This window comes from Staurois parvus, unplaced genomic scaffold (genome assembly GCF_062004578.1).
Source record: "Staurois parvus isolate SC_StPar_1 unplaced genomic scaffold, SC_StPar_1.0 ptg000261l, whole genome shotgun sequence".
Lineage (NCBI taxonomy): Eukaryota > Metazoa > Chordata > Amphibia > Anura > Ranidae > Staurois > Staurois parvus.
In genome coordinates, this window is record NW_028318057.1 from 3,838,567 (window position 1) to 3,909,308 (window position 70,742).

Here is a 70,742-nt window from a genome sequence, read left to right on the forward strand (position 1 = left end):
CGGCCGCCCGCTGGGCACCAATGGCAGCGCAGGGCTGGATATTTAAATGGCCCTGAGCTGTCATTCAGTGCCTTCTGGTCTTTCCTGCATCCTGTGATTCTGCGAACCTGTAGCCTGTAAGTTATTGACCCGGATTGTACCTGACCTTGCTGTTTTCTCCTATCCTGACCCTTGCTTTGCCTGACCTCTCTCCTGGATGCCCCCTATTAGATTTGACCTGCTGTTGCTGACCTGGCGTGTGACCCGACCATTCTCTGCCCGCTGCCTTGTACCTTACCGTCCTCTTTGTTACCAACCCGGCCCGTCTGACCTTGCTCATCCATCCATCCATCCGCCCGTCCCTCGCAGTGGGGTCTTCTGACCTCCTCATATCAGACTCTTTCCCGTGGGAGCCCTTGGCGCATACCACTACCACTGACGGACGCACCCAGTAGCCACGACCTGGTCTCGGGGGGCTCCAAGTCCATCCCCACCATCAGGGGCCCTGGTGAACAAGCACCCTGGGACTTAGACTCCATGCGCTGGGGACACCTATTCAGTGGAGTGCTAGTGGTACCGCCGGGCGGTCCCTTACAGTACCAGAAGGCCATGACTGAGTCTAGAGGAGGGCCCTCTCCGCTTGATCTGCAGGCACCTATCTAATTTGACACAGGCCGTATCGGCCCTGCAGGACAGACGTCTGCAGATTGAGAATCAAGACCTGCACTATATCCGTTCCTACCCCACAGGCCGCGGTCCTCGCACCCCCGGCCGAAGCAGCCCCTGTGCCGGCTTCTGGGGCTTCCGCACCACTCCCGGCGGCCGAACCCCGAGTACCCTTACCAGAACGTTTCCACGGGGACCGCACACGCTTCAGGTCGTTCCGTGAGTCCTGCCTTCTCTATTTTGAGTTACAACCACGGACCTTTGTGACTGAATCCGTGAAGGTGGGGTTCGTCATCTCCCTCCTGCAGGGTGAACCCCAAGACTGGGCCCACCGACTGCAGGGAAAAAATGACCCTCACCTTAGTTCGGTTGACAGTTTTTTTGACGCAATGGCCATCCTATACGACAACCCACAGCGGGCAGCTTCTGCTGAAGCTACTTTGTACACGCTCCGGCAAGGCCGTCGAGCGGCAGAGGAGTACGCGTCTGAGTTTAGGCGCTGGATGGGGGACACACGCTGGAACGAGTTTGCACTCCTGCATCAGTTCCGTATAGGCCTATCAGAGGGCCTGAAAGATGAACTCGCCCGGGTGGAGGTGCCTGAGACTTTAGAGGACTTAATTGCGCTGACCATTAAGATTGACGGTAGACTGCGGGAACGCAGGTTTGAGAGGTCCGGTCAGGGTCATGGAAGTCCCTAGGGGTCATTTCAAGGTCCCAGCCAAGCAACTAGGCCAAACATCCAGAACCGGCCACCTGGAGATATCCCTGAACCCATGCAACTCGGCCTGGCATGGCCTAAACTATCTCCAGAGGAACACCAGCGCAGACGATCCCAGAACCTGTGCCTCTACTGTGGTGAAGCTGGTCATATGGTACGATCCTGCCCGCAGAAACTGAGTAAGTGCACCTCTTCTTCCTTGTCTATTGGCAATGTTAGTCCATCCCAATACTTAGTGGTGCCCCTTTCCTTTCAGCTTCCAGAAAGGACCGTGGAAGTGTCGGCCATAGTTGATTCGGGGGCATGCAGCTGCTTCTTGGACATTAATTTTGCTCACCAGCAGGGTATTCCCCTCCAATTAAAACAGAAGGGGTTCAATATTTATTTGGCCGACGGTTCCCGGATAAAATCGGGGGTAGTGAACCAGGAAACCCCCTCCATCGCCACTGTCATTGCCGGCCAGCACCAGGAACTCCTCCGCCTGGATGCTATAGCTTCACCCCTTTTCCCAGTTATTTTGGGGCTCCCATGGTTACGGGCCCATAACCCCCAAATTGACTGGGAGACCGGAGTAATCTCGTTCCCTTCCCCATACTGTCGGGTATACTGCCGCACTTCGGGCCCGGGGGTCCCCCAAATCCTCCTGTGCTCTGAGGGGGATGCCGAATTAAAACAAGTAATCCCTGCAGCCTACCATGAGTTTCTGGATATGTTCAGCAAACGGGGAGCCGATACTCTACCCCCCACCGCCCATATGACTGTCCCGTTGACCTGTTACCCGGCTCAGAAATTCCTTTTGGGCAAATCTTCCCCCTTTCGGAGCTCGAATTGGGGGCCCTGAAGGAATATATCGAGGACAGCCTCCAGAAGGGGTTCATCCGCCCTTCCACTTCACCGGCGGGGGCGGGAATTTTCTTTGTTGAAAAGAAGGACAAAACCTTAAGGCCGTGTATCGATTACCGGGAGTTAAACAGGGTCACGATAAAGAACCGTTACCCACTGCCGTTAGTACTGGAGTTATTCCAAAGTTTAAAAGCAGCAGTGGTTTTTACAAAGCTGGATTTGAGGGGAGCGTACAACTTGGTTCGCATAAGGGAGGGGGACGAGTGGAAGACGGCATTCCGCACCCGCTTCGGCCACTTTGAATATTTGGTCATGCCGTTCGGGTTGTGCAATGCTCCGGCCACTTTTCAACACTTTGTGAATGATATTTTTAGGGACTTCCTGGATGTCTTTGTTATCGTCTATTTAGACGACATTTTGATTTTCTCCCCTTCTTTGGGGGAACACAGAATACATGTAGCAAGGGTATTGGGGCGATTGCGGCAGCATGGGTTGTACGCCAAGGCAGAGAAATGTTGCTTCGAACAATCCAGCATTACTTTCTTGGGCCTGATTATCTCCACCGCGGGGGTCGCGATGGATCCTCAGAAAGTCGCTGCAATACTGGATTGGCCTGAACCCACGGACAGGAAAGGCGTCCAACAATTTATCGGTTTTGCAAATTTTTACCGGAAGTTCATCAAGAACTTCTCGGGTCTGGTCTACCCCATTACTCAGCTAACCAAGCTGGGAACCCGGTTCAGATGGACACCAGAGGCTCAGGAAGCTTTTGAAGCCTTGAAGAAGCTGGTCACCTCGGCACCCATTTTGGGTCACCCAGACGCCGCCCTGCCCTACATCTTGGAAGTAGATGCATCGGAGAATGCAGTAGGTTCCATCCTCTCCCAGCAGAAAGGCACAAAGGAATTGCTCCATCCTGTAGCATTCTTCTCACGGAAGCTTACCCCAGCGGAGAAGAATTATGATATCGGTGATCGAGAACTACTTGCAATCAAAACGGCGTTAGAGGAATGGAGGTACCTGCTGGAAGGCGCTGTGCACCCTATCTTGATATTTACTGACCACAAAAACCTGGAATATCTGAGAACCGCCAAGCGTCTATGCACGTGACAGGCAAGATGGGCACTATTCTTTTCAAGATTTAACTTCCACATTACGTACCGGCCTGGATCAAAGAACACTAAGCCAGATGCGTTATCACGTATGTACGAGGACGCCAAGGAGATCCCAGTTCCCGACACCATCCTGTCCTCGGGTAACTTCTTGGCCCTTCAGTCGGACCTTCGTTCCAAGATAATGGAGGCATCCACAACCGTCTCTACCCCAGTCGGAGGGCCCCTCCAGAACAAGGGGGGACTCCTATGGAGGGAAGATCGGATTGTGGTACCGGAGGAAGCCTGAACCCTGGTCTTGGGGCATTGCCATGACCACCTGATGGCGGGGCACTTTGGCTCAGAAAAGACCCTGGAACTTCTCCGACGCTCCTTCTGGTGGCCGGACATGGCTAAAGATTGTAAGGGCTATGTAAGGTCCTGTATCACCTGCCAGAAGAACAAGCCATCAAGGAACAAAGTTTGGGGTCTGCTGCGACCCTTACCGATTCCGGAACGACCTTAGCAAAAGATCTCGTTAGACTTTATAGTCGAGCTTCCGCCATCGCTAGACCACACGGCAATCCTGCTGGTCGTGGACCGCTTATCCAAGATGGCCCACTTCATCCCGTTGAAGAAAACCCCCTCGGCAGCCGAGACTTGCGCGAGTCTTCATTCGTGAGGTGGTAAGGCTGCATGGGGTCCCCGAAGACATTGTCTCGGACCGGGGGGTCCAGTTTACGTCAAGATTTTGGAGAGCACTGTGCAAAGCCCTGGACATCAAATTGTCCCTCTCCTCTGTGTTCCACCCTCAAACTAACGGACAAACCGAAAGGACCAATCAGACCCTTGAGCAATACTTACGATGCTACACATCGTTTACTCAAGATGACTGGATGCCACTTCTACCCCTAGCGGAATTTGCGTGCAACAACGCTTGCCATTCAGCGACGGGACAGTCCCCGTTCTTTGCCAACTATGGTTTTCACCCCGTCTTCCTCCCGGATTTGGTCTCGGAATGCCCAGTGCCAGCAACGCAAGATGTGGTAACATTTTTCTCCGCGAACAATAAGAAACTTCAAGAGGCCATCAGTCGGGCCCAGGAAGACTACAGGAACGCATTCAACAGGAAACGGAGGGGAGATCTGGTGTTGCGGCCTGGGGAGAAGGTTTGGCTAGCGACATCCAATTTAAAGATGCTTTGCCCGTCGAAGAAATTGGGACCCAAATTTATAGGCCCTTTTTGCATTAAACGGATGGTCAACGAAGTGGCCTACGAACTCGTCCTTCCTGACACACTCAAGATCCACCCAGTCTTCCATGTGTCCCTGCTGAAGCCAGTGATCCCAGATGCCTTCCCTGACCGAGAATCTAGACCCCCGGAGGCCATAACGGTCGAGGGAGAAGAAGAATTTGAGGTAGAAACAATGCTGAAGTGCCAAAGGAGGGGGGGCCAGACCCAATTCCTTATCAAATGGAAGGGCTATGGCCCTGAGGACAATTCTTGGGAACCAGCCCATTATGTCCATGCACCCAGACTTGTCCGGAGGTTTTTTCGCGATCACCCGTGGTGGAGAGATCGGGTGGGCATCCGGAGGTTGCCCGTGGGGGGGGGCAATGTCAGGGATCTCCTCGATCCCCGCCGCGATGGTCCCGGCGCAGGCGCAGTGCACCGCCCTGTGCAGGGACACGGGCACTAGGTCCGAGTTCACGCATGCGCAGTAGAAGCCGCGGCCGCCCGCTGGGCACCAATGGCAGCACAGGGCGGGATATTTAAATGGCCCTGAGCTGTCATTCAGTGCCTTCTGGTCTTTCCTGCATCCTGTGATTCTGCGAACCTGTACCCTGTAAGTTATTGACCCGGATTGTACCTGACTTTGCTGTTTTCTCCTATCCTGACCCTTGCTTTGCCTGACCTCTCTCCTGGATGCCCCCTATTAGATTTGACCTGCTGTTGCTGACCTGGCGTGTGACCCGACCATTCTCTGCCCGCTGCCTTGTACCTTACCGTCCTCTTTGTTACCGACCCGTCTGACCTTGCTCATCCATCCATCCGCCCATCCCTCGCAGTGGGGTCTTCTGACCTCCTCATATCAGACTCTTTCCCGTGGGAGCCCTTGGTGCATACTACTACCACTGACGGACGCACCCAGTAGCCACGACCTGGTCTCGGGGGGGCTCCAAGTCCATCCCCACCATCAGGGGCCCTGGTGAACAAGCACCCTGGGACTTAGACTCCGTGCGCTGGGGACGCCTATTCAGTGGAGTGCTAGTGGTACCGCCGGGCGGCCTCTTACAATAGTATTGTGCTATGCGGCAGCTACATACCAGTAGGTTAAACCTGCTTGGCTTTTTGGAATGGGGACTGCTGTATGTGAAGCCACACAGAGCTATACTCCCTGACTCCTCTACAGAGGCGACCATTACAGTACATTGTTTTCTATACAGTGTTGGTTGACTTTTGTGATACACAAGGTGCAATGTCGAGTATGTAATTGGTCCAACACACACACACACACACATATATATATATATATATATATATATATATATATATATATACACACACACACTCTCTATAACTTTCACACAGACTAACTAATATACACCTACAGTACAGTTTTTTTTCCACCAAAGAAATACAGCAGAATACATTTTGGCCTAAATTTATGAATGAAGATAATTTATTTCTTTTATATAGTTGTGGTACAATGTCTAAGAATGGCAGAAAGGGTGATCATAGTCAGTCCCTCCTAATGAAAAGAGCACCGGAAGGTTGAGGGTGGGGAAAGGACAGTGGAGAATACTAACAGCAAAGGAATCAACACAAGGAACACATCCTACTGGTTGCATGTTTTATCCCTTGTGCTGATTTTTTATGCTTTGACAGGTCGCAAACATAAGTAGGTTGGAAATCCAATGCTCAGGGGAAGAGGAGGGTGAAAGGGTTTACAAAATCCAAAAATCCATAGTCAGTGAAAATCTGTCACCACTAAACTGTTCCTTATCCATTCGTTCATTGCAAAATTACATCTTCTATTGTAAGAGGAAAGGAAGGGATCTCCAATGTTAACAGCACTGTTTTTACACTTATGGTTGGCCATTACATGTAGCACATGGTACAAAGCTGATCGGATCGGTTCAGTACACTGAGCCTGTGGGCCAAACTGTCCAATGACAGCTCAGATTCCAGGCACAATGACCGCCCTAATTTGTTTTCTCCAACGTTGTTTATGAATAATACTAGGGAAATAACTGTCCACAGCTTTACCAATCAAAAATATATTTTGATATAAAATCAGCAAAGTCAGAACTAAACAATAAAAAATTGGTTATATAAGATATTGGGATTTTTGTGAAAAAGAGACTTGCAACCTCTCTTCTGTCAAAAAGCATATTTTTCTTTCCCATAGTAATATTTAATTAATTGTGTAATCTGTATAGCACATGTTCTGTGCAGTGCATGATCTAGGCACAAGATAGTATCTGTGAGTATGTTTAAGAATAATGTCATCATTGGCAGAGAAAAGGATGACTTGGAACCCAGAAGAATCAGCAAGGGATAGACCAGCATCTGACAGCTGGATTGGACAGCTCTGGAGAAGGACATGTTTATAAGCTAAATATGCCATAATGTGCATACCATACTTGCACATTATGGTTGCACACCATACAGTGGCTTAGTTCCACTTCAAGAATAGGAAATGCTACATGACCTATAGCGATAAGCAAATCAGCTGAGTGTCAATTCATCTAGAGTTTGACAAATCAATCAAAAAAATTCTCCTAAGGTTAATTGCATTGAAGTCAATCAGAGGAGAATTTTGATGAACTAAGGATTCTAGGGGAGCTGCTAGGCAAGCTACTGCCAAGCAAATAACATAAAAGCTTAGCACTGTTGTTAAGGATCTTTGACCAAGAAGTATCTGGTAAGAGCCTTTAAAGATGCACAAATCTTGCATGTTTGAGGAATGTTTTAAATGCATATTACACTTTTTGCAAAAAATGTGCATTTATTATTTTTTTGCATTAAGGCCTGCAAAGCATTGAAACTTAGATTGTGGATTTGGTGCTCTGGCTTCTGCAGACTCCTCTTCCAGCTAAGGTCTGTATTGTGGTGCAAAGCCGGCCATACACAGGTCAAATTCCAAAAGAGTTTTCTTTCGGAATATCTTTTCTAAGAATCTTAGTTCGAATTTCGCACCATTGTTGGGTCACAGAAACGCCTGATTTTCGGGTGGCCATCGAATTTGAGTGATCGGGGATGTTGGAAAATTTTTGAAAAATGAACAAATTTTGAATCAAGGATGGGAGAAATATAAAAAAAAGAAATTAGCTTGACCTGTGACCTGGTAAGAAAAGAAAATTCCCGGCAACAAAAATTCTTTTCTGTAGCAACATGGAATGAAATTGAAGGCTTGGTTGGTTGAATTACGAAATCAATGGTGGCACCATCAGATTACAAAATGCACACACAGCCACACCGATTTCATAAATTACTAGGAAGTGGGGAGAAACACCACACAATTCTGCATGGGGGGTTGGGAGACTGTGCGCCAACACAATGTTTGATGTAGCATCCTAAGTATGGCTGTAACATGAAACATGGTTTGAAAGCTGGACTGCCCATAAAAACCTATACTTTGTTTCAAAACAGCATACTTCTCAGGAGCAGCCTCAGTGATGGTGTAGTTTGGCAGCATATTTTTGACTCTGGAATTCATTTTTTTTCTTTTACAATTTGCTTTACTTACAATCAGCAACCACACCCAATTCTACTATTATTTAATCATATGAGTTTAAAATAAGTTTTTTTTTTTTTATATTAACAATTTTTATTGGTTTTCGTGAAATACAAACAATATATTTCAAAGGATCAGAAGAGAAAATAAACATAACAGAAAGGTACATCGATGGCAGAGTTAAATAGGGTCAGGACCAGCTAAATCATAATTAACAGTGTGAAGAATATCAGGGCCTTGCAATGTGGGCCGGCATAGAAGTGAAAGTATCCCATGGGAGCCAAATCATCTCAAATACAGCAAACGAACAACTATGTAGTGCAGTCAAATATTCCATCTGTCTTACATCAGCAATAAGTTTGTACAAAATCGGCATTGATGGAGGATCAGAGGACAACCAACACATAGGAATGCTTCTCCTGGCCGCGGTCATCACATGGACAGCGAGTTTCCTGGATAATTTAGGTAGTCCTGGGAATGGTAAACCCAGCAAAAAATGTAGTGGATCAAGTGGGAGAGAGACATGCAGCAATGAATTCAGCAAGGAGAGAACATCCTGCCAAAAAGGAGCAATGGAGCTGCATGTCCAAAAAATATGATAGAGAGAACCGAGGTCTCTACTACAGTGCCAGCAATCAGGAGAAGCATTCGGATTATAAGCATGCAGAACTTCAGGTGTTTTGTACCATAACATCATGATCTTGTAAATATTTTCCTTAAAAACCACACAGAAGATCTAGATGCATTTTCCCAAATTTTCTGCCATGTCAATAAATCAATATCGCATTGTATAAATTGAGACCACCTACGCATATAAAGGTGAGTATTGTTGGATAAAGAGGGGGCTTCCATAAGAAGTTTATATGTATTAGAGATTATACCCCTGTGATAGGGACCCTGCATACATAGATGTTCGAAGGGAGTAGGCTTCCCCAGAGTCAATGAAGGTGATAAAGTGGTAAAAAAAGTGGCATATTTGAAGATAAATATACAGGTGTTGAGGTAAAAGGGCTTTTTTCTGGAGAACTGGGAATGAGTGTAACTTACGAGTCACCGAGTGTACCAAGTGACGCAATTGAAAAAGGTTAGCTACAGCCCAATGAGACATCCGGGACATGGCCATGTTGTCTGGGAGATTAGGGTTACAGAGGATATTTGTCAGTGGGGAGCAATCAGAGGCCAGTGCAAATTTAGCCTTACATTTCCGCCAAACAGTCAAAGAAAATTGCATGGGACCAAGGAATAAATGGCGAAAGGAGGAGACATCCACTGCTGAGGTCGACCAAAGGAGAGAACATAGATGGGCTGAGGACAGTTGCAAGGATTCGATCTCAGTCCATGTGTTGGGAGGATAATGGGAAGACCATGACATGAGAAAACGAAGGTGAGTTGCGTAGTAATATGTTATTATATCCGGAGCCCCCAAGCCCCCCCCTAGATCGTGGGGATAGCAAAACAGAACGTGCAATCCTGTGCCGCTTGTTGTGCCAAATAAAATGCAGGAAAGATTTCTGAAGAGAGTGGAGTTTGGACATAGGAACGGGAATGGGGAGGGTCGCAAACAGGTATAAAAGTTTAGGTAACACTGTCATTTTTAATACATTGATGCGTCCGAGGAAAGAAATGGGCAGAGCATCCCATTGTTTCAGGGAGCGAGAAATTGCAATAAATAGTGGAGGGAAATTGGCCTCGTATATGGATTGGTAAGAGGAAGTAAGATTAGTACCTAAATATTTTAAAGAATGGGTGCACCACCGGTAGGGAAAAGCTTCCTGAAGCGAGGATAGAACGGCTGATGAGACGTGTATTGGTAGTGCCTCAGTTTTAGATGTATTAACTTTGTAGCCTGATGTAGCCCCAAATTGTTTCAAGGTCAGATGCAAAATCGGTAAAGAAGTAAAGGGACTCGTGAGTGTGAGGAGAATGTCGTCCGCAAACAGCGATAACTTGTACTCATGGGTATGGGAATGTATCCCGCGAATATCCGGATTCGACCTGATGGATGTGGCCAACGGCTCCAGGCAAAGAATAAACAGCAAGGGAGAGAGTGGACAACCCTGACGAGTGCCATTGGGCATCTGAAAAGGGAGTGAGAGAAAAGAGGCTAATCTGACCTGCGAAAATGGGGAAGAGTAAAGGGCCTTCAAGGCTGCTACAAATCGGCCTCTGAAACCAAATCTCTCCCAGACCATGAACATGTAAGGCCAACTTAACCGGTCGAAAGCTTTTTGAGCGTCTAAGCTCAATAACACAGCAGGGGTGGAGGATCGGTTAACCAGATCAACCAGATCAATAGTTCTCCTGGTGTTATCTGCAGCATGTCTGGAAGGTACAAAGCCCACTTGGTCCCTATGTATGAGTTTGGAAATAATTCCGGACAATCGGTTGGCTAAAATTTTAGTGAAAATCTTGTAGTCGGAATTAAGTAGTGCAATCGGACGATAGTTGTCTACAATAGAGAGATCTTTATTGGGTTTAGGGATAACCGAGATATAGGCACGTGAAAAGTCAGTCTGGGGTGTGACCCCCTTAAAAAGGTCGCTATAAAGGGAAAGAAGATGGGGAGCCAGGATACCAATAAAGGATTTATAATAAGAGTATGGTAATCCATCCGGACCCGGGGCCTTACGAGAAGGAAGATGTTTAATCGTGTCAAGTAGTTCCTTTAGCGTAATGTCAGCATTAAGGATGGCAATGTCTGGGGGTAATAGTCTCGGAAGTGACAAGGAATCAAAAAAGTCGTCAAAGGATGACTGTGTGAGAGGCGGGTGAAGATCTGGGGTCAAACAGTTATACAGTTTCTCATAGTATGAGCCAAAAAGGGTTGCCATGACCTGAGGATCATAGGTAGGGCTTCCGTTTGGTTGGATTAAAAGATCAGGCATCGTAGAAGGAGACTGAGCTTTAAGTCGATTGACTAACATACGATGGGGTTTGTTGAAAAATTCATAAAATTTCTGTTTAACCCACAGGAAGGACTGTGCAGACTTACTGGAGTCAAGAGTTTTAATGCGGTCACGGAAAAATGTTACCCTCCGGAGCCCAGAAACGGATGGCTTGGCCATCAACCGTCGTTCCGCCAAAGATAGCCGATGTACAAGAGAGGCCCTAGCACTCGCCACAGATTTCTTTAAACGCGAGCCCATAGAAATACAGAGTCCTCGAAATACCGCCTTATGGGCCTCCCATAAAGTTGAGGAGGAGGCTACGGAGCCAACATTATGGGTAAAATAGGTATCAAGTCCCCGAGACAATTCATCCCTAAGATGGTCTGTAGTGAGGAAAGTCTCATTAAGGCGCCAGTGACATGGTTTGGATATAGCAGGAGGAAAGAAAAGGTTTAAAGTCAGAGAGGCGTGGTCAGACCAGGTAATGGGATTAATTTCAGAAGTGACCAAGAGTGGAAGCAATGGGGCAGAGATGAAAAAGTGATCTAAGCTAGAATAGCTACGGTGAGGGGTGGAGTAGAAAGTAAATTGTTTATGGGTGGGGTGTTTAATCCGCCAAGCATCGAAGAGACGATGCTCCCTTATCAGTCTACAAAAGGATTTTGAAGAGGAGCATTGCCGCTTTGAGGGTGTGGAATCAAAAAGAACTTTCCTGTCCTTATGGGGGGGAAAATCAAATTAAAATCACCCCCCACAATCACATGCGATGTGGAAAAAGAATCTAAGGCAGCTAGTGTTTGGGAAAGAAATTGCAATTGACCCGTATTGGGGGCGTATAAATTCAACAGAACAAGGGAAGTGTCACCAAGCATACATTCCAAAATAATGAAGCAACCTTTTTGGTCAACTTTGGAGGAAACAACCCGAAGGGAGCAGTGCGACCCAATCAAGATTGCCACCCCAGCCTTCCCGGAGGGATCGAAGGCCGAATAGGCTTGGGGAAAAAACCTCGAGGCAAAACGAAAGGAGCCAGCTGATTTGAAATGGGTCTCTTGGACAAAAATAATGTCTGCTCCTGAGGATCGAAACTCCTTCAAAGCCATCCACCGTTTTTGAATGGAGTTGAGGCCCTTGACATTATATGACAGAAACCTCAAAGCCATTATAAAATAACAAGGATTGAAGCAAATGTGTTAGCATAAAAAAGGAATGAAATACCATCGATGTAATAGAATAAAAAACAAAAAACAGTAAAATAACACATGAAGGTATAAACACAGAGATTGACATAAGTATCCGTGAGGATATAAACTTGGGATCAACAAATTTGCCCAAGTCGTCTAGGCCTATGGCTAGACAAAATCGGGAGCAGCACGACAACCAGGACATCAGAAAGGTCGTCATGTCCGGCCAGACAAAACAGAAGTGAAAAATGCACCCAACAATGGTTCGGCCGGACAGAAAAGAGAAACCTGAGGGAAAATTATGCAAGGGAAAAAAAGAAAAAAAACCAGGAGGGAAGGATCGTCACCAGAAACACCCCGGAAAGTCACCCCAGAGAGTCCTCAGACAGGCGGATCGGTCAACTGAGGATGACGTGGACGTTGTGGGGTACGTGAAAGTCTCTTCCGACCTCCGCGGACTGGAGTCCAGATCTTGCTGGGGGTGGCGGATGGACGAGACGGAGTCGGTGGCAAAGGAGACACATCTTCTGACAAAGGTGGAAGTCCCAGGCACTTTAAGAAGGAATCCGCCTCAAGAAGATCACGAAGCACAACTTGGGTATTATCCCTAGTTACGACCAGCCGGAAGGGAAACCCCCATCGGTAAGGGACATGATGGTGTTGAAGGTGTGTGGTGATCGGCTTCAGGGCTCGCCTCTTGGTCAGGGTAATCGGGGACAAGTCGCAGAAGAGTTGGAGTCTGTCACCTTTAAATTCCAGAGAGGATGTGTGGGAAACAGCTAATAATAAGGCTTCTTTGCTTGGAAAAAAGTGGAAGCGAACTATGATGTCGCGTGGTCTAGTGCCTTCGGCAGGTTTTGGGCCCAATGAGCGATGAGCCCTGTCAATTCGCCAATCCGCTTCTGGAACCAGGGGGGCGGTTGCGATAAAGAAGGATAGAAGGTGACGGTGTAATTGTGTATCAGCGATAGATTCGGACATACCGCGTATACGGATATTTTGGCGCCGTTCCCTGTTTTCTAGATCCTCTTGCTGGAGCTGCATTTGGGACATGGAATGCTTCAAATATGCGTTATCCTCTTCCAGGACATGAACGTATTGCACCAGATCATCAAACTCAGTCTCCAATTTATCCGTGCGATCTCCAATCTGAGTTATTTCCCCTCTGAGATCTAATGCCAGCTTTCCAACCTCAGCGGATATGGATGCGGTGATATTGCATAGAAAAATTTGCAGCTTATCATCCAACGCTGAAATTGTGAGGGAAGGAGATGGTACAGTCTGCTGAGATATCTGGGTGGAGGGAGGACGATTCCCTGATGCAGAGCATTCCACTGCCCCCCAGATATATGCTGGGGATCAGAGTCCTCCATCTGGGGCTGGGTCAGGGCAGAGGCAGGCATGGAGGCTGAGATGCATGAGGGTGCAGTACCCTCCGTGACCACCGGGGGGCCGGGATCTCTCCCTGGGCTCCTGGCCATACTAGAGGCCGGGGATTGCGGCCTGGACAGGAACCGCCGAAGTGGCGAGGGCCGCGACTACTGTGGCTGCGGGGAGGGGGGCTTCCAGCTCCCTATCTTCCCCATACAGGTCTCTCCGAGGTGGCGGGCCGGGTGCCTGGTAGGTGTGACTCACCCTTGTGCACAAGGAAGCAGTGGCGCGTGACGGGTGAGTCCATGCTGGCCGGGGATGAGCGGAGCTCAGCTAAAATCGCAACCGCCGTTGTCCCTGGCCGCGCATGTGCCCCTCTAAAATAAGGTTTTAGCAGCAGCACATGTGTTTTCTTCAATCAGTACAAAATTTTTGTGAAAAGGAGACATGCAAAGTGTCTTCTGTCAAAAACGTCTTCTTTCCCATAGTAATATTTTATAATTCGGGTGCCCCTCCAAGTTAATTTCAAATTCCAGCAACTGTGTAAGTGAACTAAATAACTTTATTGAATATACACTACTGTAAAATGGCTTGATTGTGGTAAACAAAAATCTGGTGATGCTGCTATGGTATACAGATCCAATGAAACCAAGAATTGAGCTGAGCAATTGCAGTGACACATGGAACAGTCGGGTTGTATAATGTCTATTAGATCTACCAACAACTATGTAGTGTGATGGCTACTTACTACCTGATTGGATATACAGTCATGGCCAAAAATATTGGCACCCCTGCATTTCTGTCAGATAATGCACCACTTCACCCAGAAAACTGTTGCAATTACAAATGTTTACACATTCTCGTTTTTATTTCTTTTGTTTGTATTGGTATGACACAAAAAAGTGGAGAAACAAAAAGCCAAATCTGATACATTCCAAACAAAACCCCAAAAATGGACTAGACAAAATTATTGGAACCCTCAATGTAATATTTGGTAGCACACCCCTTGGAAAAAATAATTGAAATCAATCGCTTCTCTTTTCTGGAATTTTGGACCACTCTTTGTTTGCCAACTGCTCCAGGTCTCTCAGATTGGAAGGGTTCCTTTTCCCAACTGCTGTTTTGAGATCTTTCCACAGGTGCTCTATGGGATTGAGATCTGGACTCATTGGTGGCCAATTCAGTACTCTCCAGCACTTTGTTTTAAATAATTTAAGGGTGCTTTTTGACGTGTGCTTTGGGTCATTGTCCTGCTGTAAGATCCATGACCTCTGATGGAGACCCAACTTTCTGACACTGGGCCCTACATTGCACCCCAGAATTCTTCGGTAGTCTTCAGATATCATAATGCCATGCAACAAATTAAAGACATCCAGTGCCTGAAACAGTAAAGGAAACCCAAAACATCAGTGAGCATCCATAAAAAAGATTTTCTTTATTAGGCTATTAAAATCCACTTACAAAGTGCAAAACAGTGAAGGCATGTAATTCCGATGACAAAAATTGTTCCTCTTACCACACTTCCTGGTTTGTGAAATACCGGAAGTGACATCACTAGGCTCCACCCATGCATTGCGTCACTGGTTACATGACCCTGAGAAAGTGTGGTGAGAGGAACCATTTTTGTCATTGGAATTACATGCCTTCACTGTTTTGCACTTTGTGAGTGGATTTTAATAGCTTAATAAAAGAAATCTTTTTTATGGGGTTGCACTATGATTTGACCTCTTTTCCCCTGAGCATTTACCATCCTGGTGGGAAGCTGAAATCCGGTCTCTTATAGGGCCAGTAGCAAGGAAATAGCTACTAAGGGATAGCGATGGACAAGCAAAAGATTTACCAACATTTATAGTGCTTATTTCCTATACAATATATGGGTCAAAGAAGAAGATGAGTGCATGGCCCATTCATTGGTGATGGGAAGCTCTTTTATGTATGTTGGATGAAGTGAACACTTTGCAGCACTGCTGTGGAGTACGGTGTGTTTTGCTGTAATGTGAGTGCATATGTTTTGTGCACTCAACCATTAGCTTCAATCTAAACGGTGTTGCACTACAATATATATTTTTTTATATATATGTTTTTGGAGTGAAAAGGATTCTCTTCTGTAAAAACGCATTTGACCTATTATAATTTGTATTGTTAAACTTTTATTGTAGTGTGGATTTATCTTGCATGGGATTACTGGAGGATTAATTTATTTCATTTATTTGTCTGGATGAGGAGTTGGCGCACTATTTAAGCTGTAGCAGCCCATGAGTGTGAGCTTTTTCAATTTTTCTCTTTCATCCACGTCTAAGGAGATTAGCTACAGTGCCATGGGCTGTAAACTTCTTTACAATGTTGCACACAGTGGACACAGGAACATTAAGATCTCTGGAGTTAGACTTGTAACCTTGAGATTATCTATGCTTTTCCACAATTTTTGTTCTCACATCTTCAGACAATTACTTGCTGCTCTTTCTCAGAAAGTTTGAGTACATTTTTCACCATTTTAACTGGTTGCCATTGTGATTTCTATTTTGTCAGCAACTGTTTATTAATTAATTAATTTATTTCAAGTAATTATATAGCGCTGTCAATTTATGCAGCGCTTTACATATATATTGTACATTCACATCAGTTCCTAACCCACAAGGGGCGTACAATCTATCACACAGGTGAGTTTAATTACAAATTACAGGAGCATCACAAACTTGGAATGCAATTATTTCTTATAATTTTGAGCAGGTGTCAATAATTTTGTCCAGTCCGTTTTTGGGGTTTTGCGTGGGATGTGTCAGATTTGGCTATTTGTTTCTCCTCTTTTCTGTGTCATACCAATGCAAACAAAAGAAATAAACATGAAAACACCTAAACATTTGTAATTGCACCAATTTTCTGGGGGCGAAGTGGTGCATTATCTGACAGAAATGCAGGGCTGCAACTATTTTTGGCCATGACTATCAATGTAATGGCTTGTTTATCTAGACCCTCACGCTGCATATTTTTTGGTATCCCTAAACAAGGAAATTTTATAAAAGATTATGTGTATTACTATGCAGGGCCAAGTTACAGGTTCACTTAAAACCGACCGTACTCCACGCACTTTCCGCCCCACACCATACACACACATACCTTTTTTTCTTTGGCCTATCTGATGACAGAGGGTCTTCTGTTACAGGAATGGACAGCTCTCAACCCTGCAAGTGAGTATGGAAGCTAAAGTTGCTTTTTTTTTTTTAGCTTATACTTACTGGTCATCTTTTTTTGGAGTTCTGCTATAAACACTGGCTCCCAACTCTTCTGATACTTACCTTTTCCTTGCTACTTTCTGCTCCAGAAAGGAAAATTGTTAGAATGAGGAGACACCTTGTATGGGCACCAGCTTCTCGTTAAGACTAGATTTACACCATAGCCTTAAAAAATGTGTTTTAGTGCATGCTAATGGGTGTTCACTGCAATTTAGAGGCTATTCTTTTTAGAAACAGGAAATGCTTTGTATTTGTTATTAATGTTTCAACCTCACATCACTGCAGAAACTTCCAGAAGCACACCAGTGAAGCTCTCTTCCTTTTCCCTTTAAAACACATATGCTTGTTAGTCTATTTATCGTTTGATAAAGTTATAATATACAGTATATGAATTGCAGTCTCATGTATTTACTGTGGGATTTGAAAGTGGGCTGTCTGCAAAGAAATGTGTTCATTGTTTGCATTTGTAAGAGACGTGTAAAAGTATATTGTAGCCTCAGTTTATGCAGTTGTATTGCACTTTTACAGAACTATCCACAGAAGTAAATTCAGTTTTGGAACATAACACTGCTTCTGTCAGTTTTGTCAGCTAGCTATCGGCAAACATTTAGTAGGACAACAAAAAGTGCATCGTGATCCCAGCCCTTGAGGGGCCATCATCACAGTGTTCTTCATTCAGTTTAGTGATGTAAAGAGTGGCAGTTTCTGAATCTCTGAGGACCACCCATAGCTTTAAAATATTGGGAGAGGAAATTTACCTTGCGTGACTTGTGTCCGGCTCATAAAACATTGGAAAAAAGTAACTGTATTTAAACAAAACACCCCATAAAATACCACTGGGTAGACTTCGGGGGGGGGGGGGGGATTTGGGAGGGAAGGGGGCTTGAAGGGATAGCTTAGTTTTTAAGCAAAGTGCATAGTTGTCATATGCCCTGTGTGCTGCAGGATGGGGTCCAAAATCCTAGAATTGCAACGTAGGATACAGAAGCGCTGTAATTGTGCCAGATCACTGAGTAGTATGATTTTCTGCAAGTATAGGTCTGGCTTCAGCAAAGAGGCAGCAGCACTGGAGCATATGTCTAGATAGGTAACCACTGAGTACCAGTGATATGCTTACAGTTGCAAGAAAAAGTATGTGAACCCCTTGGGATTACGTGGAGTTTTGCATGAATTGGGCATAAAATGTGCTCTGAACATCATCTAAGTCACAACAATAGAAGAACACAGTCTGCTGAACATAATACTACACAAACATTAGATGTTGCCATGGTTTAATTGCACATTTTATTATTATTATTATACAGTATTTATAAAGCGCCAATAGTTCGCTCAGCGCTGTACATTACAGAGGGGAACAGAACATGTGACAGAACAATACCAATACAATGCAAAACATGAGGGGATCGAGGGCCCTGCTCTTTTGAGCTTACAATCTAGGAGATAACATGTAAACATTCACAGTGCAGGGAGGAAAAAGTATGTGAACCTTTGGACTTAATAACTGGTTGACCCTCCTTTGCAGCAATAACCTCAACCAAACGTTTCCTGTAGTTGCAGATCAGACCTGCACAATGATCTGGAGTAATTTTGGACCACTCCTCTTCACAAAACTGTTTCAGTGTAGCAATATTCTTGGGATGTCTGGTGTGAATCGCTCTCTTAAGGTCATGCCACAGCATTTTAATCGGGTGGAGGTCAGGACTCTGACTGGGCCACTCCAGAAGGCGTATTCTGTGCAGTTGCAGCCATTGTTTTGTTGAATTACTTGTATGCTTTGGGTCATTGTCCTGTTGCATCACCCATCCTCTGCGGAGCTTCAGTTGGCGGACAGATGGTCATACGTTTTCCTGCAAAATGTCTTGATAAACTCTGGAATTCATTTTCCCATCAATGACAACAATTCGTCCAGGCCCTGAGGCAGCAAAGCAGCCACAAACCATGATGCTCCCTCCGCCATGTTTTACAGTGGGGATGAGGTTTTGATGTTGGTGTGCTGTGTCTTTTTTTCTCCTCACATAGTGTTGTGTGTTCTTCCCAAACAACTCAATCTTGGTTTCATCTGTCCACAGTATATTTTGCCAGTAGTGCTGTGGAACACCCGGGTGCTCTTTTGCAAACTTCAAACGTGCTGCAATATTCTTTTTGGACAGCAATGGCTTCCTCCGTGGTGTCCTCCCATGCTTCTGAGAGCTCTTTTCTGCGAGGCATGGTTCACATCACACAGTGCTTCTTGAAACCAGTAAACCTAAAACAGGTGTGTGTTTTTTAAGAGCAGGACAGCTGTCAGCAACACATCCAATATCATCACACTGATTGGAGTCAAGGTTGGCTCACTCCTGGCTCCAATTAGCTCTGAGAGAAGTCATTAAGCTAGGGCCTCACATACTTTTTCCTCCCTGCACTGTGAATGTTTACATGTTATGTGCAATTAAACCATGGCAACATCTAATGTTTGTGTAGTATTATGTTCAGCAGACGGTGTTCTTCTATTGTTGTGACTTAGATGACGTTCAGAGCACATTTTATGCCCAATTCATGCAAAACTCCACGTAATCCCAAGGGGTTCACATACTTTTTCTTGCAACTGTATTCTCTCTCCTACTGATGCCAGATATAAAGGGCTTACTTTTCTCCCACTGACACCAACGTTATAGGACTGTTTTCCCACTGACACAAAAGATGGGCTTTTTTAATCCCACTGACACAAATGACGCAGGGCTTATTTTATTTTATTGATACCACACATTTCCTGACTCTTGACAGTGGGACATATTTTACTGATATTAACAATGAGGATTATTTTGTCCAACTTACATAAATGATGGGCCTATATTATCGCTTTGACCCAAATGGGGCCTTTATTTCCATTGACACCAATGATGAGGCTTTTTTTATTACCATTTACACAAGTGATGGGATTTGTTTTATCCCACTTACACAGACTGCATGTTTTAAGTTCTCCCCATGCATACATACTTTCTCCTATGCTCCATACACATGGGTCTTCTGCAAGTGTCTTCTGGCCAGTCTGACGACATCAGAGGTCCTTCCTCTGCTACAGTGATGGGCAGATCTCATTCCTGATTGTTTTGGTTTTTTTTTTACTTTGCTGGGCATCTTTTTTTTGGAGTTCCACTTTAAAAGATTGCTTTCAGTTCTGCTTATACTTACAATTCCTTTGCTACCTGCTGCTCTAGGTTAGAATGTGAGGCTTGCCGTATATGGGAATCATCTTCTCTTTAAGAGATTTATATTTTTTTCTTGGGCTTTATATTACCACATAAAATGTTCCCAGTAAGTGTATTAGAAAGTATGGAAAACATAGTCTCCACCTACTGGGCAGGTAAGTACATTTCTTCATATTCAAAGTACATTTAGTTTTATTTTTGGGAGACAGCATCAGGGATACTTTAATAAATGCAAAATCGAAACAAATTAATGGCACAGTAAAGATCTGTATATATCATCCATTAACAACATGGGGCAGCACAGTGGCTAAATGGTTGGCACTTCCGCCTGGCAGTACTAGGATCGTTGGTTCGAATCCCAGTCACGGCACCACCTGCCTGGAGTTTGCATGTTCTCCCTGTGCCTGCGTGGGTTTCCTCCGGGTAATCCGGTTTCCTCCCACACTCCAAAGACATGCTGGTAGGTTAATTGGCTCCTATCTAAATTGGCCCTAGTATGTGTATGTATGAATGTGAGTTAGGGACCTTAGATTGTACACCCCTTGAGGGTTAGGGACTGATGTGAATGTACAATATGTATATGTGTAAAGTGCTGCGTAAATTGACGGCGCTATATAAGTACCTGAAATAAATAAATAAAATAAACATAATCTGGACCAGGTATTTGTCACATCTGGAACTGTTGGATACCTGTGGTAATGGATTCACTGCTTACCCAGAAAAGTATTGTATGTATTGTTTTATGTATGTGTCTTTTCAATATGGTCACATTTCATACAGTTACTTAAACTACAATGTATGATATTTTAGCAGAAAAGTCTGGTGACCTCTTTAAAGTCAGCTCTTGGGTATTACCCATGAGATAACAGAGAAACCACGAAGACCCTGTGAAGTAATGTGTTACCTCCCACCAACTGCACTGATGATTGCTCATCTCCCTTTTTGGGATGGGGTGTGTGTAGGGATCAGGTGTCTCTTGCATTCACTTTGCTCCACTCTGAAATAGGACTTTTTTTTGTCAGTGTTCTGGGAGAGAGAAAGGGAGTGAGGAGGTGAGTGTGGGACCGAGAGAGAGAGTAGGGAGGGGGCAGAAGGAAAGACAGACAGGCAGACAGCAAAGGGCATAGAGCCAGGGACCAGTCCAGAATACAGACACAAAGGAAAAAAGTCTAAGTTTAGAGACATACAGAACACTGAAAACAACCAGAGGGTACTGGTGTACTTGTAGATTTACAAAAAGGTTTATTTATTAACAACCAGAGGGTGTTTATTAGTTTCAAGAATATTTTGGTGCATGCTACAGGTGACTACAGTAAATATCCAGAAGTATATCAATTGATCAGGTATTTATAGAAATGCATATATGATAGAATAAAAGAAAGTTAGACAAGCTAAGCAATCAGTATAGATAAGGAGAGCTTTTGGTGAAATCATACTAATTGACCATAAAGAGAACATCAAAAAGATTTGCAACATAATTTGAAGACCTCACACTTGGGATTTCGTTTACCTATCTGGCACAAGTTTGAATTAAAAGGATGTCTACAGGAATGTCCTCTGCAACGATGGACAGAGAAGGGGGCCACACACGCTGGGCCATAAAGGTAGAACGAGGGGTGAACTGTGTGTCAGGGTTGGCTTTGCCTCTGTGAATGAGGTTAAATACTGACCTCTTCCTCCATTCACTAGAACCCACTGACAGGCCTGCGTTGGAAGCGGCTAGAAGAACCGTTGGGCTTTATTAAACTGCTGGAATGGGTAAGTGATGCACATATTTTTTTCTCTTAGTAGTAGTTTACGTATCCTCAAATAGAAGTGTGCTGTGTACAGTTACTTTTTTGGGGAATGAATAAGAAATGGCTATAACTCACTTGATTTGATCATCCACTGGGCTTTTTTTTATTGTAAATGCATAACTAATCAGAGGTGTAATGTATATTTGCAACCGTAACCTCAACACTACTTCACTTCTCGCATATTTTACTTAAATTTAGATAGAAACTTAGTTATGCTTAAACCTCAGTTGTTCTGAAAAAATGTCTATCCAATAATTCCAAGATACTGTTCTTCTCTCTGCTACTTTAAAGCCTATGGTGTCTTTAATGTTCATTGGAAGTTAAGACCTCTCGCACTATGAAGAATATGTTTTAACAGCTGTGCCAAGCCACATTTGCCTGTCAACCTTACATAGTCCTCAGCTGTTTCTGCACTCTGATTACTTCAACTAATTGCTCTATGCAAGTGTGAATGTGTGTCAACTTGTGTTGTCTTTAGGTATACCTGATCTCTTGTGTCAGCCTTCTCTATGAAAACCTTCATTTTTGCGATCACCCTGACAACTCGTTTTCTATCCCATACCCCTTTAGCTGTGTTCCCAGCCCCCTTCATGGTAAGCTCAGCTCTGTATGTCCGTCACAAATAGCTGTTCTCACATTTCACTGCAGTTTAGGAATCTCTCCCAGTCAGTAACCTTTCCACCATCTCCATAACCTACATACTTGGGATCATTCATCACCCAGCCTGTGCCAAGAAGTATTCATATTTCAGCTGTATACTTTATATTGTGCATACGTTCCATCTTTTATATGTCGCTTAGTACACTAACATTTAACATTTCAATGCAACTGATTGTCACATCATGTTCAAACAACAAATGAAACACAAAACCACTGTACGATGTATTAATGGTCATTCTTTACTTTTGAGCATCTCAGAAATTCATTACTATTGGGCTTATTTAACACAAAGTTAGTTAATCAATTCCACCAATCAGAGTTATTCAGTGAGTTGACCACAGTAAGCTAAAATCTAGTTAGCGGCAGTGCTGTGGGATTTTGATTATGATAATTAAGAATAACATTTGCTGAGTGTTTTTAATGTGATTTTTACATTTTTCTTGGTGCACATAAAATATCTAAAAGTACTTTTAGCAATAGCATCTTTGTTAGGAATATAAACATATATTTACAGAGGTGGACACAAAAATGGAAACAGCAAAAGCTAAAATAATCTCTAGAACATAAAAAGAGCGGGCCCAATTTTTTCCTTCTTTGTGTGCAATCATATAGACCTTTAAAAAATGTAATGAGATTATGCATAGTTCATAAAGTAAAAAAGATCTTAGCTTGTTATGGGAGGAAAGAGGTGGAAATTACTTTTACAGGAAAGGATTTTTTTTTTTTTTTTTACTGAAAGTTGCAAAAAAACAGAAACAATGCAGCATATAATGTACAATCATCAGTAAGAGGAGATACCTCCTTGTGGAAATTCTGGAAGACTGGTCTTTGTATTGATCAAACCACTGCTGAATTAAAGTTTTATTTTTGGGGGAGTAGCATCATTCTAGACCAGGGGTGGACTGACAACTCATGGGGCCCCTGGGCAATAGGGAATCATGGGGCCCCTGTGTCCTTGCCCAAACTCAAAAAAGCCTATGAAAAAGGCACCAGGGGCATCTCATGGGGCCCCCTACTGACCCTGGGCCCTCAGGCAGTGCCCGAGTTTCCAAATGGTCAGTACGCCCCTGTTCTAGACTATGGGTGCACCAGATTGTTTGCATCCGAGGTTGCACATGGCCTTGTTAAATGGCAATAGTCCCAGTGACATGCAGAACATGATTATCCATGCTACTACACATACCCCACAACTTTTAGGACTTGGCAACATATATTGTTGACTGTTTGCATCATTTGGCTTTCTGATCAAGTTATGCTTGTAAAACTATTGTACGTCCTACACCAAGTTCTACATCTGTGCAGTTTCCAGATGACAGTCCTGCTATGAATTCCAGCTTTGTGAAGTTCACAAAAGCTAGTCATACCTGGGTAGAATTTCTTTTGAATTTTTACACAGAAATTCAGAAAAATCACTTGTCAGAGGTTGCAATAGCACATCACTGACCCACCAAATTTCAGCAGAAAGCCTTTTTGAATTTTGTGTGATTGCCTTATCAGTGAATAAAATTTTAATATTTAGTTTCGGGATGCAACAAAGTGATGTAATGTTTATGCCTGTGACCCTACCACATACCATATGCTATATATAAAATAAACAAATGTTTGTAAGAAACAAACTTAACCTAGCACTTGCTCATTACAATAACTACAATAATGAACAGAATTTAATTAATTTCTATAAGAAACAAGAAATATTTTTCATCCTTCTTCAATTTGTTTGACACAGTGGTCGAAAATGATGATCAAATTGCCCCCCATTAACCATTTGGAAATTGAACGAGCATTTTGAAAAGCATTATTATACAACATTCTAGCTAAAGTACACTTACTCTTGGGACAAAATAACTCAGGTGCTGACCTGGTTCTGTTTTTTAAAGTCTATAGTTGTTTGTCTATGCTTGCAGTGAATATTTTTTTGGACGTTTCCGCTTGGCACATTTTTGGTAAGTTTGGCAATTTTTTGGTCCCAAAAGTGTATTTATGGCCAAAATTAAAAATTGCAAATATGCTATGCTCTGAAGAAAACAGCAGTTTTTTTTAAATAACCCCTGTAAGGGCCCTTTCACACAGGCTTTCTAAACAGGTCCTTCTCTCAGTTTTTCAGGTGGACATGTTGAAGGCTCCATGTGGGTCTATGTGCAGACTGATGTAAACAGACTTTTGAGTCTCCCAGAGTTGATCAGGGCGCATTGCTGAGGGGAACATTGCTGGAGTTCTTTTCATAAGGCTAGAAAAGGAGTGAGGCTAGGAAACTTCATGTTCATAAGTATATGATAGGCTGGATTTTGGTGTTTCTCCAATCAGGAGTTAAGTTGTGGCCATTTACACCTGCCTACCTCTGGCTCTGTTAAGGTCTGGGAAAAAAAAACCTAAAAAGGATGCAGTACTTTTTCATCTTTTTGGGCATGTTATCAGAGTTAGTCTGATGTAAAAGATTACAAGTCTGTTTACATCCGACCACCATAGCGCCATCAAGAGTTATTATTATAAAGGATTTATATTGCGCCAACAGTTTGCTCAGTACTTTACAATATAATGTCTGTTGTGAATGTGGGCACAGATGTCAAACTACTGACATCCATCCCAGTCAGCTGCAATTCAGCAGGGTATACTTCTGAGCAGACTAGAGCTGCTCCTTGTGAAAGGAGACTAACGTTGTTTGTTTTCAATTCTTTATTTTCCAATTTTTACACAAGACAATCAGGTGTAAAAGAATGTACAGCATTTGTCAAATTAGAAAAACAGACAGGTACAATACCAAGAGTCATAGAAAAACAGGTACATACAGAGCATCCATAAAACCCTAGTACACTGTGGCCCGATGGCTTAAATGTCATTTTGCACCATCACATGCATAGGTAGTCTAAGCATTAGTAATGACATTCCCAAACTCCTGGGACAAGGTAAAGTTCACCTAATGAAGCCATGTTCGGAGTTTCTCAGTTTTAAGATTGCATGAAATAATAAAGTTTTCCATGGTTTAAAGATTCTGGACCTTCGAAAATCACATGGCCAGAGTAGGGGGTCAGTTTTGTTTCCATTTGAGTAGGATACATGCTCTTGCTGCATTAAGCAGATGTATCAAAAGGGAGTGTTTGTATCAATTTCTAGACACATGATTCAGGTGCAGTAATTACAAAGCAGGATTTTTCCCCAGGTCAGCACTTGTCCGTTCTTGATGTACACTTGCACCACATCCCAAAAACTTTGAAGGGAGACACAGTCCCAAAATATGTGTACAAAATTATTTGTATCTGTCCCACAGTGCCAGCAGACTGGAGAGACTCCTGGGTAGCACTTATGAAGGGTATTGAGCATCCTGTACCATCTTCATAAGATTTAAAAACCTGATTCCTGGATCTTATTCGCAGTGGATGATTGTGGGCAAAGCAAACAATGTTGTGTTTGAACGACAGAGATATCCCCAAGATTTCTTGCCCATTTGAGGAGAAATGGGGGGACATAATCCATAGATGGTTGGTTTATCAATTTGTATGAGTAGGATATGGCATAATCTATATGTCTAACAATTTTATTACCTACTGTTCCTACTAATAGCTTTGTTATTTTTCTACGTCCTGTAATAGGGTATTCATTCTGCAGTTAAACCTCACATCAGTATTGCACATGGTAGTCTTAGAGATGGGCATGTAGTCTAACAATTTATAAGCAGCTAGAACATCATTTTTTTTCTTTTGGAAGAAAGGTTTATGCTATATGAAAAACAAAATCCTGAATGTTTAAAACACCCCAGTCGGTGTCATATGGTTTCTCTCAACCCCTATAATTGACACTTTTGATGGACAGCTAAGCGTGTTACAGGAAGTGAGAAACCTGAATCGACAGATAATAAAATTTTTACAGGGGGACTCTGCTGTGGTAATGCTATTGACAGATTATTTTATATATGTGATTTTGATTACATAATTCTACTAGTTCTCATATTTCCCATAGTTGCACTTTAACACTTTTGGCACTGACTATTTGTAACTCCTTTAATTGCCTCATGTTGCTTTAAAAATTTCAAAATAGTATTTGATGCACATCTTTTATATTTGACAATATAAATCACATTTTCACTGTGTAAGATATTTGACTTTGAAGTTACAAATGCATTTTTTATGTGTTGTTTCCATTATTTTGCCCAACCCATACTTACCTAGCTGATACATAATGAATTTGACACATAGTGAAAGGGACTCCTACCCTAATGTTAACAATGAAAATGTAAAACCAAACACAAACCTGGGAATTGTGAAACTGAATATAACATAGCTGCATGTGTGATAATTGTCACCTGGCAAATTATGTAGTGTGTAGAATATTGATCATATCCCTTCTTATTATATAATTTTACTTTCCAACTGTGACAGGCTGGGTTCACATCTTTCTGCTTCTGCTGCCATGCATTTTTCCTTGTATTTCATGTTCTTTAACATGCGTTTTAGTGTATTTTAAATGCATTTTCATGTGCTTCTGTAGACTTCAATGGGCCAGAAAAATGAAGGTAAACACATAAGAATCGGACATGCCATATATTTTATAAGGCAGTATGCAGATGTGAATGGCCTCATTGGAAACAATGTAGTTTCATGACACATAAATAAGGGGTTAAAATCATATAAACATGCTGTTTACTATAAAGGAAAAAAAAAAAGCTATTGGTTTGCTGCCACTGTTACCAAATCACAAACCTGTAGCCTATCAGTAAATTAAATATTTTTCCAACCTTACTAAACGATCCATGTATTCCATAATCTACCAAAACCTATAATCCAAATTGATAAAAAAATAAGAGCAGTTTATTATCTATGAATTAATAGAGGGACCTTTTCTATTAGGGCAGCCTTTCTCAAAACCTCTGAGGAACCCTTGAAATTATTTTTACACCTTAGAGAACCCCTATTAAAAATAAATACAGTATATCTGAGGCTCACAGTAAATTAGCGTAATCAATTGGCTATTGTAGCTATAACAAGTAAAAGAAAAAAGAATTCGGCATTTCAAGAGTACATGCCACCCAAAGTGTACAATTTTTCCCCCTCCCCCACCCCGGCATTGATGGCCAGTAATAGGAAGAATATCCTCTTATATTGATAATCATTGGGAAAAATGTCACCCTTCTAGACAGCTAAAGACCTCTTGCACACTGCAGCTTAAAAAAGCTCAGTACAGTGTTTTTATTTTTTTTTACTGATCTGATATGCAACCTGTTGTTTACAATGCACCTGTATTCACAGACATGTATACAAGAGCTGTGTATTCTTGAGTTAAAAAAAAAAAAGTACAAATCTGCGTTCCCGGTCAGTATTTTACACTGGTACGTGCAAAAATGTGCATATGAGAATAATTATTTTGAAGATTCGTAGATTTTGCCTAAGAAATGTATAGTATGCACGAATATACGCAACACAAAATGAAAAAAGGACACTGACAATATGTCCAGAAATGCTTATGCTCAAACATCAGTACCATGTGCAAGAGGCCAAAAGGATCAAAACGGACCCCACTGATTTTAGGCCACTGGCTCTGCTCAGTGATATTGGGCCCATAATTTTGCAGGCTCCATTAAGTGGAAAGTCAATCAATCACTGCTTATTGTGCAAGGAACCCCTACTAATCTCTGAAGGAACCCTAGGGTTTACTGAAACCTTGATTAAGAAAAGCTTCCGTAGAGTAATTAGACTTGGTTATTAGGCTGCCAATGGACTAAATTATTTTTTTGGAGGATTCAATGAATCTTATTTATCGAACTGATCACAATTGAATAAACAGGAGGAACACAAGTTGTGATTGTTTAATCTAGGTAAATATGATTTTACATTGATTGGTTATCCTTATGGATGGATTTTGCTATAACAGTAGTTGATTAGTTTGTGATCTTCTTGTGTGCTAAACAGTCATTTGTACTGATAACCTTACTCAAAAGAGACTGCCTGGAGAGAATGATTCATTTACTTTGAAAAGTAATTTTGACTTTTATCTACCATTTTCTCTGTCATCAGACATCATACTTGTTCCTAAATGCTGTGATGTTGCTCATGTTGTTAATAGTCTCCAATAAAACCAATGGGTGCCTGATGTCTTTGCATTGTGCTTAGAAAATGCAGCAAACTGCATGAGAACATACACTATATTGCCAAAAGTATTGAGACACCCCTCCAAATCATTGGATTCAGGTGTTCCTATCACCTCCATGGCCACAGGTGTATGAAATCAAGCACCTAGGCATGCAGACTGCTTCTACAAACATTTGTGAAGAATGGGTCACTCTCAGGAGCTCAGTGAATTCAAGCATGGTACTGTGATTGGTTGCCACCTGTGCAATAAGTCCATCTGTGAAATTTCCTTTCTACTAAATATTCCACGGTCAACTGTCAGTGGTATTATAGCAAAGTGGAAGCAACTGGGAACAACAGCAACTCAGCCACGAAGTGGTAGGCCACATAAAATGACAGCGCGGGGGCAGTGCATGCTGAAGCACAGTGCACAGAAGTCGCCAACTGTCTGCAGAGTTAATAGCTAAAGACCTCCAAACTTTGTGCGGCCCTCAGATTAGCACAACAACAGTGCGTAGAGAGCTTCATGGAATGGGTTTTCATGGCTGAGCAGCTGCATCCAAACATTACATCAAAGCGTCGGATGAAGTGGTGTAAAGCACGCCTCCACTGGACTCTAGAGCAGTGGGGACGTGTTCTCACGCTTCTCTGTCTGGCAATCTGATGGATGTGTCTAGGTTTGGTGGTTGCCAGGAGAACAGTACTTGCCTGGCTGCATTGTGCCAAGTGTAATATTTGATGAAGGGGGGATTATGGTGTGGGGTTGGTTTGCAGGGGGCTTGGCCCCTTAGTTCCAGTGAAGGGAACTAGAGTGTCAGCATACCAAGACATTTTGGCCAATTTCATGCTCCCAACTTTGCGGGAACAGTTTGGGATGGCCCCTTCCTGTTCCAACATGACTGTGCATCAGTGCTCAAAGCAAGGTCCATAAAAACATAGATGAGAGAGTTTGGGGTGGAGGAACTTGACTGGCCTGCACAGAGTCCTGACCTCAACCCGATAGAACACCTTTGGGATGAATTAGAGCAGAGACTGCAGCCAGGCCTTCTTGTCCGACATCAGTGACCTTACAAATGCGCTTCTGGAAGAATGGTCAAACATTCCCATAGACACACTCCCAAACCTTGTGGACAGCCTTCCCAGAAGAGTTGAAACTATTATAGCTGCAAAGGGTGGGCCAACTCAATATTGAACCCTACGGACTAAGACTGGGATGCCATTAAGGTTCATGTGCATGTAAAGGCATGCGTCCCAATACTTTTGCCAATATAATGTATCTAGTTGGACTAAGCCCTACCGTGAAGCTGTTCCCTCAGCGGATTTTAAATTATGACTGTTTACCTTGTGGAATCTTGAAAGCTATGATCTTTTTTCAGTTTGGATCCTTGATCGTATATATTGGTAAATTTTGAAATTAATTTATTGTTTTATATGTTTGCAATAAAAAGTTTGAATTACTGACAGGATATTTGTTTGGAATTTGAATTTTAAATAGGTTTTCTTCCACATTTTAGTCATTGTATTAAAGCTTAGATACATTTTTACATTTAAATCAGCTAACTACATTCCAGTTGCATCAAAACAAAAGATGTACAAAGCCTTTCCCCTGCCATCATTCTGCAGAGATGGACCCTTACTCTTTGTGTAGAAGTAGCAGCCTCTCTGAAAAAGTCCATTGTGCCCCTCTACTGAGTCAAAGATAGAGCACTTCAGTCTGCAGGCAACATGAAAATTTGACTCCATGACTAAACCCTGTGGGCAGGGCAAAATGAGTTAGAGGCATGGCCCAGGTAGAGTCGGGCTGAAGCTGCTTTCACTTGTCTTACCTGGGCTTTTGTTCAGTGCGTGACATTTGGACTTCCTTTTGCATTAGAGTATATTTAGAGTCAGGACAGGCTCTCTCCTTGTCAGCACCCTCATAATGTGAATCACCAGAGACTGTAGGATTAAAGACCTGGAGCGGCACCCGAACCTTCTCATGAAAATTTGTTTATTGCAAATCTATAGGCCTGACTTAGCAGGGGGTGTTTTGGACCTTGCAAAGAGAACAGAGAACAAGAGTCCTTCTCTACAGCATGTTAGTAGGGTACAGGCTTTTTTTACTCAGGCTGTGGTTGCTTTTTAAAGAAAACCTTTTGTTTTTATGCTCCAGTATTATATTTAACCAATTTAAACTAAGAGTTCAATTGGATTTTAAAGAGACACTCTTACCATCTTTTACATTCAAGGGACATTAGTGGTAATAAATATACAAAAGGAGCACTTAGGGTTGTGTACTTGACACAATTCATGTCCCCTTGCTGTTAAAATTAGCTTGCTGTTTAGGGCTGCCTCGACACTTGTGGGTGTGTTGGAGGCATGTCTGACAGTCTTCCCACGCCTGCTATGCCCCCCTGCCCTGACCACTGCTCCCTTGCACAGTCTCTGATTACAAAGCCCTGGCACACTCTATACAGCAGTGATGAGTAAACCCAACAGCTATTATCATTCATTTATGGCTATCAGGTTCACTTACCCCTGCAGCATAGAAAGTGCTGTTGAGCTCCCAGACATAACCTAAGTTCTATGAACTGAGCTCATGCACGGCAATATCAGCAGCAAATTCGGAAGCATGCTGGACACTGTATGCTGCAGCAGTGAGTTATGTAGGTAGCAACTTTATTGAGTAATGAATGATACCAGCTAATGAGATTGCTGCTGCATACAGTGTGCCATGCACTGTAATCTGAGATCAGCATGGAAGTAGTAGGGGAGGAACACCTGAGGAAAAACTGTCAGAAGGAATCTCCGACACACTTTGAAGTGTCAACGGTGGCCCTAAAAAGCAGGGCAATTATATCAGCAAGGTGTATATGAATAATGAAAAGAAAAGAGCAAGAGTGATGCCTGGTATACACATTCAGTTTGTTTTTTTCATTCAACACAGCGGGCTGAATGAAAAAAATAACACAAAAAATGGAAAGATCACCATACTAACTAAGTGATGTTAGTACAGCGATCTCTCCTGCTGTGCTCCTTTGTGTTCTGACCCCCTTAGGCCAGAACACACTGATCATTGCTCACTGTGAACACTGATCAGATGCTGGTTTTCCAAAAAAAGCTGTTCCTTAGAGTGGCTTCCATTGGAAGGACAGCTGTACATATGGCCTGAATTTTGAACGGTTTCTGCAGAACCAGCCGATATTTGGACTGTGTGTATCCAGCTTTGGTGCTCCTTCTTGAAATTTTATTACTCTTAATGCCCCTTCACTGTTAAAGATGGGGACAGTGTCTCTTCAGGTATAAAGATTTGTAAGTTATCCTCTAGAGCAGTGGTTCTCAACCTTCCTAATGCCGCGACCCTTTACTACAGTTCCTCATGTTGTGGTGACCCCCAACCCTAAAATTATTTTCGTTGCTACTTCATAACTGTAATTTTGCTACTATTATGAATCGTAATGTTAATATCTGATATGCAGGATGTATTTTCATTGTTACAAATTGAACATAATTAAAGCATAGTGATTAATCACAAAAACAATATGTAATTATATATTGTGAAATATTTATTTCTAATTACAAATAAATAAAATTTTGTCTTGAAGCATGGTGTAGCATGAGTAACAGTCTTAATATAACAACAGTAAACTACATTTTACGCAGTAGTTGAAGATTTTACAGTACATGATTTTACATTTACCCTGTAATTATAATTCATGAAGTGTCGTTTTACCTCCAATACTGCTACTGAGTAGCTGCTTTCAACACAGCAGCTGCTTTCTACACAGTAGCTGCTCTTTATACATATGTGACTGGTCCACATAAGTACATTATGGCGCCAACCCTGTCACATACACCTGTATTTGTACAGGGTGTATGTGATGGGGTTGGTGCGATGATGTCATCACACCGGGTACTCATATGTGGGCTTATCTGCATGTGGGTGGACCCGCCTGGAGACGGATAGAGAAGCAGTGTCTCGGTTCCTAAGACCATCGTAAATATGTGTTTTCCGATGGTCTTAGGTGACCCCTGTGAAAGGGTCACGACCCACAGGTTGAGAACACTTCTAGAGAACACTTCACTATCTAGAGAGCACTTTGCATTTGACTCATCCAACCCCCCCCCCCCCGCAGTGTGAAGTATAATTAAACTCAAAAAAAAAATTTAATATATTGCAGCTTGCCAGTTTATAGATGTGGTTGCTGCATTTGTTTGCATTTTAAAACGTTCTTTTTTCCTTTGCTTTCACCTAGTGATCCAGCTATTAACACACCTCCATATTAGGATGGCTACATTCACTCCTCAACTGTATCTTTGTAGGAGCAGCATAGCCATCCTTAGACAGCAGCATTCTTAACCTGTGGAGAGAGTAGCATTGGATGCACTAGTATGTTTACGTGGACTATACATACAGTGAAGGAAATAAGTATTTGATCCCCTGCTGATTTTGAATGTTTGCCCACTCACAAAGAAATGATCAGTCTAAAAATTGAATGGTAGGTGTATTGTAACACTGAGAGACAGAATAGCAACAACAATTCAAAAGAAATGCATGTCTAACAGATTATGCACTGATTTGCATGTTCATGAGGGAAATAAGTATTTGATCCCCTTCACAAAACTTGACTTAGTACTTGGTGGCAAATCCCTTGTTGGCAATCAGAGGTCAGATGTTTCCTGTAGTTGGCCACCAGGTTTGCACACATCTCAGGAGGGATTTTGGCCTACTCCTCTTGGTAGATCCTCTCCATGTCTTTAAGGTTTGATGGCTTATGCTTGCAACTCGAACTTTCAGCTCCCTCCACAGATTTTCAATCGGATCAAGGTCTGGAGACTGGCTAGGCCACTCCAGGACCTTAATGTGCTTTTTCTTGAGCCATTCCTTTGTTGCCTTGGTCGTGTGTTTTGGGTCATTGGCATGCTGGAACACCCATCCATGACCCATTTTCAATGCTCTGGCTGAGGGAAGAAGGTTATCACCCAAGATTTGATGGTACATTATGCTAGTAACCACACATCAAGCATTTAATTGCATACAGGGATGAAGGAGCGCACCGCTGGTCACATAAGGGTTGATTTTCTAAAATTGGAGAGTGCAAAATCAAGTGCAGCTCTGCATAGAAGCCTATCAGTTAGTTTTTTTTTTGTCAAAGCTTATTTGAACAAGCTGAAGTTAGAAGCTGATTGGCTACCATGCACAGCTGCATCAGATTTTTATAAAACCAATCCTACTCTGTCTGAGAACAAAGGCAGATATGTGGCTACCAGCGTACAGTCGCAGCCTGTCATTGATTTATACAGGTGGTTGAACACAAACAGCTGTTACACCCGGGTGCAAAGATATGCTTGTTTTTATGCTGTACGCCTCTCTATATTAATATGACTTTTAAGTGGTTCTAAAGGCAGAAGGTTTTTTACCTTAATGCATTCTATGCATTAGGGTAAAAAAACCCTCTAGGTGCAGTTCTCCCCTCCAAACCCTCCTCCCTCCCTTGAGCCCCATCTTGACACAGCAGTATACATGAGAGCAGTGGCTCTCCCGGGTCTTTCTTTCCTCATTGGCTCACACAGCAGCTGGAGCTATTTGCTCCCTCTGCTACCAGTCACAACCAATTATTACCTTGGCTGATTAGGCCCTGCCCAAGTTCAAACTCACTCATGCTGCCCATGTCCTGCAAAATTTATCAAGATATGGAGCACATAGCTGGAGTATATGGTATTGGTGAATGAATTATTACTTGTGTGGGTTACATACTATGAATGGGTGGGCTCTGTGTTTGCAATGGAATGGTGATCTCACAAGTGTGTATGTGTGTGGATTGTTTTTCATCATAAAGTGTCATGTAATACTGTAGACTCAGAACTGCAAAATGACAAATACCCAAATTTGCAAATAGGCAACACTATAAAAACCATATTATCTGATCATTTAGTGTTAAACTAAAATGACCCTTAAGTTCTCCCTATGATGTGCATAGGGGGGATCTAATTTCTAATGAACATCTACTGTATATACATGTGTGTGAGGGAGGAGGAAATGTTTTTTAATTATTTTATTCATTATATTATGTTTTACTTTATAGAGACATCATGGTTTTATGAGACCCCTGATGCTTCCTGTGTCACTAGTTCAAACAGATCTTTGGACAGAGTGCCCTCCATAGATCTACCCATTCACATGTAGACGTGATCCAGCAGGATCAAGTTTACATAAAACACACCATGGGTACAATTAAAAGAAAGCAAATCCGTGGCCATAATGTGATCATCCTTTCGCTGTCCAACTGGCTGCAGTGTTGGCAGTGAAAGGGTTAATCATCCCCATGAATTGATTGTTTACTACTCAGAGTGATTACTAATCAAATCTTCTTCAACCCCCCTTCACAGCAGCAGGCAGCTCCCTCCTTGAGAGCAGAGCAATTTCCAGAGAATGCAGCAGCTGCAAGTACTGGGCTATAGTTAACAACTTCACTGCATGGGATACTTGCCAATTACCTTGTCAAATAACTGTGCCAGGAAGGGGGAAGGTTAACACACAACGATGACACTAAAAGTTGATAATTATTGCTGATTTTCAACAGTGATTCTTAGTTGGCCTGTCCACCGAAAAGTGGTATAGTTATATAAATCAGAAGTTCACTTCTTAAAGGGCAAGATCTCCCTACCATAATCACTTACTCTATTCCTGTCTGTTCAGGACTTTTGTCTGTTGGCAAGCCTTGGCAAGTTTCAGCACACTTCTTGCTGTATTCTCGGTATGAAAAAAAAACTACCTAACATGAAGTCTGGCAACCTTATAATGGCTACTACAGGTGTGCAGGATATTAAGATTTTGCACCAACAGTCTTCTAGAGATACAAAATATTTCAAGGGAATTTAACAGAGAAGTGTGGCCACAGCTTTTTTTGGCCATACGTCTTTTTTGGGTCACAGGAGTGCACTTACTTTTGCTCTCTTGTGATCCAGAGTCAGCTGATGGCAGGCTATTCCCAGCTATAAGCTGATGTCACAGAGCCACTCCAGGCTCTAGGAGGATCCTGACCCTATTGTCAGGATCCACCCAGCTGCCTGACTGACAGCTGGCTTCGGCTCTCAGCACTGGAGGGGCAGAGTGAAGAGCAGTGACTGACAGTCACTGATCTCTGTTCTGAGCTGACTGGGACCTGAACAATCAGTAGTCATGTGATCACTCAGTTCTCAGGCTTAGAGCCAACATGAGACATCTGTAGCATTGGATTGATGCTTCAGCATGGAGATGAGCATCCTGGATTGGAAAGAAATATAAAAATGCCACATTGCCTGACCCTAAAAAGTAATTGCATACTGTGTATACTGTACATATACTGATTAAGCAAAATTAAATCAACAAGTTAAAAGAAAACAATATTATTAGGATTAATCCACAGGATATAAGCATAATCAGAATGTATCATGTTACACAGTGCTCTCCTCCAGTATCAGAAGCTAATACACTTGTGGTATGTCCATTAATTCTACTCTATGGAGCAGTAATATTCCCATATGGCATGAAGCTTGCTGCAGCAGCAACAGTCAATGAACCAACAATGTAGGAAGACCTTGTTATGACTATCCTTCATTTGAGACTGTATGTTGGACTCTTTACTGTATGAAATTATTAAAAAGGCAACGGGTGTAAGAGTACTCAGTAATCCCAGCTGCACAACAAAACAGGTTAACACTTTTTGATCCTGCATCAAATCTCAGTTATTGGACCTACAAGTATTCTTCCACCCCTTGTGCTCAGGGAGGTTTAAACATTCTTGGCAAACCAACAGATAGAAACCTGGGGATAAGAAGATCTGCCTCACTAGCCCCATCAGAGGTGAGGGCTGTCTTAAGGCTTTATTGAAGATTTGGGAAGCTCACATAACTGACACATGTGCAGAGGGAGTTTCCAAAAGTTACAAAATAGAGTCTTGCTTCTGTCCTCCACCTCAGTTTTTTGCTTTGCATCTTCCAAACCAAAATTGACAGGACCTTCCTTTAGCCATTTGGGGGTTTTGAATCAAGGTATTATCATTTCCATTTGCCCCACTTCTTATTTAAACCCGTTTACAGTCCTGAAACCCAAAGGAGGCATTCACCCTGTCTTGGATTCAAAGTCTCCTAATGCCTTCATCCTCAAAGTGTTTGAAAGGAATCTATGTGGTAAGTTATTTCTTCCATTCATCTCTGGGACTTCTTATTAAAATAAAGAATGAGTATTTACTCATGTCTAACTTTCTAGGTCATCATTAATTTCTTTGTTGTAGTGCCAACCGCTATCAGTTTGTGGCCCTGTCCTTTGACTTGCTTCTGCCCTGAGTGTATTCCCAAAAGTCCTTCCCCCAGCTCTGGGTCTTTTTCTTCTAAGGTATCCCAGTCATCAAATACCCAGACAATCTGCTGCTAAGAGAGCAGACCTCTGTGACCTTGGACTCCAATGTGTTTTTGATGGATGCTGAACTTTTAAAAGGCATCTCTGATTTCATCACATCACTTAGAGTACTTGGGCTTTCCTCTGGATACCTTTCAGGCCAAGGTCTTTCTGCCCAGAGAGAATTTGACAAAACTGCAGAATCAGGTCTGCCAATTTCAATCCCAACATCTGTCTTCCTTGTGGATCTGCATGCGATCCATGCAGTCTCTTTGCTAAATTTCACTCTTGCAATTTGTGATGTAACATTCTCATGGCGTGGGACAAATCCAATATTTCCCTGGACAAGACTATCTGGTTGCATCCTCAAACCAAAGTGCCAGAGTAAAGGTTGTTTTCTTCTCTTAAAAATACATGTTTACAATGGATGCTGGTCTTTTGGATCATCTGTCTGTTCAGGGTTCTTGGTCTCAGGAGGAACTGAAACTTCCATTCAACATACTGGAATTATGAACAATTGGGCTCTTGTTACTTTATTGGACCTCTTTCTGACTGGTAAGAAAAAAATGTATCATTGTTAATAAAACCGAGACCCCCATTTGAACCTATTCAGGACATTTCCTCCTATCCATTAAGATAGCTTTTCCTGTGGCCCTCACTTCAGCTAGAAGGATTTATGAGTTATCAGCATAGTCCTGTAAGGAGCCATAGTCCTGTAAGGAGCAACTATGATGCAATACCAGATCCCAACAAGCCTTCACCCGTTATAAATCTGCCTTCCACACCTACACCTCCTCCCTCCACACTGCCAAACAAGCCTACTTCCTGACCCTCATCAAGACCCTCTCCTCTAATCCTCACCGACTCTTCTCCACCTTTAACTCTCTGCTCTCTCAGCCCCCACCTCCACCCAAGTACCTCACTCACCGCCCTTGAGATTGCCAATCACTTCAAAAACAAGATTGACACAAATCGCAGGGACATCGCCGCTGCTCAAACTCCCTCCAAACCCGTCCCCTCTCACACAGCTACCCCCTCATCACCCCTCTCCCTTGGACTCACCACTGCTCTGACCTCCACCCCACCTAACATTCCTCACACTGAAGCCCCCTCAACACTCCACACCTTCGACCTTACTACCATCGAGGAGGTCACCAAGGTCTTCTCTGATGCCTGCCTCACCACCTGCCCCCTCGGCCCTAACCCCTCACAACTCCTATGACCTCCCTCCCCCTCCATCCTACGCTCCCTCACCCACATCTTTAATCTCTTCCTCTCTTCCAGCGCATTCCCCTCCCCTCTGAAGCACGCGCACATCACTCCCATACTTAAAAAGCCCTCCCTGGACCCGAATGACCCCAACAACCGCAGACCCATCTCCCTGCTCCCATTCACATCCAAACTCCTCGAGCGCTTAGTGTACAATCGCCTACACTCTCACATCAGCGACAACAACCTCCTCGATCCCCTACAGTCCGGCTTCCGTCCCCCACACTCCACCGAAACTGCCTTACTCAAACTCTCCAACGACCTTCTAACCGCCAAAGTTAATGGCCACTGTTCAGTGCTCCTACTCCTCGACCTCTCTGCGGCCTTCGACACAGTCGACCACCCCCTCCTCCTCAAAAAACTACACTCCCTCGACCTCAGAGATTCTGCTCTCTCCTGGCTCTTGTCCTACCTATCACAATGCTCCTTCAGCATTACCTATAACGCTACCACCTCCCCCTCACTCCCCCTCTCTGTTGGGGTCCCTCAAGGCTCTGTCCTTGGGCCCCTTCTCCATCTACACCTCCTCCCTTGGCCAGCTCATACACTCTCACGGCTTCAGCTACCACCTCTATGCCGACGACACACAAATATATCTCTCAACCCCTCGCCTCACCCCCTCAGTCTCCGCCCGAATCACAAACCTACTAAACGACATATTAGACTGAATGTCGCAACACTTCCTTAAACTGAACCTCTCCAAAACCAAGCTCCTAGTCTTCCCCCCAGCCCGCACACCACCCCTCATTGACTTCTCCACGTCCAACAATGCCACTATCAGGCCCGCCCCGCAGGCCAGAGTACTTGGTGTCATTCTGGACCCCAACCTATCCTTCCAGCCCTAAGTCCAATCACTAACAAACTCATGCAGACTCCACCTCCGCAACATCGCCAAAATCCGCACGTTCCTAACCCCAGAAACCACTAAACAGCTCATCCACTCCCTCATCATATCATGACTGGACTACTGCAACTCCCTCCTCACTAGCCTGCCTCACCACAGGCTATCCCCGCTTCAGTCGATCCTGAATACGGCAGCCAGACTCATTCACCTTACCAACCACTCCATTTCTGCCACCCCCCTCTGCCAATCCCTCCACTGGCTTCTGATTGCACATTGGATCAAATTCAAAATCCTAAGACCTCCTTCTCTCTAGTTCTCTGGTCTCCTCCTCCCATGCACGCCTGCAGGATTTCTCCAGGGCGTCACCCATCCTCTGGAACTCCCTACCCCAATCCATCAGACTATCACCTACTCTTCTCTCCTTTAGGCGCACCCTGAAAACCCACCTCTTCAGGGAAGCCTACCCCACCCCCTGCTAATTGCCAACCTCCTCCACTTCTCCTACCACTCCATCCCCCACAGCTATCTCCTCCTGTACCACTATCCCCTCCCTCCTAGATTGTAAGCTCCAAGGAGCAGGGCCCTCGAACCCCTCATGTATCACATTGTATTGTTATTGTACTGTCGCATGTTCTGTCTCCCTTTGTAATGTACAGCGCTGAGCGAACTGTTGGCGCTTTATAAATACTGTATAATAATAATAATAATATTTGATATTACTTGAGTACAAGGTTTTTTGTTTCTGTTCAGTCTGAGGACTTTTTTCTCAAAGTGGCCACTGGTTTTCACCATATTGAGTATAGCATACTATCTTTCTTGTGTCAAATACCGCTTCACACTATGAACTTTTTTTAGAACTTTTGTACTCCTTTTATCGGCGTACGTTCAAGGGCGTAACTCCCTACCCTCATATAGTGTTGTTCTATTTTTTTTTTAGACTGCTTGCTACAACTGAGCAGGTGTGAAGTGGGAGGGTTACAGCCTCAAAGGGACTGGCATTTAGTTTTCTATATGCCTACTGTCAATTTCTCCTGTGAGCAAAAGTATAATCCTAGGTTTCCTAAAGCATATCTATGGTCAAAATGTAAAATTATACACTAATTTCCTCATTTTATTTCAATTTTTTCTAGCTTACTACTAATAACCTGAATGATCCTGAAGTTTGTAAACTTTTGTTGTACACATTTACTTCCTTGAATTCTTTGACATGTATTTACCATGCCCTGAGAGTAGGCACTGGTGTGTCACATGTTTCACAGAGTCTGTCTTCTCAACTACAGAGGTGCTCAGAGGAGGAGTTTCAGGAGACAGAATCAGAACAGCAAATACTACTTACAGGCAGCAAGATACAATGAGACATGTAGTACTTACAAAATCAAAAGTAAACCAAAGGAATAAGCAGAGGAGAAGCTGCAAAACATGTAGGGAATACAGGAAGTTGTGGAAAGAGATGGACAGCAGACAGGCAGAATTCACAACATGAAAGGAGATTATTCAAGTAAACTTATATTGGATTGTCAAATATAACTAATGTTTGTATTACTATTACAATACTGATGTTATAAAATGAGAGTGTATGCTGTGACCATAATTTTCTATTTATTATCATCAAGCTATGTCTCTAAAATGGCTCAGAGAAAAGGATTTTTTGGTGAGAATCAGTTTTTTTTATTTTTTGGCCATTAGGGAGATTCCCTCTACTGGTCCTGGTGATTATTGTCACAGGGACAGGAAGAAATGGGACAATCTGACCATAGATGCTTTCAAAAGAGACTGCTATCTTCGCCTTCCCCTCTAAGTCTAATTCAGAATAAATGGTCTTACCTATGTCCTCAGAGGCTTCAGCTACTGTGCACAGTTCTCATGCAGATTCCCTTCTATTCCTATCAGAGACTACAATTTTTCACCATATGGAAGTTATTGGTAACCTTATCCAGGCTTTACCACAGGCTTACCTGACATTGGAAAGCCAAATTCTTCTGTAGTGAAGAAAAACAGCTGGGCTTTTGCAGATATCGACATTCTGCAAAGGGTTTCCCTAATTGTCAACAATTTGATGACATAAGTGCTAGAAAGTGGATACAGCCTGACAGAGCTTTCACCACTTCAAAGAACTTCTCTTAATTTCCCCATTCTATGAAGAGTTAGTGAAGAAATGGGAAGTGTCACTAGCAGTGAACCCTCCTGTACCTCGCTTCAACAAGGGGGAGGTTATTCCTGTTGTGGACTCTTTTTTTCCATGCTTCCAGATTTGTTCTCATACCTGTTCTCTTCTGTACTTGGGTTTTCCAGGTTGTGATAGAATGGGCTGGAGTGAAGTGTCATTCTGTGAGAGTTCTCAACATTTGATTGATATGGTTACTCATTTACATATTTGTGATACCTCCTTAGATGTACTGTACGTAGCTAGGTGCTTGGCTAAGAATGCAGAGTGAGAGAAATGACTGCAACTGCTCTTTCTTATTCTACTATAATCAAGAGCTTTTGAACTGCATTTTCCAGAGAGAGATTGCCAGGAGGACGGAAATGAGCTGCCTTTTCTCAGGCTGTGCAGGACACAGCTTCCTTTTTGCCTTTTTGGGAACCGGAGAGTGCACCTTGCTGTTCAGTGTACACTATCGCTTCTGCGTATCGGCGGCCTGAGCAGGATCTGAAGTGCTGAGTTCGGGGGTGCCAACAGCCAGAGTCACCTGAGTGCAGAGCAAAGAGTAGACTAATCCCTGGGTCTGACGGAATGATGAGAAAGAAAGGAAGGCGCCTCTAAATGCAGTATAGACAATTTATTAGTGAACAATAGATAAATTGCACTTACAAGATAAATAGTTAAAAAGACTCATCGTGTGGTGTGCTAAGATCCAGGTGAGACATCCAGCTGTCCAGCAGCAGCTTAGTCTATAGGATCAGGAAGTATGAACTAGGATGTGTCTGTGCACTTAGAGATGTCTTCCTCTCTTTTTCATGTTTACTGCATTAGAGCCTTGCTTCCACTCTAAGAAGAGCTGCCTCTCAGTGTTATTGCTCTCATCCATCCATCCCTGATATCCATCTGGCACCTTTATCCTACAGCTACAGAGGTTGTGTTCTAACAAGCGTGCCCTATATAATATTGCTGGGACTGTTGAGCTGCTGCTGTGGGTATTTACTATCTGCTGCTAGAGAGTCTGAGCTCTTTAGGAACTGACTATACAGCCATCCAGTAGCGTTATTGCTGCCTGCTGGCATGACTGGGACTATGCCTATGTGTACCAAAGATACAATTTTGTCCCAATGCTAGCTGTAGTGCACTCTAGACTAGGTATAGTATTAGTATTCACATTGCAGTTAATGCTTATATGCACTGTTTATTGCTGACTTTGCTGATTCCAGTCTAGTGGTACAGAATTCTATTCTGAATTACTTTGGCATAGTGAATATATTGTCTGGGCAGTCTGTGTCTGAACCTACTTCTGTAAGCTCATTTATGCTAAAACCACCATTTACACCAACCCTAACTAATAAATTGAGTTAATTTACCACTAAACAGTATTGTGTCTATTTCCTGAAACTAATTCACAGTAGTTAAAGGTATCCTCACTTGTGTTCCTACAAGTGTGTACAGTGACTTTCACTCAAGGGGCTGAGGTTGTTCTTAGAGTCAAGGCACAGAACAGAGGGCCCAAATTACTAAGCTGCGATCCAAACTATCCAAAAGGGGAATTTTATCCACTTTGTACAGATGTTCTCTGACTTTCTGTTGTGTCTCTCTAAAGGTATGCATACAGCAAAAAATAAACGCACAGAGGTTTTAAGGTTTCTCTACACTATCCAATATAAAAAGAAGGAATGCACTTTAGGTGTTGGTCTGTGGACTAGACTTCCAAGAGATCCATGGTCCAGCTCGCCTTTAAAACTAACAAGCTATTTGAAGCTAGCCTGGGCTGTTAAGAACTCCAAATTCCCCAAAAAAACCTTCTACAAATTGTGAACCACAAGCTGGGGAGAAGATTACTGATATGTGCATACTCTGGGCTCAACAATATTTCCAGCATCTAAATAAGGGAGGTTATATTGAATTGATACAAGAGAGAATTCTTATCTCCCCCACCCAACAGGTTTTTAGCGTCAAATCTTCCTCTTTCCACTTAGAAGTCCATCTTTCTTTTCAAAGTGGCACGAAGACCAGGGAATGGGAGTTCCAATACATCTTTGGCAATACTTCTAAAGTTTTTATGCAAAACTTTTCCACAGTGCCCAAACAAGGCAGGTCAGTTAATTCCATTCTGGACCTCAAGGCTCTCAATACCTTTGTCCATCTTCAAAAGCTTAAAATTGAGTCTATTTGACTGGTTGGCATACCTGTTACAAGGAAAATTCATGACCTTGATAGATTTCTGAGATGCATATCTCTATGTCTCCATGTTTGCCCTATATCAACAATTTTTTTTACAGTAGGGGATCAGCACTCAGTTTGTGGAATTACCTTTTCATTTGAACATGGCTCCCAGACTTATTGTTTATTTCAGTGATCAGATTATCAAAGCTTCATTGGCTTAGGCTAGCCATACAGGTTAAGATTTCTCATATTCAGCCCTGTGAGCTGAACAAGAGAAATAAATAGATACCCCCATCCATGATAAGTAGTGTGGATCTCCCTTGCCAGCTATTGCATTCTGATGCTGCTCCTGTGGCTGTCAGATTAGCCAAACAATGACTGCATTTGATTGGCTGGAATCACTGTTCGACTGAGAGTTTTTCGTTCTTTCAGTTTTCAGATTGAAGTTTGTTGACCTGAATGGTACCATCCACAGCTTGAATTTCAGCAGAAATCCACTGAAATTTGAGCCATGTATGACCAGCATTAAGCCCTAAAGCACAGCCTCCAGATTACACTGGATTCCTTGTAGAGTTTCAAGTAGCTTAAAATTGTCAGCTGTCCTCCCTAGTTTCACCACAAGTCTTGTTTCTATGTATGCTTGCCTCCAAAGAGGCTGCAACTGCTCAGGCTTCAAGTCAGGGTTACCCAGAGGTAGTGAAGCTCATCTCTGTACAGATACATGTGAGTTCTGGGGCTCATGGTATCGTTGTTTGAGGTGATTCCATTTGCTTAGTTCCTCAATAGGACACTGCACAAGGGCCTGCTATCTTAGTGGGACCCTCTTTCCCAGCATTGGAGATGTCTCTTATTCCACACCAAGGTACCCTTGGTGCCCTTGGAGTTGTAGGGCTGCACCTTTTCCCCCTCTATACAGCATGGCTATTGAAGCAACACCTGGAAGACCTTCTTTAGTGCAAAACTGTTGATTTTAATCTTACAGTTTCCTTATTCACTCAGATTCTCAGTTTCTGCCAGTCTGGCATAGATTGGCATATGGAGTACCATCAAATGTCAGATCTTAGCTTTGGATATTTTGTTTTAACATGTTAGTCTTCTTATTTCTTGGCCTGCACCTCTATCAAAGGTGTAAATCACACTATTCCACCTATGAAGTTCCCATGGAACCTTAATTTGGTGACGTGTGCTTTATGGCCTCCTTTTTGAGGCACTACACAAAGTTATATTTTATTAATTTACTCGTCTGCCTTCCTTGTTCTTCACAAGGTTGTCTTGCAGACTATTCAGTCCTTTTTGACAAATTTCATGTCCTCCTTCCAACTTAATGAGGATGTTGTTACATAGTTAGTCGGGTTGAAAAAAGACACACGTCCACCCAGTCCAACCAATAAAAAACACACACACACACAAATAGAAAATCCTCATATACACAATCCTATACCCAGTCCAACTAGAGTAGGAGATTCCAAACTATGGCCCTCCAGATGTTGAGGAACTGCAAGTCCCATGAGGCCTTACAAGACTCTGACAGCCACAGGCAAGGTTCCCAGAGGCATTATGGGACTTGTAGTACTTCAACATCTGAAGGGCCATAGTTTGTAGACCCCTGATCTAGAGGAAGGCATTGTGTTACGATCCTAAATGTGGTACAGGTACTCAATGTTTATCTGTCTGCTACTGTTTCTTTCTGGAAGGCAAAAAGCTTCACAAAGCCTATAAGTAATATGAAGACTAGTTCTTTGCCCTCTGCTTAATGTTTTTGGACACAGCTTCCACAGTTCAGGTCCTCTTCAAGATAATCCTTTAGGAGGTTATATTCTTTACTGCTGTTTGTTCACTGCTTGCCACTCCTGAGCTTGTTCAGTATGTTCAGTGGTTTAGCCACTAGTTGGGTCTATGTCTTTAACTTTGCTTAGTGCCTCAATTCAGGTCAGAAATACAGCTGGCTGCACACTTGGCACCAGTGACAGCCGTGATCCAGCACTAAGCTCAAGATCTGAATTGATTGTTCCTACTTTAGAGAATTCCATAAAAGTGCTATGTTAAAAGGAGAGCTTGAAGCTTTATATTAAGAAAAGTGACCACCACTGTCCTATAAGCAGAGGCAAAAGGAAAATCCTAGAGGGTTTACAGTTTTAGATTTAATTTTTTTTGCCATATGTTTACTGTTGCTTGATACAGTGTTGCCTGGTATGTTTAAAACACTATTACACCCAAAAGCAAATAATACGTTGCACCTTACCAATTCTTTAATGTGATGGCCGCATTATTTATTTTTTTTTTTAAGCTTTCTATTTTCATCTGGTGGTGATGGTGGTTGTTTTTCAGAAGCACAAGCTCTGAAGCAGAATGTACCAGTTTATACTGAATGCACCAGTTTGTACTCACCAAAATCCTTTTTCCTGAGTTCATTAAACTCTTCCCTACCGCACTATAGCCGAAAGACGGCTACAGCGCGGTTGTCTAGTTCTGGGAGGATGTCCATGATCGTCCTCCCAGACCACTCCCCCAGTAAACGGTAAACGGACAATCACAGTGGCCTTTTACCACGTGATCAGCTGTGTCCAATGACACAGCAGATCACCAGGTAAATACAGTTGCCGGTTACTGGCTGCACCTTCCTTACGCTGTCACAGCGTGAGGAAAGTACTGCCAATAACCAGAAATTGTCAGAGGAGTGATCGGCAATGATCATCAGGGCACACATGATCAGTGGATAAAATAAAAAACTAGAAAAGCTACAATTTCTGGGGAAATTGTGTGAAGTGTTCTTGCCTCCACCAGTAGTCTATAACTGGAGTGGGTAGAGTAACTGGGTGGAGTGGCTTGAGTAACTATTGTGTGGTTGGAGTGGCTGGAGTAACTGTGAAAAGGTTGGACTGGGCAGAGTAACTTTATGGAGTGGGCAGAGTAACTGTGTGGAGTGTTTGGAGTGAGTAAAGATAGTAAACATTACACTAACCAATTGATCAAATTTAAAAAGTGCACATGGCAAGCTTGATAGAGTGAGAAATGCATTTCAACTTTTATTTTTCAGCTCACACTCTAGCTTTTGTCACTCTGCTGCCTCCTCACACACCTGGGTTCCTACTCACTCTACAGCAAGGGCAGAGAAGAGCGGTTAAAAACAGACTGCTCCAACTTGCTCACTTCACTGGCAGTTGCCATATTCAAACGGTTGTAGTTTAAAAAATATAAATCCTACACTGAAGAGCTGTATATTGTGAGAATCACAAGACCCAGACCTACATTTTGATGCATAGTATGTCTCTGAAATATTAAAAATGAAGGCACAGTCGCAGTTTAGAAATTGCCCTTCAAATTTGAGGTGGCTAGAGTGGAGTTTCAATGAATGTCAATGGGCGGCATGAGTTGCAAACAAATGGTCATATTGTGAAAACTATCAGGACTATGGCTTAGCCGTGGACATTTTTAGTGGCAGCAGGGATAGCTGAACTTTTTGATATAAGATTTGTGTAGGTGGGCTTGAAAATGAGGGAGTGATGGCAGTTTAGAAATCATGTCCTGATTTTTCAGCTCACACTCTAGCTTTTGTCAGCTCCCACTCTAGTTTTGAACATAGAAACAAAGAAAAACTTTTTTTCAAATTTTTTTGCTATTTTTTTTGTTTATAGCGCAAAAAATAAAACACCCAGCCACTATTAAATACCAAGAAAAGAAAGCTCTATTTGTGTGAAAAAAATTAGAACAATTTCATATGGGTACAGTGTTGCATGACCGCGCAATTGTCATTCAAAGTGCGACAGTGCTGAAAGCTCAAAATTGGTCTGGGCAGGAAGGGGGTATAAGTGCCTGGTAGGAAAGTGGTTAAGGGACACATCATTGGTTATATTTTTAACCTGTGGGTCATGCTGCCACCAGAAGGAGAATTTGGACACCAAATAAAGAAAAAAAAAAAACCTGAAGTGGGACCAGCCTCCCATTGGCTATAATCCCACCCCTCCATGCAGTCTCAGCTGAAGCAAAGCAGTATGAAAGGTAAGAGGAAAAAGTGGAAGGAAACATCCTTTGGTTCCTCCACACTTGGGTGGAATAGTAGTGTCCCTCAATGAAGTTATTATAACATTCTTATCTCTTTTTTCTTTGTTCTTTGAAGGACACAGTGGAGGTAATATTCAGTAACAAAACTGAAGGTTAGGCAAGAACATCCAGGAATAGGAAGAAGGGGGAAATATGCAGTCAAAACAAAAAAATGAAGGCCACCTTTAAGGCCTTATGGCCAAAACTACCATCCAGATAACACTGTTCTGGTTGACTGTGCAGAAAAAAAAAAGTTTCAGTATATAAAATGTATAATCTGTGCCCACTGATGCAAACACAAGTCACTAAAATGCATCCAGGCATACTGTATGTTATACAACCTGCTTTTATTATGAATACTAATAGAGACGGTTTGCAAGCAGTTTGTACATGCCTTAAAAACAATATCTCTCTAGGATTACTTTGTGCTCTGAATTATGATTTTAGCCTCAATATGTGTGTGTATAACAGAGAAAATCATATCTGCTTGCAATTTAAAATGTATGTCATAGGCAGACAGTAACCATGTGAAGCATAGGGGCATATTTATAAACAAAAGTTTGCATAGCTATTCATCCATCGAAACTGCTGGTACATTCGTTCTGTGCAAATGCGGCAAAATCAAGTCATAGAATATCAAAACATAGGAATTAAGTATTTATTTCCTATAACCCGTAGTTCTATCTAGTGACCATAATGTGATATTTTTCTGAACTACTCTATTTTTTTAAATAAAAGAATGACATTTGACCTGTAGGGGAAAAAGAAGGAGCACATTCTTTTCACAGATACAGTACATTCATACAGAATGAATGTATGTGTACAAATAGCACATATATGCATACAGAATGAATGTATGTAGACAAATAGCTATGCCAACTTTTTTTTTTTTTTTAAATACCCCGCTCAGTTTAGATTCAAAGAAAAATTTTATATAGAAGTTGGCCTTATAGGTATCTGTACGGAGACTTAAAAATTAAAGTATAATCAAAACTAGAAAATAAACTCCTATAAAAAAAATGCTATAGATTAAAAATCATTGCCTCTACCTTGAAATCCAATGGGGGTCATTTACTAAAAGTGCAAGAAAATGCAAAATCGGGTGCAACTCGAAACTAATCAGCTTCCGGGTTTTATTGTCAAAGCTTACTTGAACAAGCTGAAGTTAAAAGCTGATTGGCTACCATGCACATCTGCACCAGATTCTGAGTGCACCAGTTTTATGCAGGCCATAGATGGGTCGTTTATCGGCCGATTTTTCATCTGCATGAAAAATCGTCCGATAATCACGCCGTTAGTGGGGCCAGCCCGTCAGCCATTTTTCGCGGATCTCCTCATTTATTTTTATCGGTCATGCTGGAAAACCCACGAAAAACAGACGTTTTTTGTGGACATTAGTGGCAGCATCGGCAATGGGGCCGACCTATTTTTCATTTATCGTCTATGGCCTGCCTTAGTAAATCCGCCCCAAAGCAAATCATTTATCACTCCCACCTCAAAGCAGAGCTGTGACATATCATTACCGCAACCTTAATAACATTAAAGTGCATAAAAAAAGTCCATACAAAGTCTATAAAAGAAGAGTAAGAAGTCTCATTTCTGTGAAGGTTCACAAAAAAAAGTAAGTGTATAACAGTTCCTTATTCAGATGATCTTCTTCATGCTACTTTTGAACCCTGTCTACCTATATTATTGCATGCTTCAAGCTGCTGCTTGCTATGTATTAATATGGAATTAACAATTGTTTCACCCATATTATAGAACAAGATTATTTTATATACTATATTTTTTATAAATTAGACATTAAACGTTAACATTAAACATCTTCCTGTGCACATATCTCTTGTCTATTTACATGAAGCTCTCTTGCTTCTGATGTTCATTCTTTCCTTTCCCACGTTTCCTCTTTGTTGTAGCTCTTTGCTATCTTTGCCTTTGGAAGTTGTGGTTCATTCACTGGAGAAACAGCAGCAGTCGTGATGTGTAAAGTCACAGATACACAGACAGACACAGATCTCATCTCTGTGTCCTTTTCATATCCCTTCAGGTAAAACCTTAGCATGGTGTTCACAATCATTATTACTTGGATTTGAAAATATAACTTTGCTATGTGAAATCAGTTTTGGCTGCTGCACCAGCACCATTAGAATAGTATACTAATTCTCTTGTAGTTACTCTTCTAAGTGATACCTCCAATGTTATTTTAACACATCTGACAAATGGCAGATTCTATAACTCCAAAACATTCCCTAATTCTTAACCTCTTTTGTTATACTTTTTCAGAATGTTCGAGAATTTTAACACATTAGTCTTTATCTAATTTAAAGAGTAACTCCACTTTTGTTGAGAAAACAAAACAAAACAAAACAATCCCCTCTGGGTGATCAACATAGATTGCAAGGCTTTTAGTAAACTTTTTAGAGTCTTACCTGTTTATGTTCTTAAGAAAACGTTTGATCCTCTCTGTGTTCAATCTAATCAGCTGATGCACTTCCAGTCTAATGAGGAACATTGCAGTGCCTGCATTCCTATAGAGATAGAAGTAATTAACCTTACAGAGTATTTCACCAAAAATATAATTCCTATTGCAGAGGATGCCTACAATTCTACCTGTATCTTAATGTAGATGTCTGGGGAAAATTAGTGAGCCAATTACACAAGCAGGAAATTCAATTTCTGGTGACGTTCTTTATACCCAGTTTGTACAGATCACTTCCAACTTGACATATTGCATTGTATTTTTAGATTGAAATGGATATATAATTTTTAATTACTATAAATTACAGTATGGCTTGTGTAGCAATTGTATATGCTATATTAATTTTAATTTGCTATATTTTTTTTCACAAAAATGGAGTTACCCTGCACATTTTTTTAAAACACTAAGAGCCCTATTTATAATGGAAAATGGTATCCACTTGCCAGAGAACATTGCAGTCATTGCTCCACTCTGCACCTGCACTGTACCTTTTAGTCGAAAGGAGTATAGCATGGTACCCTACAGAGAACACTCAGGAACAGGATAGTCCTGTCACGTGAAATGACAAAGGCTAAACCACTGTAAATCACTCCCTTATTGGCTAATGAATGGACAGTGTGCTAAGGGTAAAATTCCTGATTTTCAAACCTGGAGTGTTTAAATGACAGATGGAAGTTAATAGGTTGGACCACAAGAAATTTTACTATTAATACATATTTATAACATGAGACTTCCTATGATACTCATTTTTTCGAATAACCATTTTCAGAACTGTTACAGTTTTACTACTGTGCTTTACATTGTATATGTTTGTTCTAGGTTGTACAGGCAACGATATGAGATGCCACCATGTGGTGACACTGAAGCCCGTGTCTTGCACCTCTCAGGAGACTTTTCTGCACCAGCTGAATTCTTTGTGACATTATCCGTCTTTGCTTTCCTCTACTCTATGTTGGCCTTGGCGATATACTTGATTTTCCATGAGAGATACACTCAGATCCGGAGAGTACCAGTTGTGGTAAGCAAAACTATTACTAGCAAATTAAAAAATTATACAATAGAGCAGGGGTACTGAATTAAAACTCATGGAGGTTCAACCAGTAACATTTTCTTCCATCAGAGGTCTGAACCACATTTTTTCTTCAGCCCTCTCCTACTGTATATAACCATCCCTATATGTCAGTGTCCTCAGTCCCCCCCCCCCCCTTATACATCACAGTCCCCAACTTCACATCAGTTTCACCTTCACAGTAGTGTTCTCAGGCCCCCTGCACATCAACCCCACCCACCCCTTTACAGTGCACCCCCATTATTTTGAGCAGTCCTCAACCCCCCTTCAAATCATCACCCCTGCCCCACACTACTGTCCTCTGCCCCCTTCACATCTTTCCCCCACACTACTGTCCTCTGCCCTCTTCACATCTCTTCCCCACACTACTGTCCTCTTCCCCTTCACATAACCTCCAGAAGAACTGTGCCCCCTTCACATTCCCCCACAACACTGCCCCCCCTTTACATCTCCCTCCCCACAGCACTACCCCCCCTAAATCTCTCCCAAGAGCACTGCCCTACCCCCTGACATCACAAATCCCCACCCAACAGTAGTGTTCTCTGCCCTTTTCACATCAATCCCCCCTGCCCCCCCCCCCACACACACACACAGCACTGCCCCCTTCACACCTCACCATAGTAGTATACTCTGCTCTCCTCACATCAACCCCACCCCCCACTTTACATCCCTACCCCACAGTACTGTCCTTTACATCCCCCCACCACAACACTTTCCCCCCTTTACATCTCCCCCTCCACAGCAATGCCCCCTCCTCGCATCACATAGTCCCCCCCATTTACATTACCCCTTCACAGCACTGCCCCCTTTACATCACCCCCCCACCACCACCACATGCACATAGCACTGCCCCTCTTCACATTTTGCCCCCCTTTATATTGCACACACAGCCAGAGTAGTGTCCCCGGCCCCCCCTTCACTCTCGTACCTTAGAGCAGAGAACAGGTGGTGGAGCATTTCTGGATGGGTGTGGGAAGCACAGCACATCATTGAACAGGGCCGCTTCTTTCCCCCCATTCACCGCCGCTGTTATAACAGCAGAGTGGACAGCAGAAGACAGAACATTTATGGAGTGAGTGCGGTATAACAGCATAGTATTGAACAGAGTGCGGGAGCGAGAGCTGTCATAACATTCCTGGATCGGATGCAGGAAGCATAGCATTGAAAAGAGCATGGGAGCTGCGAGGGTTAACATTTTGTATTAACCAGCAGGTGATTGGCTGCTAGCACTGCCCTGCTTCCAGTCAGCCACTGGTTAGCTTAAAAAGGTAACCCCGGCAGCTCTCGCGCTCTATTCAATGCTGTATTGTACTTCCCACATCCGATCCAAAAATGTTTTGTCAGCTCCCGCTCCTGCGCTCTGTTCAATACTGTGCTGTTATTCCACACTTGCTCCAGAAATGTTCTGTCTCTGGCTGTCTGCTCTGCTGTAAGAACAGCGATGGAGGGAAAGAAGCGACTCCAAAATGGTGTGATCGGGTCCGGATGAAACAGTGGCTAGGTCCGCATCCGGACCCTGGTCCGCCATTTAGTGATGCCTGCAATAGAGTAAATGGTAAGACCTGGCTGATGTTGAGGGAAAAAGTTTAACAAATATGCATACAAGGGGGACATCAAGAGGTCTTGATAGCACATACACAGGGGCGGACTGACAACTCATGGGGCCCCTGGGCAGTAGGGGATCATAGGGCCCCTGTGTCCTTGCCCAAACTCAAAAAAGCCTATGAAAAAGGTACCAGGGGCATCTCATGGGGCCCCCTACTGATCCCGGGCCCTCGGGCAGTGCCAGAGTTTCCAAATGGTCAGTCTGCCCCTGCACATACACCAATAAAATGAAAGCTATACATTGAACTGGGGGGTAACAGGTGTATTTAAATACCACACTGACCAACTTCACATACTCGCTTTCCTTTTTTCCACACTAATTTGTCCAGCCATTAGGAGCAAAGAGAGAATGTCCTTTGTAAGTTTTGACTTGAAGCTTCTTAACATGTAGGATTAACATAGATCTGAGCACTCTCTTCACCCTTTTCCATTTGTTCTCTGTAACAGTACTGTTGCTTAGTCTCCCAGTACAGTGCTGGGTGTCGACAGACTCAGCACCAGTAATATTACATGGAACAAATGGAAGTGAGTGACATGCGCTCAATACATAGGAGAACCAGGTATTTTTCATTGCTGCTGTCAGCTGAGCAGGGTGACAAGGAAGCCAAGGAAAAGAAATACATGAAGCTGAGAAGAGCAGCAGTTAAGTAAGCCAATTTCTTTGCACTGCATCAACAAAGCAAAGGTTCACTTTTCTGGCCCGCCACATGTAGGTGTATTACCTGACAATCTGGGCTTTCATTCCTCAAATTGTTTACACTTTTGCAAGAATATCCTTTAACATGCTTTTGTGCATTCATACCCTCATGAACAACAGGAATAACCATATGTGATCTTAGTGGTAGACCATAATAAGAATAGAAAAACATTATGATGAACAAAGGAACCAAACATAATGGACAGAGTGTCCAGTGTGCCCTGCAAGTTTTCTTTTTTTTTTGCCAGTAAACAATGCAGAGCAGAAAGCAGCTCCTGGAAATGTTTACTGTAATCATGAGCATAACTATTACACAATGTACTGATTTAACAAGCATGTCACATTCTTATGTGTTGTATTCTTATAAATCTACTCATTGCATTGTAAAACACACCACTCAGGACAAAGAAAAGCTAAGTATACTAAGTTGGCAAAATCATAGAAAACGTTTATGTGAATTACCATTTTATATAGCTCTATGTCCCTACTGAAAGCAACACAACAGCAATTGAACACTGTATAAATATGTCTTTGAAACCTGGAAGATGCAGATTCTCCAGTATTCAGCACGTCTTGAAGTAATCAAGTATTGCATTCCTTTGTCACCTGCCACACACTGCGGTTCCATACTCCATCCCCAATTTCACTGCTGTGCAATGTACTGACATAGGGGTCTTTTTTTTATTTGACATGCCCCTATTTAGATACTTCTCCACATTTATATAAGACAAAGCTATCTTCCAGCATTCTGGATATAATATGCCCAGAAATAGATACAGTACTTGAGCATGAAATATAGCCAATGGATGGGTTTAATGTGCCCAGTAACATGTACACAACCTTTACAGTTGTCTATTTTACTATCAGTAAATGCTGATTCCGGCTTTTGTTCTGTGTGGCCTGACATTAAAACAGTTAAAAAAATTTCATGACATAGTCCCATGACATGAAGTCTTCCAAATCTCAATGTCTTGTCTTGTGTCTTGCTTGCAGGCCTTATAGTGTTCCAATTCCTAGCTTTAGTATTTGCTGTGTCCAAATATCTCCTGGAATCTAGTGGCTATGATTGCACTCCAGTACTTCCTGAGATTTTTGGCTGTACCGGTGTCTTCTTTCTTGCTGCATTTTGTAACTCTCTTATTACCTTGCTTGGTTTCCACATAGATGTATAAATATTAGCTACATTTATTTCTGAAGCCATATGCATCTTTGCAATTGAAATATCCTAATTTTTGCAGAGCATTCTTCTTTACGTCCTACTGATTTCCTTCGTTTAACAGCAATGTTCAGATCAACTTCACACAACACCAGCAGCACCTTTAAAATATAATACAGTAACATTATGCTCAGTGTCAGTAATTTAAAATCTGTCTATATCTATACAGGATTTTTGTATCACTGGAGGCTTTGCTTTCCTGTGGCTCGTAGCCGCTTCAGCTTGGGGAAAGGGTTTGACAGACGTGAAGCTAGCCACCCATCCTTCTAGCTTATTGTCATCAATGCCAGTGTGCCAAATGGAAAAAGCAACATGCAGTGCCAGCATTGCACCATTTTTTGGACTTGCAAACATATCTGTGGTAAGTGTATAACACCATGTCAAAATGAGGAAGAAGCATTTGAAAAATAAAGTATATGACAATGACCACAAATTTATTATCTTACTTTCAATAAAATAGAATGATATGGAATAATATATCAAATTGTAAAGCGATATATTTGAGTGAAAAAGAGGAATTGCCACCATAAGACACATTGGGGTTGATTTGCTAAAAGAGTAGAGCATGTTCGCTTTGCAAAGGGAATAAGGTATGATCAGGGGCGGACTGACCATTTGGAAACTCGGGCACTGCCCGAGGCCCCGAGCTCAGTAGGGGGCCCCATGAGATGCCCCTGGTACATTTTTCATAGGCTTTTTTGAGTTTGGGCAAGGACACAAGGGCCCCATGATCCCCTATTGCCTGGGGGCCCCATGAGTTGTCAGTCCGCCCCTGGGTATGCCTAAGGAAACATTCACTGTTCAAACAATACCCCGTCAGACACTGTACAGCCTGCCCAGCTCAGAAATAGGATCAGGGATCAGGAAAGGTCAAGGTCAGAGGCAAAGGTTAAGGCCGAAGGTCTGGATCAGTGTATTGTAGGTAGGTTTTAGGGTCCCTGTACACTAGATTTAAAAAACCACTGCTTCTAGAGGAGTTTAGTGTTTTGCCTGTAGAAGCTGCTAATATTATCCTGTTTCCATGCACACTAGGACATTTAGGCTAAAAAAACCCGCTAATTTTGAGCAGTTTTTGTACTAGCGATACTAGCTTTCAAAAACGCAAAAGAGTAAGATTTTTTTCTGCCCCTAAATTCTGAGCTTTAAAAATGCCTCTAGACTACCTAAAACGCACAGAAACTTTGGATAACATTAATTGTTTCTACAGGCAAAATTCTAAACTCCTCTAGGAGCTAGTGTACATAGAGCCTTGGAGGCATATTTTAAGCTCAGCATTTAGAGGCATAAGATGAAAATCTTCTGGTTTGAATTTTTAAGGGCAGTTTTCTGGCAGAAAAATGCTGAATGCTCATAAACTCTCCTAGAAGCTCCTAAACTCTCCTAAACGTCTGTAAAAAAATACTCTATATGAGCTTTTTTTTTGCCAAGGGAACTAGCGGTTTTTTAAGCCCAGTGTGCATAGAAAACACTTTCATAGAAAACATAGAAAGGAAAAACACTTTTAAAATTAGTATCCGTGTCAGTAAATGTCAGTGTCAATGTGTTTTAGGTAATAGTGATGGGCTGCATGTTCGAGTGGAACGTAAGTTCGTTGAACACACGAACGGTATGGATGTTTGGCGGGCTATTCACCTGCCACGCCCCACAATGCACTGCACCCTGACAGTGCATTGTGATTGGCCAAAGCATTGCACCTAACCACAGGTCAGGTGCAATGCTTTGGCCAATTACAGGGCATGATGACATTACAAGGGGATGGGGTGGTCTCACCCCCTTTTGATGTCATCACCCTATTTAAGAACTGTCATTGCAGCGCAGCTCTCAGATGGCTGGAGCCAGTGTCGAGGGTGGAGTGGATTTTTTTATTTCTTTTTTTTTGGGTCAGCGGTGGCGGCGGGCATCGTGATCCCCTGCTGTGTCTCAGCCAGTGAGGAGGAAGAGACCCAGGAGAGCTGCTGTTCTCATGAACATCGCTGGATTGAGATCGGGCTCAGTTAACTATCTGGGGGAGCTAAGGGGGGAGCTGCACACTGAAGGCTTTTACCTTCATGCATAGAATGCTTGAAAGTAAAAAAACTTCAGCCTTTAGAACTTAGTTTAAAGTTTAGCTAATACTTTTTAAGCAGTTACAGCAACATTTTTTTCTTTTGAAAAGTGTTTGGCTGGTTTACACCAAAACTCGGCGTAGGAAAGGCATATTCGGAGTGCGTTTCCCACATTGCAGTTGAACATGCTGCCTTTCAAGAGCGTGTTGGTGCCAATGAATTTAATAGCACCCCACATGCATTTTGTAAATGTAGCATGTTTACGGCCACCAAATTACATGGTACCACAGTACCATGCAGTTTGGTTCACTGCATTCACTACTTTTTTTCCCCCACATATTAGTGTGTTTTGTAGCCCATTCAAATGAATAGGCTATCAAAACAGACCACACGGGAACCTGTGCATTCCAGTGTGAAACGGCCTTTAAACCACATAAATAAAAGCTGACTGCTGTATGCACCCCTGTCCGTGTTAAATGATTTTCTCCAACCAATCTGAATGACTCCAACCGAACCAAAATGACTGAATGACCAACAGGTTGTGTCCTAAAAAAATCATTCTACATGAAAGCAGCAGAGAGGGAAAATTTACCAAAGGGATTTGAGTTCAGTATTGTGAACTTCATAGTGTTTTGCACTTGTAGGTTCATTGATCTCCACAATTTTCAGGGAATTGTAACCACTTTTTCATCAAGTTTAGGTCACAAAAATTACTGACTAGATCAAGGCATTCTACCATATCCACTATTGAATTTTATTACGTCATGGCTTTGATAGAACGTTTATTATTCTTGGTCATTTTGCATAAAAAGGTGAATTGGTGTGGTTGAAAATGCCTAAATAATACAGTTTGGATGTTCACCATATGACTATGGTATATATAGGGGTTGGTTTACCAAGGTCTGTCCATTTTCCAAATAGAAATTGCATTTTGTAAGGGAATTTTCCCCAGAGTTTACTGAATTCAGTGAAATTTCACTTTGTGAAGAATTCCCAGTCATGTGCAAATAAATAAATTTGCCTTTAGTAAATCAACCCCATATTATCTAGTTGTTGTTGACTGCCAGGATGGGATGTAGTAGGGCTTATCTTTCCCTATTTTGACAACAAATACCTTTATTACATGTTGAATCTATATTATACTTTTTACCAATTAGTGCATGGATTTAAACACATTTCAAGAATATCTGTTTTATCACATTTCTATCCATCACTATCACTTAATTCTTCTTTGTATCATCAGCTCTTTGGTTTTCTGAATTTCGTGATTTGGGCTGCCAATGTGTGGTTTGTGTTCAAAGAGACTGCATGGAACAAGCAATCACCCAACAAAGAAGAGTCTGCTGAGCGTGGGGAGGCTGCAGACATTCAGTAATTTATCATCCTTTTTGCTCTGGATCAGCAGCTGTTTTTCAGTTAATGACTATACTAGTACAGGAGAGTGGACGTTCTGTCATGTTCCCTACAGGCTTTGTCTTCTCTGCCTCATACTTACATGTTACATTCTGCAGCCTTTTCTTGTAAGACTCACCCAACATGAACCAACTATAACATCCACTCCATTTTAATAAAATTGTTTTTCCTCCAGTCTGTCTTTCCCAGATATTACGTCTAGGAGTTGTTTCTCACTATGGTGCTATTTATTAAATAAAATAACGTCCACTTTACCATTGAAGTATGATATTTTTTTAACAGTAGTTGTACATTCACATATACATATATAAGACATACAAGTTGTGACAGACCCTACCGGGACAGGGGCTTTTGGAGGGGACTAGGGGCTAGCATTCTATTTTTAAATGTGGCTGCCTGACCTCTGTCAGAAAACTTCTTCCTCACCTCTGGGACATGGGGCCAAGGTATAGCTGTGCTTTGTGCCCAAGTTCTGGATGACACTAACTTAGGTGCAAATTGGAACTGTTTATTAAAATACAACTTTTTATACATTTCAGAAATAGAGGCAGTCCCCACATGAACAATAAAACAAAATATTACACATTGAGATAGACATCCCACACTGATTGGATAATGAGGTAAAGCCGACAGAAGACTAATATCATCATGTAGGAACCTCCAGGAGGACTAGCGAACAGACAGAAACAATAGGTGACTCATTTAACTAAATTATCAATAAAACAAATACACAATGGTGGAGGGGGATTGAAGCAGTCAATGCTGGTTTGGGCACAGAAGCCCCAAATCCGTATCTGAATCCTCCAGTACTCAGAGTCTGTGTGTTTCGGGAAGACATGGACTTGAATCTGAAGTAAAACTATTCTAAAGGTCCCCCCAGGCACACACCTCCCAAAAAATAGAGGTCACTCAGATTCCAGGGCCCATGGTAAGTAGGCAAGAGGCTAGCCTGTAGTCCCCTGCAAAAGCCTCTGTCCCTGTTGGGTCTGTCACACAAGTGAACTTATAGAAAATACTACTTTTTTTGCCATTATTTAGTAATAGTCGTAGACCCTAAAATGCTAGTCTTATCAGTAATGGAACCTATTAGTCCCACAGCAAATGCTATCACAGCTGAATCCTAAACTTTTAGAAATTTTAGATACCGCTCTGCATGGTTTTAAGAATCCTTACCCTTGGGGCAAGCACCATATATGATATCTCACATCATGTTTAGATGCACCACCTCAGCTATTATGCCAGGAAGCTGCCACTGCACAAAGCAAATCATAGGCAGCCAAGCTTTGGCTGTGGAGCAGGATATGTTTTGGATGCTTATCATTGGCTTTGTGTGGTGACAGCTTCCTGGCAGGGTAGCTGAGGTGGATTCAGACTAGGACCTGAGCATATCCCTAATTGTAAAGAAGGTAAGAACACCTGATGCACGGGCTTGTTGACACCAACATGGTAAAACGTGCATCACTGTAATGTATGGTAATGAACATTTTGCACATTAATGCATTGTGGTGCCATTAATTTTAAATGGCACCCCAATGCACACATATGACATTAGGAATGCGACCTTTTCCCTGTATTCCATTTTTGTATGCAGGGGCAAGCAAATCAATTGTGTGAGTGTACAGTTGCACAACCACCCTGGAACTTGGGATCCCCTTTATACTAGATTTTTGTCAGTTTGATGCTGGCACACATACACGCACACACACACACACTGAGGATTCCAGAAAGATTCTCTCATTTCCTCTAGACACCATTTGGACATTACAGTAAAGGTCCAGTTCACTTCTAGTCTAGTGGACCCATGAAACATGCTGGATACTTTTTGGATTGTCCCCTGACTTTGATTGGAATAAAGTTGCATCTGGGCCTCTTAGCAGTGGTGTTGCACTTCAGTTTTTCGTTACATTATAATATAAGCCAAAGAGACTGTGAAGATCCTCTGGGGTGTAGAAACTGCCTGTCTGGTTACCAGATCACTTACATCAATACTTTAAGGCTCTATTCACACTTGTGCAACTCCAGAGTCACGCGATGACTCTGGTGCGACTTTGAACTGACTTTATACTCTATGGATCTAAGACATCAAAGTGGTGCAGGCACTTTTTCAAAATCTCTGCGACTTTATGTTGCACAGATCCGAAAGGGTGCCATTGAAAAGAATGGGCTTCGACTTGTCATGTCCGAAGTTGCATGACAAGTCACACAAGTGTGAATGAAGCCTAAGATAGCTATACCTGTGACATAACCCTACTGGTCCAGTCCTATTTTTCCACTTTCTTCAAAAGAGGGAGTTCATGGTCTGACTCCCTTGCAAATTATGAGCCATGAGCGAGTTCAAGGTGTCGAAAAGACTGGCAGAAACATACACATTGGTCTGCAACTTGATTACTGAAGTGAGGCAAAGCTGAGCAACTAGGATTTTTCCAAAATTAATCCAGCAATGGCAACAGTATTGGGTAGATTTACTAAAATTGGTACACTCAGAATCTGGTGCAGCTGTGCATGATGGCCAAGTAGCTTCTAACTTCAGCTTGCTCAATTCAACTTTGACAATAAAACCTGGAAGCTGAATGGTTTCTATGCAGATTTGCAGCAGATTTTGCACTCTCCTGTTTTAGTAAATTACCCCCTATATGTCTCTAATGATCGGTGTTATGAGAAAAATATCTAGGTTGCCATTGCTGATTTCTCCTTCTGAAAAAGCTAACTGCTTAGCTGTCATAATGATTCTCTAGTCTCAATACTTTATGTAATTAACTTAGAAAAAGTATAGATATAATGATTTCTGCCTTTTTTGTAGATACTTGTTTGCTACCAACCTGCCCTTGGTCATTGTCTCATAAGTATTGAAACACAGAACCACAGAAGGAATGCCAGACCAAATAGTAAAGGATATCACTGCCTATAACGCTAGCACCATTGGTGACTGACTGATCCAGTTATTTCCCATGTTTACCCATACAACCTAATAGAGGATAACTCAGTTATATTGAGTCCTTTTTCATTTCTGACTAGATCCTAAGCCCTGATGAAGGGATAGTATTTTGGTCTCCGAAACATGTTGGTTGTTTTAACAATAAACTTTTAAAGCCATTTGTACACCTTTACGATTTTGACTGGAGCGCCTTCTGTACAAACAAGAGTTCAAGTGCCAGGGACCAGGAACTCCTGGATGTGTCTTTATTTCATAAGAATTGAAGGCACATACAGCTAGACACCTAGCACTTTCAGAACAAGGGTACAAATAAAGTCCTATATTTCTATCATGATAGGCCTTTGGTAAGTAAAAGGGAGCAAAACTGATGGGTTTCCTATTAACCGTTTTCCTGGCGCCCTATAGCACAAATACTGCTACAGGGATGCAGGGCTGCGCAAAATCATGTATATATACACGTATAGCCATTAGCGGCTATGACTGTCAATCACCAGGTCCTGGCCACAGATTCGCCGCCATCACCCTGTGATCACCGAAGAACACTGACAGAGGAGAGGTTTGTATGTAAACAATACAGATCTGTCCTCTGTCAGCTCCAGCATGCTGCTTTGTTTTGCACTGCTTACACAGTAAAGCACACACAGCACACAAACAGTAGTAAAACAGCACACAGTTAACCCTTTGATCGCCCCAGATGTTAACCCCTTCCTTCCCAGTGTCATTAGTACAGTGTCAGTGCTTTTTTTTTTTAGCACTGATCACTGTATTAGTGTCACTGGGGATGTCAGTGGCAGTTAGTAAGTCTCAGTTAGTGTCAGAATGCCCGCTGCAGTCCCTCAGTCCTGCTGATTGCCGCCATTACTAGTATAAAAAAAAATTCCAGTATATATACCGCCATTTTTTAGACGCTATAACTTTCACGTAAACCGATTAATTTACATGTTTTGGGATTTGTTAGCAAAGACGTGTAGCAGAATACATTTTGGCTTAAATTTATGATGAAATTTTATTTAAAATTTTTTTACTGGATATGTTTTATAGTCAAAAATATTGTTTATTTTTCAAAATTGTTGGTGTTTTTTGTTTATAAAAAATAAAAACCGCAGAGGCAATTAAATACCACCGAAAGAAAGCTCTATTTGTGGGAAAAAAGGACACAAATTTCTATTGGGTACAGCGTTGCATGACCATGCAATTGTCAGCTATGGTAACGCAGTGCCGTATTGCAAAAAATGGCAGGAAGAGGAGTAAATCCTCTGGAGGGCAAGTAGTTAAATAATAAAAAGACCACCTTCTAGGTGCCATTAAGAAAATAAATATGGAAATTAATTTATATTTCGTTCAATACACTGATACAATTTTTGCAATGCACTGTCAGACCAGTCTCCTCCTTCTTTTCTTTTTAGTGTTCCATCACTGACTTTGTTGGAGCTGCAATCATGTACTATCGTATCTCTTACCTGCCAGAAAATGTCTTCAATCTTTCTGTTTGAATGACAACATCATTCAGCGCATTTCTTTTTAACCCAGGCAGTACAGTGATGAGCTAACCTCTCTGTCACTCTGTTTTCTCCTCCTATCAGCGAGCTCCTTGCCAGCACCTGAATCGACTGACTACTTGTGCTGCTTTTTCCTCTCACACTCAGTTCTGCTGTACAAAGTCTGCAAGAGGCTAATACTAGGCTAAATTTAGGTACTTACACCATTTGCATTTTAAGAGTAAATGTAGGCCCTTTTCAAACAGGGCAGATTCCGCTAGGAATCTGTCCCGTAATTCCAGCTGAGTAAGCGGATGACTGGTCTGTGTCCACTCAGCTTATGCAGAGCGGACACAGACACAGCCCATTGTTTTCTATGGGTGGTCGGATGTAGACGGACTTACTGTCCGTTTACACCCAACTGTCATCTGATCCATTAGATGGATGGGGAACAAATCCCCATCTGTCTTTTAGCAGATAGAATCAGATCAGATGTAGGCGGGTGTAATCGAACATATGCCTGTTTACATCTGCCACTCTTTAGAAATAATGGAGGGTCCGATTGGGTCCTCCTAAAAAACTAACAGGCAGACTCGATCAGTCTGCCAACATTAAAGGGGTCTTAATAATGTAGTATTAAATAATATGTAAACCCAACATTTCATATTCCTGATATGTGCCTGCTGTACCATGTACTTATATGAAAAGGTATCCTGTTCTATTTGTTTTGCTTCCTTTGTGTGAAACATCTGGTGTTTCTGCCAGTCTCCCTGCTTTCCCATTAAAAACTGACCACACTAAGAAGGAGAATACACTATATTCAGTTCTCTGGCTGTGCTGGGAACTCAGTGGGCTCTCCTTCATTGAACAGGCTTGTGTTGACATGCCCCCCCACACAGACATTCACTGGGAAGACCAGCATGTTGCTGTTTCTCCTCCCCTAGCTGTTATGCAGCTGGGAACAGAAGGAATGTGAACACTTATAAAAAAAAAGGGTACAAAAAGGTATTTTTAATGTTTTTTTATATTTATACACAAATGTTTTGCCTTTTATCTCTATTTTAAACTGAATGGGTTGTTTTACAAGGTGAGGGTTTACAATCACTTTAAATTAGTAATAATTGGAAAGTGAACACCCAAGGTAATCTTACTTTTTGCCACAATTGTTTTAGAAATGAAGAAGCATTCTGGTATTGAGGTGGTTACGGTGTGCTTAGCCCTTAAAAGTTGCCCACTGAAGCCAAATGCAAGTGTAGCACCCTCTAGTGTGCTACTAGAATAGTGTAGTGTGTTATAGGCTAAATCATTGTGTATTACTCATGGTAGTTGTGTGAGTCATGTGATTAAGGTCGGGTTATTGCAGGTCAGCTGGATGGCTCAACAGGTTGTGGCTTCATTGCCTTCTCCTGACTTGAGGACCATAGAACCTAGAAAACGTTGGTAAGCAATTCCAGGTTTGGAGGCCCTGGTAGAGTGGTGGACTGCCTCATAAATATGGGGGAGTCAGACTGACAGAGGAGTCGGTGTAAGATGGAGTGCTAAGGATACTGTCGGTGCCTAGGAGGGGTCCCCTAGGTCTGTGGGGGGCTCGGCTCAGGAAGATGCGTTCAGCAGTAAGGAGTGACTGCGATCGAGACTTGGAGCAGCCGAGAGCAAAGAGGACAGTGTGAGTACAGCAGCATTCTGTGGGATCCACAGGGGGAAAGACTGCCACATGTAGCAGCTTTCTGAGGACAGCGCTGGGCTCAATCCTTTATCCTTGTCTTGGGAGATCTTCTGAGAAGCCAAGAGGGCTGGCAGTGTTTTCAGACTGTGGAGCTAGGAGCAGCTCTAGGAGGGGAGAGCGGAGACGTCTCTGCATGTAGCTACAAGAAGTAAAGTTGATTTTTGAGTAGCTGCTAGTCCCTTGCCTATAAAGGGCAGCTGCTGCTGATCCACAATGAATGACGGCTTTTAGGAAAAGAACAGTCCAGGATCTGCCTTTGTACAAAGGAAGAAAGTGTCCCCCTTTCATTGATTCAAACCAACTGGGCATCCCATAATCCCTGTTTCCCTATCCAAGTTGAATTCCCCTAATAAAATAACAAAACTAAGTCCATGGGCTGGTCACTGCCTTTGGATGCAAGTCTGTGTGAAAGAAAAACCTGTTGCCTGGCTGTGCGTAGGGAAGCTTAGGGAGCGGCCCTCACGAGGGTAGTGCTATACAAGTTTTCCATTATTACTGAAAAAAAAATGTTCTCAGGAGGATGAAATTTTATTGCTGTACAATGGCTAGATGTCATGAATAAAACGTTTTAAACAGCACAAACCAATCACACAAATATTAGTAGTCACTGGCATTTAACTCCTCCCCGTAAAAATATTCACACTCATTGGTAGTCAGTGGCATTTTTTTTTTTGTTTACAAACATTTTTATTTTGCAAAATATGGCACTTTTGAAAAGTACAATACATAAAATTATATTAATATAAGAAAGAGAGGAAATAGAAAAAAAAGTAAATTGAAAGTACATGAAATGTGTGGACGATTAAGTAGGCAAAACATTACTTCTGTCAGCAGTATATACCAGTCAATCTTCACTTGGGATGTTATTAAACATGTAATAAATGTCTATAATCCTTCCAAGATTCCCATTTTTTATCAAATAAGCGCATCTTATCCAATAGAGTATAATGAATACGTTCCATGAGCATCACAGCATCAACTCTATGCAAAACTGTGGTTAAGGGTACAGTGTTGGACTTCCAATGTGTGGCAATACAAATAGTATGTATCAATCTCATAATGTCATTAGAGAACCCCGGGATATGAGCCCCCAATAAACAGGTCTGTACAGACAATTGCACTGGGATAACCACCTCAGATAACTTGCGCCAAATCGGAGATATGGTCGGGCAATCCCAAAATATGTGAACCAAAGTACCTGTGAGGCCACAGCCCCGGAAACATAAAGGGGATGTTTGTGGAAACAATACATGTAGTCTGGATGGGGTATAATACCATCTGGTTAAAACCTTAAGGGCAGTCTCTCAAACTGAAAGAGATCTAGAACACTTACATATGTTATCCACCATGGAATCCCAGTCCTCATCTGAAAAAATGATACCGCTATCCTCCTCCCATTTTCGGTCAGTGGCATTTTTAAAGAACCCAATTCCCAACATCGGAGGTCAGTGGTATTTACCCCCCTTAACATCAACATTTTTTTCCCTCTGTATAGTAAAAAGGTTTGTTCAAAACTGTTGAAAGGGGTGATAAAACCAGGCCGTTCAGCTGAAGTTTTACTGACTGCCCACTTGAACACAGATACAGTATGTACATATGCCACAGCTGTGCTGATGTACTTCTCAGCCACAGCAAAAATGTAACCGCATTTCGCATTTGGGGGGGACATTATTGACCCATGCATGTTTATGGGGCCGCCATGCAATGCATGTGAATGTGGTGTGGTGAAGCATTTACAGGGTTAAATCAGGAAGCATATTACCTCCTTATTGCCTGTCAAATGCCTCTGAAAAGCCATCCACATCAGTTTTCTTTTCAGAGGGGCTGCTGCGCATGCCAATGAGCCCTTAGGGAAGCAGGTTAAGGAAAGTGTGGAACTCATTGGGACTACAGGCATCCCCTTTACATAGATGCTTGACTCTGGCACATCCCCCTAGAAGATATGGGCTCCTTGGCTTAACTCTCTTGAGCTCCTTGGCTCACTTCTCTCTACTGAAGCACCCTCCTAGTTAGGTACTAGTAGGTTTAGGCAAATATATTTTGGCTCCTCTATCGTCAGAGGGGAAATTGATTGCCTTTGGCTCGGTTTTGCAGTTTTGATTACTCCTCCCTGCATTCCAGAACTCTCTGTGTGGTTCTGGAACATAGGTATGGAGTAACCAAATGGGTAGCCATATGCTACCTCAGCCAATCCCTGGTCAGGAGAGTGACCAGCAGGGGGCTTAGATGTGCATACACAGTCTGGGGCCTAGAACAGCAGGCTCCTTTGCCTAGTGGAGAGAGATCCAGCCTGAAGGGGGAGTCTGCCCTCCTGGAACATCCAGTGGAGCTGCAGGTGGTTCAACGCAGGAAAAGCTTAGGGGCTAATTCCTAAAGCTAAGAGGAACAGTCTAAAGCCTGCTAAAGATATGGCTGGGAGTCTCATGGTACATGGACTGGCTGATGCTGGAAGGAGGCATCCATGCATACAGGAACATAGTGAGTGGAGGCGTGAGAGAGATCCTGGAGAGACTGTTGCTGGTTTGAGCCTTTTTTTTTAAAGAGACTGTTCCAAAGTTTGCTGGCTCAGAGCTTTTTCCAGTGTAGGATTCCCCCGAAAGCTGTACGTCCACATCTTCATATAGCCTACTTTCAAGAAGTTAGTTCTACTACAGAGTGTCCTCAGTTAAAGTTGAACTAATTCTGGAGTATCCCAAGCTCACCCTATTCCCCATCCCAGTTTTTCAACCAATAAACCCCAAAAAAGGAAACTTTTGCTTGGTTATTGAGTGGAGAGATTGAGGAACTGCTGTGTGCCTGGCTGCTGTTCACCTAATAGGAAATAGAACGTGGGACAAACAGTGAAACCAGTTTTGAGTCTGCACTACACTACTGTTTGTAAGCTGAAGGAATGTGACATCACTGTTGGGATGACTGAAGGATGCATATGTTTTTTTCACTGTTCAGTAAACAGTTAAAGTGGAGTTATGGCCCCTGCAGTCCCCCCCCCCCCCCCCCCCTAAAAATTAAAGTCAGTAGCTATAGCTGTAGCTACTGACTTTTATTATTATTATTGCACTTACCTGTCCAGGGATCCGGCGGTGTCCTAACCCCAAGCCGATTCTTCAACTGGCTGTTGGGTTCTTGGCTAAGGGAAACCGGCAGTGAAGCCTTGCAAATACACAGCCGGCTTCCTACTGTACATGCGCGAAGCGCACTGCACTTTGTGAATGGGCCGCAGTCCTCCTGGATCTGTGAAGTGTCCCAGAGGGCTGCGGGGAGGGGGGGGGGGCAAATTTCTGTCTCAGTTTGCTGCGGAAAACTGAGCTGGAAGTGGGAGCTGGTACCTATTAAAACCAGGTGCCCACTCTCCCCCAAAAGGTGCCAAATGTCGCAGTGGAGGGGAGGAGGAGGCAGATAAATGGAGCTTCCACTTTTGGGTGGAACTCTGCTTTAAATTGGAAATAAAGTCACAGTTTAAAAAAGTGCAACCAGGCAGGCTGTTTATTGCAGAATAGACAAGCAATGTCTGTTCTGCAATAAAATAAACCTACCTACCTGCTCGCACTCTTCCCTAGAATGTAAACTAAGCTGGACTTTAGTTCCCCTGTAAAGGCTTTCCTTCTCCTCTCCTCAAGATGGGAATGTTGGGATGGATGGTGTTGGGTGAGGCTGCTATTGGGGTCCATTGCCATAAAGTCTGAAGCAGGTATGGATCAGACTACTTGGGGGTGCTGGTTAGGCGAGGCAGATAGTATGGTATGTTTATGACACCCTTTAAATTTCCGTCAGGGTTCAGCAATGAAAGTGCCGGTGCTCACACCCAATTTGTGCGCCCATCACAAATAGGAACATAAATCTGTCCAAGTCTGCACTGAGTAAGGAATGTCCACACTAGACACTCCTTTGTTGCGCTGACGCCCTGACTCCCTCCCTTACTGAAGGCACTCCTTTAAGAAGTTGTTACAGCCACAGCAACAGATTCTTAAAGTGGAGGTTGTAAGGACTACCTGAATTTGCTGCATGTAGCACAAATGACTGCCTGATTTAAATGAATGCATTTTTAAATTATCAAGATGTTAAATAACATGAATCTTTTCATCCGTATTCTAAACACTAGTATTAAAGAGGAAGTGCAGTTGAAATCGAACTAAAAGCTAAATCTTCTCTCACCCCTTTTCTAAGCCTATTCTATCTATCCCCGTAAAAAGAAAAGATCTGTATACTCACCCATTCTGTAGCCGCTCCAGTCCGATCACACGATCTCTCCAGCGGTGGCTTCTGAGTGAAGGAGAGCTCGCCAACAACAGGTGCAAATGGGAGATGACATCACCCATAGGCTTCCTATGGGGTATCCATTGTTGGCTGTTCCTCATCTACATTGAAGCTGCCACTGACAGCTGATCATGTGACCGAACCCGACCGGCTTCAGAATAGGTAAGTATACAGATCTTTTCTTTACAATGTTAGATAGAATAGGCTTAGAATAGGGGTGGGAGTAGGTTTAGCCTTAATTAGCTTTTGACTGAGCTTCTACTTTAAAGTGGAACTTTAGTCAGATAATTAAGTCCTACTAGATCACTTCATGCTGGCCCATTCTGCAGGTATAGCTATGTAAAACATTACAAATAAGTGTCTATACTGTTTAAAATCCAGTAACACACTGTCTCACCCTGCTCTGCACATGCTCAGTTGCTCTCCATTTTTAGGCATTGTGCCAAATTTGTAGAGGCCAATCTGCTGACAGTCTAAAAAATTAAAGCGGAACTAAACCTATCAATTCAACAATTTACATTTTGGCATAAATTTATGAAGAAATTTTATTTTTTTATTTGTTCTGGGATGTGTTTTATAGCAAATAGTAAACAAAATTTTTTTTCAACATTTTTGGTCTTTTTTCGTTTATAGCACAAAAATAAAAACCCACTGGTGATCAAATACCAGCAAAAGAAAGCTCTCCTTGTGTGATAAAAAATTATATAAATTTCACTTGAGTACAATCTTGCATGGTTGCACAATTGTCAGTTAAGTAGCGCAGTGCTGTATAGCAAAATAAATGGCCTGGTAATAAAGGGGAGGGGAGGGGGGTAAATCTTCCAGAAGGCAAGTGGTTAAAATGTACCTAAGCCCAAAAACAAAAGTGTGAGAAGTTGCAGCCACCCCTGTTTCTTACAGCAGCTTAGAAGTACTTTTATGTGGTAGCTGCATTGGTCTTCTTTTCTCTGGCTGTTTTTTCTTGGTATTCACTTGGTGCTCCAGAAACACACTTCCTGTCCTAATGTGACAGCACTGTATCTATGGAGAAGCAGCGTTGTCACTCCAGGTTGCTCTTCTTCAAACTCATCCTCAATTCCATTACACAGAGGTCCGTACTCCACAGAATAAAAATGGGAAGGCTGATAACATTGTTCCAGATAAAAGTTCAGAACGCAGACAGTTACAAGGACATTGGGATTCTGCACTTGTATTTTTCTGCACTTGCAAAAAACATACTTGCCTGAAAACTGCAGCATATTACATTGTTGTTCTTGGGTTTAGCGGAACTTAACTGTATCTGAGCACCACAACCTAAAAACACTGTTTAGTTCATTTTTGATATTCAAAGCAAACTCACCCATCCATCTATAGCACTACCCCCTTAGGAGTCGCTAAAGTTTTGTGTTCCCCTATAGTCCTGCACAGCCAAGCAACAAGCATTTCCTTCCAGAGTCATACTCCAGAGGCAGTAAACGGTCCTTGAACTTGTTTTTTTTGGATGTTATTAGGGGATTGAAACTTGGAAAGTGGATGAGGGGTACATGGGATGCCCAAGAAACTGTAAAACTGAGGACAACTTTCTGGAATTATGTACAAGTCAGAAGGGGTTTCTCTTCTTGGAGAGCTATCCAGCCTCTCCTGGTGTACTACCTCAGACCCCACATTAAATCCTCTCTTTACCTAGCTGCCCTGGCCAAGAAGTCTCAGAAGCTGCCACTTTAAATGAAAGCAGTTCCACATTGGGGCTAGTTGAGTTTCCCACCCAAATGCCTTTTCCCCTTATCGGGCCCAGGGGGTATGGGGTTATTCACTCAGTCTCTACTGCAAGCTTATGGGCTGTTTTCTCTCAGGGGACCATGAGAGATCTTCCCTTCCAGCTCCTCTGCCTGCAGGTAGGCCCTTCTCCTGAACGCCCTCCCAGGCTCCACATTTACCATCCTGCTCACTCCATCTTCCACCTGAACTCTCTTGCTGCCAAGCAGGCTCAGCCACTTTAAAGGGCTGTCCTGACCCCATGCCAAGCCTCCTGCTTGAGGATTTGTCAGGATCCCCTTGGAATGCAGACCAACCACTCCTCACCCCCACCCACTGAAGTCTTCAGGGGGAAGTTCCAGAGAGCTGGTCTGCAGAGCCTCTCAGCCCTGAACACAATTTGACCCACTCTGACTATTCCACCAGGCTGCTATTCAGCCTATAACTAAAAATAATCAACTAGCTTCCCTAGGAAGGTGCTACACATCCATGTGTCAATCATTTTGACAAACACCCCCTAGCACAGGGCTGCTCAACCTCTTGAAGAGCGAGGGCTACTTAACCACCTCCCGTCCAGCCATTGTATATAAATGGCCGGATGGTGGCAGTGCAGGGGCAGGTGGCCGTTTATAAACGGCCAACCCGCCCCCTGCTTGTGCGCTGTCCCTGGGAGCACGCAGCACCGCGATCCAATGCCCGCTGTGTCCTCCGGACACAGTGGAGCACCAATCGTCATACGGGACCTCTGTGCGAAGTCCCGATCATGTGATCACTGATTGCCCAATCAGTGATCACATGCAGAGTAGTAAGCAAGATGTCACTTCTGACATCATTGCTTACTACGT

General features: G+C 42.6%; 1 protein-coding gene across 1 annotated transcript; it reads left to right on the plus strand.

The window, feature by feature from the left end:
* Positions 1 to 20,919: 20,919 nt before the first annotated feature.
* Positions 20,920 to 58,024, plus strand: SYPL2 (synaptophysin like 2). The gene is made up of 6 exons (XM_089681183.1): positions 20,920 to 21,510; positions 21,596 to 21,664; positions 49,163 to 49,293; positions 50,545 to 50,743; positions 54,482 to 54,673; positions 57,601 to 58,024. The coding sequence occupies exons 1-6, from the start codon at positions 21,445 to 21,447 to the stop codon at positions 57,730 to 57,732; spliced, it is 789 nt and encodes a 262-aa protein (XP_089537309.1). The 5' UTR covers positions 20,920 to 21,444; the 3' UTR covers positions 57,733 to 58,024.
* Positions 58,025 to 70,742: the final 12,718 nt, after the last annotated feature.

Excerpts from the sequence above, each read along its gene's own strand:
- SYPL2 (XM_089681183.1), top strand. The coding sequence starts at position 21,445 with ATGTCTACAGGAATGTCCTCTGCAACGATGGACAGAGAAGGGGGCCAC. Across the intron at positions 49,294-50,544 it reads TCCTTTTCATATCCCTTCAG|GTTGTACAGGCAACGATATG; the intron begins GTAAAACCTTAG and ends TGTTTGTTCTAG. Across the intron at positions 54,674-57,600 it reads GACTTGCAAACATATCTGTG|CTCTTTGGTTTTCTGAATTT; the intron begins GTAAGTGTATAA and ends TTGTATCATCAG.